The following is a 71,941-nucleotide window of genomic DNA, read 5'->3' as shown; positions in this document are numbered from 1 at the left end:
GATGATCAGATTTTCTTTTTGGTCCCTGTTCCTTTCCTAAAAAACACCTGATCTGTGTTTTCCCTTTTAACCTCCTCTGAACTCTCCTTTCCACAGACTGTCTGCTTAGACCCCCAGACCTCTTTTCCTACGTAGCTATAGCTAACTTAAAGCCTATCCCTGTGTATTTATGGCTCCAGTTATTTTTCCCAAGTGTGTTACTTTGTGTTTACTGACATGGAATTTCACTTGTCATTTTATTACGGAGTGCGAGTCCTTTTGCAGCAGTTTTGTAGTTACCTTTAGTTTGCCAGCTGATGTTAAACTATTGAAGTAGTGAAACTATTTACCCCCTTTCCCAGACCAATCATTAATATATTAAACTATTGGAGATTTCTTTTGAAATGTTCCTTCCACTGTGAGAAATGACCGCTTGTTACTGTTTCATTTCAAGTCTTTTATGCAATTATTACACCTTCTTGTTGTACTCATGTAAACGGACTTTGTTGACAGCTTCTAGAAGATCCAAGCGCAGTATACTGCTTGCATCACTCTTACCCGTGCCGGCTGGCTCCTTAGGAGGGCTCTGACAGAATTGCAAGGCATGACATTCTGCTGCAAAAGTTACTGTTCCCCAGCTTATCGTGTTTAGCCTTATCTTGAATAATTCTGATCTCTATTATAGTTTCTGTAGCTTTAGTCTACAAATTACTTAGTGCCCTATATTGCCTGCAAACCTTTTTTTCTAGGATTGATGCTGTAATTGCCATCTGCAATGTCTCTGGCACCAGGTGGATATAAATGGTAAAGTTACAGTACCAGTAAGTGGTATTTTCATAGTCTGGTATTTGAGTTCCTTTAGAGTTCTTTGAAGGAGCAGAAATGAGAACTGATGTGGTCACTTGGCTACTGTGCCTTTAAGAGTCAAGAAATCTGGAGAAACTCCGTGGCTTTGTGCAGATGATAAAGTGTTGGACTTGGTTCATCCTATAGTCTTACTCTATAACGGCCAGAGGGGCTTTTAAAGAAGATTAATTTTTCTTCAACATACTAGTGCGTTGTGAAAAACCTTTGCAAACATTGATTTTAAAGAAAATGATTGTGGATTTACATATGCAAAATAAAAAATCGGTTGCATGCTTAGCAACAAATATATCCTAGTAATCCTACTGAAGAAAGTGCTTGTGGCACACTCTTTCTTCATTTTTCTGTTTAATACCCCAGCTGGTTTACTATTTCACATTTTTCTTCAAAATACTGGAAGTGGGAAAGCCATGTTTCTACATAAAAGGGTTTAAAAGTATTTTCATTTAACTCAAAAGCATTCAGGAGCAAGCAAATGCTGTCAAGTGTCTTCAACCAGTAGATTTCAATTTGTATTTAATACTTGCATAACTTAAACGTTAGCCAGGAGAATTTTTAAGCTTTTTTTTCTTTTAATTTGGCTTAAAAAAGTAAAAAAGACTCCTCCTGGACTGAGATCTTGTATCTCAGGTTTCAGACTGAAGTAAACTTTTACAGCCGAGTTGTAAAATAGCAGTTTATGAGACAAACTCTGCCAAAACTTTTAACTATAACTGTGCCAATGTGCCATTATAATAATCCAACAATAATCATGGTCCATTATATTAAATCACTCGCACAGACAAAGGCTGCTAACCTTTCCAAGTGGGAAAAAATGTTCCTTTCAAATCGGGGATAAATTCCAACTGAGAAGACCAAATGCTCCAGCCTTTAAGTAGTGAATACATTTACTTCTCCCCAGGGCTCAAATAACCCAACATTTGGTAAATGTTTAACAAGGAGGAATTCTCCCTCCCATTTGCCCTTTTCTCATATACACTAGATTAACAAATTTCGTTTAACAAGATCATCTGTGTTACCCCCTGGTATCCCTCAATTAGATCCTTCCTCCTGTTATTGGCGTATCATCCCAGCCCGTTTGTTTGATAAGGTGGCCCAAGGTAATTAACTGCGTGGCAGGAACAGCCTCTTCCACCAGACCAGTCTCTCGCGAAAACACGCGAAAAGGTGGTTTTGCTGTTGCTCTTTCCCTTTCGCACGTATTTTTAAGGGGATCTCCTTCAGATAGCGTGTTACAGAGGCGATTAAGTGAGCGTGGCGTGTAACTCCTGACTCCGGTTATGCCTCCCTGCAGCACATCGGGAGCTAAATCAAAGCCTCTGCAGGAATTCGCAAATCCAGCTTAGAAATCTCATATGTAGTCCTGGGTAAATGAATGTTGTTGGGGACAGAGTGACAGCAGCATCCTGATGCTTCAGGGAGCGGTGGGCGGCAGTGCCTGCCAGCCCTGCGGAGCCACCAGTCCCCCCATCAGCCTTTTACTGGTTTCAGCTGGGTTTGCCACCACCAGGTGCCCCGTTGTTGTTTCACGATGTATCTGGTGAGCTGGATGGAGGGCAAAACTGTATGTAGGGTTCACACTGATGGGCAGGCTTAGGGTTTGGTGAATCTTTTAAACTTCTCCTGCTGTGGGTTTTGATATATATTTTTTTTTTTAAGGGGGTTAGTATTTTCCTTCGGTTTGTGAAATGAGTAGGGCTTATGCTACAAAAGGAATTTGGGAGTCTCCTGTTTTTCCTGGGAATGTGTGAAACTTCAGAGCTACCAACTTTGTCCCAAGACACTCACAGAGGTTAATGCCTGCAAGGGCTGGGGGGAGGGCAGAGTTGGGGTGAGAGGGAACCGAAGCCCACGTTGGTGAAGCGCACCAAGCAGCTGCATCTAATTCCAGAACTGGAGCTTTTACCTACATTTAACACTTGAAAGGCGGTGGTGACAGCTGGCAAAAGTCTCTAATGCTTTTAACGGCAGTCTGTGTCGCTGATGAATAAAGCACCTTCCCATGCCTTAATCGGGAGCAGGACCTTACACCCACTATTGCAACCTGGACAGAGGGTTCCCCTGCGAGGTTTGGTGCATGCGTGCGTCACTGCCCAGGTATTCAGCCCCGCTGTCCTGTGCAACCTGCAGGATTTTCCTCCCATTGGGGAACGTGAAGGTCTGGGGGAACGTTGGGCAGTGTCGGCGTGCTGGAGCAGCACTGAGGCAGGGAGGGTACAATGCTGCTCGCTGGGCACTTCAGCACCGTGACATTCCTCTGTGAGCTGCTGGATTTCATCACTTCGCTGGCACTGAGGGCTCTGCACCTGATAGGTCTCGGTGACTTAAATATGTATGTCAGAAGAGCCCTGAGATCAGCTCAGGATTGTGGTGATGACAAGGACGGTGGTGGTCTACTGTGGAGATGAGCCTGTTGTCTGGGTCAGTGGGTCCCTCCCCAGCTGAGCAACAAACCGTCATCGTTCTGGGTGGCTTCTCCCCGGTTTCTGACCGGCTGACCTTCTGGAAGCGTTTCTTTTGGGACTTGCTGCCATCGTGTCTGTCTCTGACACCTCCAATTAGATAATGGCAATATCAGACCTTGATCAGCCTGGCCGTTGAAGCTGATAGGGAACGTAACGTGCTGCTTGTGTGATACACGTCACGAAGGGCTCGGCTGTAGCAGGTGGGGATGGAGCCGTCATCCCTGTGGGAGAGGTCTCATATCCCAGGAAAGCCCAGCCGTGGGCGTCCGTCAGCTTCCTGTAGAGCGTGGTTTGGGATTCACCCTCAGCTGAAGCCAGCACCTCGCCTGTGTCCATGCCTGGTCGTTTTGGCTGCGAGTGCCGAAGTGATCACTGTGGGGAGACTCCCCCACGGAAAAGGAAGGAATTTGCCCGTGAGCTCTGCAAATACAGTCACTTTAAGGAGTTTATCCATGAAAAGGTCTTTCAAACAAAAGCGTGTTTTATTTGTAACTAGTTCCTTTAATTGCTGGCAAAGGAATAAATCCTCACTTACTTGTATTTTTATGAATCAAACTAAATGAAATGATACAACCTAGGTGCAAGAAGGCACAAAGAACTCATTTGGATAAACAGCACTCTTCATTCTCAAGTATTCACGCAGTCATTCTGCTGTACTGAGACAGGAGAAAGCAAAACCATTCGAGTGCTTCAGGAACGCTAAGAAAACTGATTCAGTGGGAGGACTGTGTAACAGAACTGTGCCACAAGATAATCGCTTCTGTGCTGCACAAATGCTACATCTGAACGCGTCCTTATCACGGAGGTGCAATTACCGATGTCTCAGTAGTTTGATCAAAAGGTAAATACCCGGACGATGGAGTGAAGAGCCAGTATTTCTCTCAGCTCCGTAACTTTCTTCTTGTATGCACGTGTGTAACGCTTCCCGTTTTGCTCTGCTGTCTCCCCAAGCAGAGGTAAGGGTGGAGCTCTAAGTGTCTGGGAAAAATAACTCTCTCAAAAGACACCTACATTCATTTAAGGAATTACAGAAATTAAAAAATGAGCTTTTGCGTGCTTGGCAGATCACTTTCACTTTTGGGGCTAATACAGAACAATGAAGTCAGATCCCCAAATTCTCCATTCTAAAGGTTCAGGCATTTCAAGACACTGAAGCCGCTGCTTTTTTTGAAACCTGCTTTGCCAGCAGCCCATCCACTCAGCAGCTTTCTGATCTGGCATTCAGTTGGGATGCTCTTTAATTTAGGTTCAAGCAGTGCTGTATTCTGCAAAACACCAGAAATTGTCTGCATGTCCTCAAACTCCAGTAAGGTCCACGAGCAATAGAAGTACTCGGGACCTTGCAAAATGTTTTTCATTTGGTAATATTGTCGGATGAACTTTAATCTCTGCAGGGTCAGGAAGCGACTTCTGGGTCTGTTTGTCAAGCAGGAGCACGGCAAGGCTGAAGTTGCTTTGTGACAGCCCCTGTTTATGCATTTACTGCACGCTGATGCCTGCTGCTGGGTGCACCGTGGAGAGCCGAGCTGCCAGCTTGCCTTCGTGCGTCAGGGGGGGGCGCGTTGGCCGGAGAGGAGTAGCCATCGCTCCCAGGGAGCACTGAACATGTTCATCCGAGGGGGCTTCCCAGAGCAAGTCTCCCCGTGGGCAGAGGAAGGGATGCAAGGTTCAGAGAGCAGGAATTCAGCAATGTCAGTGCAGGTTGGCCTCGGGGCTGGCAGAAGAGGAGACTTCTGGTGCCCCAGAGTTTGCTGCAGCTCGGGAACCTGCTGAAGGATGGCTGGGTTGAGAGCAGCCTTGTGGGAAAGGACCTGTTCAGTTAGGATGGAACAACTCGTTCACAAAGCCCTTCCTTATCCTCTGCTTGTCTCACTGATTTTTAGCTATTTTGAAAAGCCAATTACTCCAGTTTCTGTTCTGATAGCATCTAGTGGTGGAGCTAATGAGTGCCTTTGGAGCTGCCGATGTGTTAGTGGCTGTTTGAGGAGCGGGTACAGTTCTGGCTGACTTGGGGCTCCTTCAGAAGTGCTTGAAGTCACGCGGTGTTAGAACAAGGGGGGTGTTAAATCTTTCCATCGCTGTCTGCTCTGCTTGAAACTCACTGAGTAGAGACCGAACCAGAGCAAGCGCCGGTGTGGTTCAGCAGTGTAAGCTTGAGGAGATGCTAAAGGAATCTGTTAGGGAGCCTTGGACCATCCTGCATTGGGCTTAAAGTCCGTGTGGAGGTGGATTGATATATTTATAATAAATATTTATTTTATTAAAAGAAGAGTCAAAGGGACGTGAAGCCCTTACGGTTTCTCCGGAGCGCAGCATTGCATTGCCGCCTCTGAGAGCGAGCTGTGCTGCAGCGCTGGGGCCGGTTCCGGGAACAGCAGCGTGTCTGTGCCGCGGGGCCGGGCTCATCAGAACACCTCTGCCAGGAGGCTGGGCTCCCGCTGCCCGGGGAAGGTTCTAGGGGCTGTGGTCATCCCGAAAGACTGACAGAAAGTCTTCTGGTTCTGCTCAGAGGCTGCCCAATTGCTCCCCTATAAAACTGGGGTTTGTCTGAGAAAATGGTGTGAAAGATCTATAGGGAAGTGCAGACCTTGCGCTCCCTCTGTGTCCTATGTAAAATGGCAGTTTTCCAGTGTCACTTGCAAATGATCCTTTCCTTGACGTGCAACTAGATGCCAGGGAATTTGGTTCAAGCTTTTGCATCGCGCTGAAGGCCGTAAAACCATCAAAAATTCCTTTTTTGGTTGCAAGAGAGCTAGCTGGTGGGTAAGGCTGTCCCATCTTTGCCAGGTTTTGTTGGATCTGTTTTTAGGTATAGGTTCAAAAATATCTTCCTCTTAACTACTTCCCAAAGGTCAGCAGCAAGCGCCGCTTCGCCGCTTACCCCAAACACTCAGGGGGTTGGGGAAGAATCCGAAATGAGTTGTCCTTTGCGTTTCTCATCGCAAACACATCCAAAAGCAGCCGCTCTCCCTCTGCGCTCTGCCGTGAAAATGCCATGAAGCCGGTTTGTTTCCAGTCTCTCCTTTGCCGATACCTGGTGGCACTGCAAGCCCTGGTGCCAGCCCCGTGCTGCCCCGATGCCTCCTGGAGCTTGGGAGCCACCGGGCAAGTGGCCCTGGCGGCGAGGTGCTGGGGGGGGGCTGGGGGCTGGGGCTGCACCCCCCCTGCTGCTCTCACTGCTTCTACACGGCTCTATTTTTGGCTCCTTGCTTGCTCAGACGAAACTGTCTGATTAAGTAACACATAGGAAATAGATTTTGGTCCAAGTCTGAATCATCGAGCTATTCGTTTAAACAAAAAAAAAAAAAAAAAGTGTGTGTTGGGGGGGGGGGTTGGTTTTCTTTTTTTCTTTTTTCTTTTTTTTTTTTTTTTAATCCCTGATGCCATCTCCTTTCTGTGTTAGTTTGCCCCCAAAGGGACAATCAGGAAGTTCATTTGAATTAGGTGTGAATTTGCAGCGTATGAGCTGTGCAGACACCCTTGTGCAAAATGAAAACTGCCTGAAGTTGGCTTGGCTTTGAAAATGGATTTAGTCCACCCTAGGTCTCAGTAAGTATTTTCTTGCTGAGATGTAATTAGCTAATTAGATGATTTAACTAATCCTGTTTTAAAATTAATTTGGATCGCTTTCCTTGGCTGTCCCCAGAGAGACAGGAGTGCTTAGCTCATGTGGTAACTAATGCTATCGAATTCTGGGAGGACACGGCATGTGAAGCGGTACTGCTGTAGCATCCCGTCTTTGAGCCTAGGTATTGGGGTGGGGAACAAAAAACTCCTATTATCTAATCCAGACTTGCCACCTGTTCAGCCTGTACCGTTCCCTCCCAAAGCCATCACTAGAGCCAGGACTTATATTTTGGGTACGTCTGACCTTTTGCTTGAGCAATCGGGGCTCTAATTTCAAGTCAAGCCATGAGGTACAGGTGAGGTCTCGAGTTTCTTTTTCAATTGCCAGGCTTAAGTGCTGGATGCACAGCTACATCCTCTGACATCTTTGAAAATTCGCGTGCAGTCAAAGTCAAAAGCTTTTAATTAATAAATGAATTAGATACAGCATCAGTGAAGATGTTAGGTCTTAGCCTAGAGCAGGGGAGGAAGAAGTATCTAGACAGAATGGACGTTCCCTGCTTGTGTGGGATCTGATGAGCTGTAGCTTTTGAAGCCATCCCTGAACCATTGGCTGCAGTTTTTGGGGTGGTTTTTTGTGTATTCTCTTTTTTTTTTTTTTTTTTTTTTGAGATTCCACTGAGAATGGACTGAAAAGGGTAGATGGAATGCATGTACTTTAATGGAGAAAGGAAAAGAGATTAAACCAGATGAGACTCCTCAGAGTGCAAAACTAGTTGGTTAATTGTATCCAGAGTATCGTTATCAGCATTCCCCTATCCAATTGGAAGAATGTGATGTGTAATATTCCACAGCTATCTGTCCTGCTTCCAGCTCTGGTCAATGTTCTCATTAATGACTTGCACAGTGCAGTAGAGACTATGCTTATTAATTTTGCAGACAACATGAAGCTATAAGGGTCTGCAAATATACTGGAGGACAGGATTAGGAATTTAGGAAGGCATATACAAATTGAGGAACTCATCCCAAAAAAATTTTAAAAAGGGAGATAAAATTGCACTGGGGACTAACCTCAGAAGTAATCAGCTGCATGAGTTTGGGATGTGTACTGGGCAGGTGACAACACTTTAGAAAAGTCTTGGTGAATTATGGCCAGTTTGCAAGCTGAATGCAAATTAAAAAAAAAAAAAAACAAAAACCAAAGCCAAAAGACCAACAGCAACCAACACCTCACTGTACTGCAAAGAAAGGCAGTCCTTGTATTAGCATTAAGAACTTATTAAGCATGTACCTCTCAAGACACCGTATGTACTACTTGGCACTGATAAGGTATCAGCTAGGTTTGCTACTGTTCTTCAAAGAATGTGGCTTGGTTGGAGAGAGTCCAGAGGATAACATTGAGAATAATCAAAGGTCTGGGAAAGATGGCTTATGAGAGGGGATCTGGAAAAACTAAAGTTCTCTTGTCTTCTATGAGACACTCTCTGCTGTTAGACATGGGTATTTTTCAGTACATTAAAGGCTTTCGAAAAAATTCAATTAATTACCTGTTTTACAAGTTTGCGCTGGGGCCAAAATCCCAGCAGGAGAGTTCCAGATTAGATGCTAGGAAAACTTCTCCAGAAATAATAATAGCAACGGCTAGAGCAGACTGCCTGGTGAAACCGTGAAGTTTCTGTTGTTGGTGGTCATTAGAAAGGAAAACATTTAGGAAATGTTAGGAAAACATTTATCAGCAATGAAATGACCACAGGTAGCCCTGTCTGGTGGGATGGCTGGGGAAGGATGCGTTAGAGGACCTCTTTCTCAGCCTTGGAATGGCAGAGCAATCAGTACAGTACTCAGAATAACATCCAGAGGCAGCAGTTACCCAATTAGATATTTATGCAGGTAGTTTTATTATTTCTAGACACTCTATGAGTAGATGAGCTTGGATTGGGACCCTGAGAGCAGCTCAGGCATGTGCACATGGGTACCTGCTCTCCAAATGCAGCACTGTTTTCTATGAAGCTTTATTTCCAACCATATTATTAATTTCCAAAGAGGATGTCAGACTAGAACTTGACAGTATTTTTTCCTGTCAAATTTATGTTGAATTTGGTAGGCTGTTCTGGTCAAAAAGCCTTGTTTTGGTATTTGTTGAGCAAAGTATTCTGATTCTTTGGTGTATTGATGAAGAATCCATCCCGTTTCAGAAGGGAGCGCAGCCTGCGCTGGTGGTTTTGGCATTCTCCCAGCCCCGGATAAAACTGTGCTTTGAGTCGGGAAGCTGGAGGTGGGAATCTGTGTGCCACAAGCTCGGTATTCTGGCTGGTGCCCCATGAGCTCGAGGGGTCAGTGTTGGTCGGGCGTCTGCAGTAATCTTTCATTTTTCCCATTTATGAAATAATTACGTGACAACTTAAGAACATACTTTTTGTCCTCTGTTAAACACACCTGTAGCACTGCATCAGACCCTCTTGTTCCCTCACCGCTGCCCTTCTACAGCCGTTGCCTCCACGTAAAGCTAAAAGGCTGTGTAGGCAGGTGGGATGGAGGAGCCCGCAATTAGCATTTTCCACCCTGACGAGAGGCGCCGCTGCGGTCAGAATCCACTCCATCAGTGCACACTGGGGAAAGGCGACATAATGTTTTGAAAGAGAAAGCCGGGGGACAGTTCACATTTGTTGTAAGGTAAATACTAATTTACGTTCCTTAGTTTAACACATTAAAGCATCTAAAAAACTTGTAGATCACCCAAATTTTCACCATCCTTGGAAATACTCTGGTATTTTTACATCCTCTGAGTTTTGTCTTGGTTTTTATGTCTAAAGTGTGGACAAGTCTACTGCTTGGGGCAGCCTTTAGGAAGAGGAGAGCATTCTTTCTTCTGCTTTTTGGAAGCAGTGAGTGAGTTTGGAGCAGCCGTTTGAATGGTGCATTGTGCATGCACGTGCCTCTGTGTGTCTAAGTAATCATTGTGATTTCTTTTATACAATTCTTCAAAGTCCCGGATGAGATCTGGGCTCGGTGGATTTCAGCACAGTAAATGCATGTAATTCAAGATGCAAAGAAAGAAAAGAAGCATTTATTTTACAGATGGGGAACTGAATCATACAGAACTAAGAGACTGTCCAAAAATAATATAGAAAAACTGTGGCAGAACATGGATTCGAGCCTGAACTTTGTGATGTCTCGCTTGGATCCGTAATTACAAGGCTGTTAACTTTCCAAGTTGTTGTCTTATACATAATCATAGCACTCAGACCTTTAACTATTTTGCTATTAAATTAAACCTTTCTTCACTCTGCTGGAACACGGAGTTGAAACACTAGCGTGACTAACTAGAAAATGACGATTTCACGCCAAAGGTAGGGAGATGTGGCCAAATGGATAGGGAGCAGTCCTGCAGCGGGCTGACCCGTTAGGTGTCGCGTCAAGAAGCGCCACATTGATGCCTTCCTGCACCTTTGTGATCTATCTCACACTTGTCGCTGCAGCGCTTGGTGTGACTGCGGCCGCGGTTATCGCCGGGGCTCCTCGGCTCGAGGCGCAGAGGCCAGCTGTGCTATTAGAGAAGTGCCATCGTGGGAAGCTGGAGCTGCAGCCAGCGTGGCTGTGATACCGGCACCGCTTCTGACATTCTTGGACACCTTCTCTTGGCTTTCCTTGTTCCCACTCTCGCTTCCCCCAGCCCATGAAACTGCACAGGTCAGATGAAAATTTCTGCTCGGCAATTCCCCACCCCGCCTCCCCTCGGTACTTTCAATCATACGAACTTGTTCGAGGAGAAATATGTGCTATCTCAGACACATACGTGGGTGTGAAAGGGCGCGCTGAGTAAGGCCTTTCTTCGGGTTAAGAAAACAGCAAACCCGTTCTGTGACATTCTCTCATCCTCCGGTGACCCGCGCGAGGCGCAGGGAGTGTTTGATATATACCTGAAGCAGAAGCAAAGCTGAAAAACATCTGAAATCCTGCAGTTGTTGGGTGGGGTTGGGGTGAATGAGCAGGTGTGTACCAACGCAGAATTATCTTGGGTTGTGGTCCTGTTTCATAAGCATTCAGCAGGTTTTTGGATCGGAAACTTGAAGCAGAAGGGAAGAAGGGTGGGAAATGGCAGTTCAGAAGTCAGCGGCTTTCCCCGAAGCAGCCCAGTAGTTGCCCTCTAGCTGCCCGGCTGCCAGGCTTTGGCAGGGATTTAAAAGCTGAGTATCTGCAGAGTGTCAGTCACCTGCGTTCAGGCTAATGCTTCAGGGAGCTGGCCACACTCCAGGGGATAACTCGCCTAAATAAAGATATCATTGCTCTTTCATTGGAACGAGATGTTCTTCCCCTCCCTCCCTCAGTCTCTTGTTCCTTCTTTGTGCCATGGAAAAGTGAGATGGCTCTGCACAGCTCAGGAACATCCAGATCCAGACCAAAATTTCATGTCCCTGATGGGGGAAAAAAAAAAAAAAACCCCCACAAAAAAACCCCACAAAAAAACCACAGCTTAAATCTAAACGCCTTGAAATTAAGAGTAACCCAGATTAATGTGTGTCTGTGCCTTTTTTCAGAACAGGATGAACCAAACAGATAGGCTGAAAAATGTAGTGAGTAATGTGTGTACACTCAAGCCTTTGGTATGCAGCCTAATCTGGCACAGCACCCAACTTGCCTGACTAATCTGCTTTATGTCAGCATGACGAGGTTTGTTGGAAGTGATGATATCTTTTAGTAGACGAGGTAATTTAGTTGGCTATCTATTAGTAACGTTAGACAAGCTTTCAGGCACATAAGGCCTTCTGCAGGCCACCTGAAAGCTCACCAGAAGGCATCCACTTTGCTTTCGGGATTTCTTTTGCTTTGCTGGCGCGTGGAAGCAGTTGGGACCTTCAGGCTTGCCTGCTCTCTCCATCCTTTCTGCTTTGGTCTAATGAAGGATTTACTCTACCTTGTCTACCTGATGTCTAGAGGCCATCCTATCCACCCCAAGGGTATAATAATTTATTTCTTCTGGGACGGTATTCTGTGTGAGCAGCAAACATTTCAGAACAGCTGGGGTTTGGGGGTGCTGGGTTTCGGGGTACCCAGCTTTGCTTCGCTGGCTGTTTCTTCTGTGGTGCAGATGTTCTGCATCCTCTTAAAATCAGAGCCTCTGGTGATGTCTGAATTTGAGAACCCCACAGGAGTTGTCTCAAGTCAGTAACCACTGTCGAAAAAGCACAGATTTTGCAGTTAATTGTGAAAAGATAAAGCACAATAAATTAGTTAAGCAGCTCTCCTGTGCTATTTGCCTTCAACAAAAAGAAGAAATGAAGTTACTTAGTGACTTGTCTGTGTTGTGGGTTCGAAGTGATAATGTCAAATAGCTACCAAATGCTTTACAACAATAACAAAATCTAACAACCGAGTAAAGGAACCGGAATACCCGAACTGGAGCTGAAAAAAGAATAATGAAAACCACCCTTTCTCATGAATAGTTTTGGTCCTCATTATAGATTAGTAGTTTTGTGAGATGATGTAGAAATGTTCCTTATTATCACAGCTTTATTGCCTACCTCTGTACATCTGTTCCAAAATTCATTTCAAAATGGCCAGACATTTCAATAATCTGGTGTGGCTTGGAATTTTCATATTGTTTCTGGTGCATTAAAATCTGGATGGAAAGCTGGTACTTTTAAATTTACAATTGCACAGACCGTACAACATCTGGGTAGCTTTGCTCTATTGCTTTCCCTGTTCCTTTAAATTTAGACTGAAGTTATGATGTGCATGAAAGGCTAAAGACCTTGTGTGTGGCAGGTGTTATTTCAAGCTGACAAAAATTCAGTAATATGTTCATTTTACTTTGATATGGCCTTTTACAAAATGCATAAAGCTCTACTTCAAACCTTGGCAAAATAGTTTTGTTTTAAAAGCAGGCAAAAGGAGGATCTTCTGGACTAGGAGAAATTACCAATCAACTTATATATGTGTGTGTGTATTTATATAAAAATATAACTGTGAAATTGTTCCCTAAAAATTAATTATTTACTATTCCTTAAATTAGGGCTTCATTTCTTCTCTGTCGAGATGCACTGATGTACTTTTCTGGAGGCTCAGTGAGGTGGGTTTTGCCCCCAGAGAATGGTAGCACTAAGGCGAATTGAAGACTTTTATACAGGTTCATTAGGATTACTTGGGTGATTACTCGTTATTTCCAATCAAACGGCCATACTTGGACTTAAACTGATCTGTGTAGAAGAACCTTTAGCAGAATGAAACCTCCTGGTTCCACTGGTCCTCGCTGAGCTGTGCTGCTTTGCGTGAGCTAAGATAGTTGGTGTAAGGCTGTTCTGCCCCGGCGCGTCCGTGGCATCATCAACACAGCCGGTGTTGGAAGCCCTCTTTAGTCTGAAGGCTTAGTACGTGTAATTCTTCCAAATAAATAACAAATAATCAATCCATAAATATGAAGGAGAACGCCAATGTGTTCGTTCTCCCTGTGTCCCGTGGAGCCCTAATCTTTGGCGGAAGGCTATGTTTCTCCCTTCAACACGGCACACCTAAGGCTGCTTCATGAACTGGGGGGGTTCCCTGTGTCACTGGTCGTGTTTACCAAGAGTAAAAGGGATGTGAGGGAAAGCCATGCATGTGCCTCGGTAAGCGCCTGTAACGAAATCCCAACTAATGGTTACTCCTCAATCCCTTGGTGTCCCCTTCACCTCCATTGCGAGACGTGTCGGGGGGGCTTCTGGATGAAACCCTGATTAAAACTCTGATCCCAGTTGTGTTTGGCGTTACATTCCAAGGTGGGTCTAGGGCTGCTTTGCCAGAACAGGTCTGGTCAAACTGAATTTTCAACCTGACCTTCTCCTCACCCCTAATAACTTCCTGGTTCCTTGGTCAGAGAGATTTATGAGCAAGAACAAAGCGCGATGTGTCTGTCCCAGCAGCGAGGGAAACCGGGAAATGTACTGAGGGAGGAGGGGTGGGGGTGGGGGGAGAGAGGAGAGAATGAGCAGGGCGGGGGGCTGAAGAGCGAGTCCTGGTTTCAGACAGAAGCACCTCAGCTTCTGCTCTATTGTTAATTACCCAGCCACTGAAGAAATAAAATGTTGAAAAATCAATATTATTTAAAAAAAATAATAATCAATGTTTTAAACAATTTGCAGAGCTCTCATAATTTTAAATCTCTCTACAATGTACGTGTTCAGAGCCCTGATCACCTTCAAAGTGAAGTGCTCCAATAATTTTAAATTGTTCTGCACAGGAAAGGCTCCGAACCCCCATTTCACTTCCAAACGGAAGCAATCTTGAAAACGTGAAGCACACCAATGATTTTAAGTAGCGCTCCCTGTCCATCCCTGCCTGTACTTCCATGAAGTTCCTACAACTCAAAATTTCAGTGTTTCTTTACGTTGAAAGAATTCCTTCTTATAATCTGTAAAGGTGATTTTTGTCTACTATGTTAAAAGATTTTTTAATTATTTTTTTTTTAAAGTCAAAACCAAGATGAGTTTTCTCAGGTTCTTGGTTACCGACATGATGAATCTTTTCCCATTAAAAATGTTTCCACTTGTTCCTGTATTTAGTCTAGCCAAAAAGTATAAATTGATGAGTATAGCTGTTAGCATTTCCCAACTTACAGCTCTGTGCAGAAAGTGATTTTACATTGAATTGTAATTTCATCCACAAGGGCTTTAGACCTTATATAATTAAAATACCTCAATCCTCTTCAAATTAGAAAAGCAAATTGTTACATATCATAAGTAGGTGCTTTTCACTCTAATGACAGTCACTTAGATGATTTATGACATACATTATTTTATATCAAAGTACAATGAAATAGGCATTACCAAAGGTAATCTCAGTAATGTCTGAAAAGGGATCTCAAACCTCAGTGCAACAATGAATGCAGTATTTAAAATGCAAAACCCAAAGACATTATTATGGTTTTGATTTCTTATGCCACAGCTTCTCCTGATCTGTTTTATTAGTACAGCAGTACAAAGGGTGTTTTGGATGTATTCTGCTAAGATAACAAACGGGAAAAATGAAATATAAAGTCAGATTTTATGCAGAAATTGTTATCAAAGGGATGATAAAGTAAAACTGCATAATCGCAAGGAAAAACAATTGATGATGTACGAACTGGAATATATTGAGCTCATGGAATATGCTCATTTCCAGCTTTTAAGCCCTTGCATTATTAAAATGCATAATAAAATAAAATGCTCGAATAATGTATAAACAAATCAGACTAAAGTAGCTTCTCGAATATGATTATTTTCATAGTCCTGTATTCTAGATGAAGATTATCTCTTCTCTCCCCCCGACCCCTACCTCCGCCACCTATTCCAGAGCCTTTCGAGTCAATGGCGAGAATCCTGCTGCCTTTGCATCCTTTGTGGCAGGCAAATGCTACCCGGTAACACTGCATCGGAACGGGGACAAATGGCTATAAATGAGAACAAATGGCTGTACATGGGCCATGAATACATTTAGGCTGCAGATGAGAAAAAGGTGCCTAACCATCTGAAGGGTAAGACTAGGAGCAGCCTACCTGCAGGGATAACTGGGAATTAAAAAAAAAAAAAAAAAAAAAAAAAGGGAAAAAATTTAGAAAAGTCATTGTTTTTAAATTAGAGGTGGGGATGCTGAGGTGGCTGCCTGCAGCTGTAAGGTTACTGGAGGTGTCAGTGCTGCAGCATCAGTCGGTGGCTTGCTGGAACGTGAGCGCTTCCCATCCCTGTAACAAGTGGTGCTGTGCAGCGTCACTGAGCAACAGAGTCCTGAGTAAAAACCTCCATGGCGCCGTGTGATAGCTGCACGTGAGATGGTCAGCCTTGCAGATCTCTGCCGATGCTGCCTGCCGAGCGTGTGCGAGGCGGGGAGGTTTTGGTGTGCGATGGCGATGGTGTCTGAGCAGGCAGATAAATGCCAGAGCTCCTGGAGCTGGGATGAGCAGCTGTCAGGAGTCAGTGGTTGTGGTGTGTGGGCTTCAAGAGCACAGAGTGAGCAGGAGGGACCCTACAAGAACGACTAAAGGGCTGGGAAACCCAATTTATATGCCAAGCATAGGGACCCTGCTCTGGTGAGCCAGCAGGCTACGGGAGGCTTGGTCAGCTTCTGGGACAACATGTGTGGGGAGCGCAAGGGGCATGTTAAGTCTCCCAGATGCTGGTGCAGCAGGGCTCCAAGAGACTTCCCAGCCCGTCTTCATGCCCTGCCACAGGGAGGCCGTGTCCCCCCACCATCTCCTCGTGCCACCCTGAGTTCAGCAGAAGATCAGTTCCAGCTCAGAACCCGGTGGGATGAAGATCATGAACTTCCCAAGGGCGGAAAAGGAAAGGCAACATGTTCTTCATCATGAAAAATGTTCACAAGGAGACGCCAGGTTTTCCTGAGGGAGATCTTTCCCAGGAATCGGCTCTGGGAGCGCGGTGGCCCACGCCAGCTGAACGTGTTGGTCCCTCATGGCCGCGCAATGCCTGGCCCTGGGGGCTGGTGCCTGCTCCCCAGGCTCGGCCTGGCTGGGCTTAGTTTGCCTCTCATTTGCGTCAGCATCTAAATAAAGAGAAATACCATTTCGCCCCCTTTTCAAGATGAGCTGTTAATTTTATAACACAGCAGAGCAATCTAAAGACTTACATAATTAAGAGCACATTTTTAAAAATTTCAGAAGACTTCCCCCCCTCCCCCCCCCCCCGCAATGTTCCGCAGCCATAGTTGGGGACAATAATTGTAAAGGCTCTTAAATGGCAGCAGTCAGATTTCCAAAGCATCGTCAGCAGCGAGAGTTCCCGTCACTCAATCTGGTCACAGTTTTACATACCAAAGGGGAACCTTGGGTGTTTAAAAACGTAGTAAATTCACGTTTCACTTGGAATTAAATTCCCTTCCTGTGCCTGTACTCAGCGCTCCTTGGAATAAACACTTTCCAGAAGAAAACCCAGCTCTGGAGGCTGATGTCAGCTTTAGCCCCAACAAGCTGTGGTCAGTGAGTTCCTGGCTCCTTGCACCACCACAGCCTCTGTGAGAGCACGGAGGCTGTCATCGGCCAGGGGGGTGGGGTGGCGTGTCCCCTGCAGCTCCACAGCCGGAGTACCGATGGTTCTGCCCCTTCCCCTGCTTATCCTACCTGGGCGAAGGGCTTGAGCCCACCACGCTCACAAAACCTCTTTTCTGCAGTGCTGGGGGTGGGTGAGGGTGCCAGGGCAGAGGCAGCTGAGGTGCTGCTTGGTGGGTGCAGGGATATTTCCATGTACGTCAGAAGCATCTTCCAACTTTCAGCGGTTCGTCTTGGATGTGCCCAGACTGGTCGACGTGTAGCTGCTCAGTTGCTGGTGTGTCACCTTTGGGTCCAGCAAAGCACCCACCAATGACAACCTGTTGTCCACAAACACCTTGTGCTGGGCAGCAGCGCTCTTGGCTGTTTAGTAAGTGCTCAGGATCCTGAGGAGACATTTTTTTGAAACTTTGAAGCCACCTGGTTAAGGCTGTTCTCTTGTCACCGTCACTGCAGAGCTCAGCTTCACCCTTTTCCGTAAATCGGTGTATTTGATTTTGCACAAATCTTGGCGTTAGGGAGTGGTGAGCTTGGTGAGCAGGTATTTGTGCTTCTGGATGAAGTTTTACTCTGGGGACAGTTAGGAGGACAAGGAAGGGGGAGCTTCCCTGGATGACAGCAGATGGTCACAATGGGCATGGTTAGGGAATCGAGTCTGACCAGTCTCTACACCTGCACGCTTAGGTGGGTCTAAAGTGGGGCTCCTCCTTGTAGCTCGTTTCCCTCTTGGACGTGGCGGGTGGGATTAGGCAGTGAAGCCCCCATGTACACCTTTTGCTGCTCCATGGGTAGCAGCAGTGTCCCTGCAGGACCAGAGGTGCGGTTCAGGCTTCGTGGCAATCCTGCCCAAGTGCCGATGAAAATCCCTTCAGAGAAAGCGGCACGAGCCAGCGAAAGCAGAGCACCAGGTCAGCCCAGAGAGGCCGCTTTAGCCAGAGGCACATAGGAGTGCAGGGACGCTGCTGGGGACCGTGCTGGTTGCCTTCCACCGCAGCGTGCGCGTAGTCTGCCCCAGCAAGGATGAGCTCCCTCGGCCAGGCAGGTCTGCTGCTGCCGGCTGGGACAGCCCCTGGGATTTTGCAGTGGCCCAGGGTTATGTGAGCGAAAAAAATCGGCAACTGTAAACGTGGCCTTGCGCTCAATAAAATAAATGCTTCCCTAGCCTGCCATTGCCTGGAAAGCTCCAGTGACCAAAACACATGCAAAGCTCAGAGCTCCTGAGCGGCATTGCTCCGCTGGGATCTGCGGACGATGGCGGCGTGGCAAGGGGCCAGGAGGGAAACTGGGAAGGGAAGGCGATGCGAAGGAGGAAAGGCATTAGTATGTAGAGCTGATGGCTGCGCCTCCGAGGGTGAGCAGATGGACTTTTTTAATGGCAACGGTGAGCTGGTCTGACATGGATTAGTGGGGCTTTGGGAGGAGGGAGCTGCTATCGTTTAAAAGCAAACCAATTTTTTTAAAAAAATTTTTTTAGTGTGTTTTTTCTGTTGCTTTCTGCAGAGACGTTACCAGTCAGTTGCTGGCTTCCAGGTTTATTCTCTCACTTAAGACTGGGAGATTCCAGTTCCGTTGCTTTTAGTTCTGCAAGGATTCCTGCCAGAGAAACTGCAGGGAGGTGGTACTGGATTTGAGGTGTGATAAAATACAGCAAATAGGAGAAATGCATGTAGCGATAACCGTAATGAGGGTTTCTCTATTATACCAAAGAGGAAAATGTATAGCAATGAGATCTTGGTTTTGGGATGGCATTATAGGATTAAGGTTGAAGGAGGGATAAGTGCTGTGTGGTGAAGCTGAAATCAGCACCTACCTTGGGCAGCAGCTTCTGGGGAGGAGGAGGAGGTTGTTGGCATCTTGAGTGGTGGATCCAGAGCTCCAGCACGGCCCGTCCTCACACTGAGGCGCTCTGTAGGTGCACTGGCTGCCCGAGTCACTGGGTGCTTCCCGGGTGTGTTACCGCTTTCATAGCGTGGACTTACATGATTCCCTGGCAGCGTGTCTTTGGGGAGAGCTCTTTACCCTTGCGTGGGCCAGGGGCAGGGCCAGTGAGGACATACCTCTGTGCTCAGCGGAAGTCATCGACTTGTAACTTGGACGTTGTCTGTTCTGCTTTTCTTGTTTTGTTTTTCATGAGCTCATCTGCTCTGCCGTGTATTTATCTGTAATATCCTTATCCTCCAGAAAGGTAAATGAAATAAACCAAGAGAACTGATTTGAGCAATGAAGGTTTCTATTTGTAATGGGAGACATCCCGAAGAAATTAAGTCAAATGGGGAACTGCCGGGTGCTGCTCTGTGCTTGCATCTGGCTGGGTGCAGGAGAGGTCAGGGTCGTCACAGGGCTGGCTACAAAGCCTGTTCTTTCTGACTGAGCCAGCTACAATCTCCCAGCACTGGCTCCCATTTTCCACCCACCCATCAGCCAAATTCTCTGTACCCTGATCTCTCCCTAAGGCATCTGTACGTCCTTGTACTCCAGCCATGCCTCCTATAGCATGTAAAGCAGAAGGGGAGGCAACTGCATTGGTTCTACCACTTCATAGTTGCACTGTGGGTGCCCTGGCTTTTCTGGCTTTTCTGCTGGGGAGATGTCCCAAGAGGACCAGGAGCCCTTCCCTGCCACATTACTCCGAAGGTTGCTGGATGGGGAAGGGCTGCAATGATTCCTACCCAGGCTCAACAGAGCACCGGTCGCCCCCGCCTCGCCTGTGTGCCACGTTGCAAGTGATTTTGAGAAGGAATAATACGTGTTCTTGCTCCAACATGATATAAAGATGTCTTTATATTAGAAAGTCTATATTTTATTGAGGTTTGCTTCGTATTAGTGTCATAGAAGACCTTGATTTCAATATAACAATATGAAAGTGCACGTGTAATTTCTCTTCTGATCACATTAATGCTAAACCACTGTACATGGTAGTAATGTTAAACTAATGTGACAGAATAATAGAAGTATAAAGTGATGTAAAACCATTAATATTATAGAAAGTTATTCATTTTATGCAAAGGATTCTAAGGGGTAATTTGAATAAAATTCCTTGTCTCTTTCTCTGATCTAGTTGAGCTACTTTGATCAAAAGATGATAAGTCTGATCAACAAACTTAATATTACCTAATTTCCATACAATGACTTCTTGTTCTTACTCCTACTCATGGCATAGCTCAAACTGCGTTCGCTGCCGCTAGCAGCTCCGCTCTCTGCTGCGTCTGATCCCGAGGTGCAGGGGGGAGAGGTGTGAGATCAGAGGTGACACCGTTTATTGAGTATCGGTAACCTGGTCCATTTTGGTACGCGTGTTTCCTCTAGTCGGCTTTAAAGAGCATGTAAAACTTCAGCAAATCAGGCTGTAAATGTTTAATGGTATGAGTTGCTCCTTAAATACAATGATGGAGTAAGTTGCAACCACTAGCAAAAATGACTGTGTACTGAGTGTAAAAGTAACCTTCTTTCACAGCAGATTTCTGTTTCGCTCAGAGAGCTGTACAGCATTTATTTTAACTCCCTGCAAACTTTAGGTCTCTGATTAAACAAAGTGGGAGCTGGGTGGTACCAAGACTTGCATTTCCGCCGTTTAATCAGATCACTGAAGACAGCCAGCAAGAACATACAGTACGCAAACAGCCGGATTTCCAGTGCAATGAAATGAAAAGTTATAAGGCTGTGGTTTTAGGAATGGCCTTTCTTTTGTGGCTTTTGGTTCAGGGTATTATTTGTCAGATTTTTATAAGAACATTATTGCTTTAAGAAAAAAATTTAAACCCTGAGAAATTACTCTCAGTCTAACGAGTTCTTTTCTACTGACTACAGACATCATTAGGGGATGGCTATAGCCCGAGGCTGTGCATGAACTTTTTCTTCTAACTGTACACTTTATGTATAATTTAGCTTTCTTGCCTAAATTATTCAAGCAAATAGTGAGTGAAAATAATGGAGTTCACTGAAACCTTCCACAGTATTAAAATAAAACAGTTTTTTACGTTGATTTGAATTTTTAAGCTTTTTAATCATGGATTTCAAATGGAATACGCATGTCTTCAGCTCTTCTCTGCTTGTCCCCCTGTGCCTTTTTTCAGTAAAAGAAAAGAAGAAAGGAAATGAACTTCAGCAAATATCCCATTAATTAATAAATGTTACTTATAACTACTTGAGATAGAAGTAATGGTAGTTAAGCAAAACCTATAGACATAGGAAGCACATTCAGCAAGTGCTGGACCACGGGCTGTGTTCACTTTCACCCCAAACAGGGCGCAGCATCTTTAAACACTCGAGAGTTGCTTTGAGCTCAGAGGTACTGATGGGGGACCCTGTACAGTGAAGATAAGCTCTAAAAACTAACACAAAGGCTACGATTTGTTCAGATACTGTTTTTTCTGATTTAATGTTAGTTGTCAAAAAAAATCTTGCTTGGAAACCAAGGGGCCTGATCCCACGCTAGGAAACTGGTACAGCGTCAGGAGACCCTGCAGATTTCTTACAGGTGAAGAATCAGCCCTTAAACGTTTGTTTACTGTCGTGGCGAGCTCTCTGCAGCCACGTGCCTCCAACTCACTTTATAGGTTATTGCTGACACTATTACTAATGCAATAAGAACTGTATTTGGATCTGGATATATCAATGAAGTGTATGCCGTCATGAAAAAATATCCTGTGGAAATTAAGGCGTCTTAGTAATACCTGCAAGCAGACCTCTGCAGTTCCTTAGCTCAGGAATGTTGTGCTTCCACTGAGTGTCTGCGAGAAGTAGCATAATGATGAATTTCTCTGTGTGATGGGAAAGGAGCCGTGTCTAGGCACCTGTTATGGTTCAAGATGGGATTCAAATCTGCAGTCCCGTTGCGGACCAGCCAGTAGTAAGGAATCTCTCCACGGGATTCAGACCAGGCTCTCATTTTGAGAAGCATGACATGAGGCAGAGATAAGTATAGCTTTACCTGATTTCACCCCCCTGTATACACTAACTGATGCCTGTAGTGTGTCGGCAGGCTTTGGATTAATCCAGAGAAGTGATATATGTCTGACGTTTCTCAGTGCCTGGAGTAGCCATCAGCCAGCTCTGTTGTTCCGCAGCATGGCACCTCCTGGATCCACAGCGCTTATTTACTGAGACTGCAGAGATACTGGGTGGTCCGGCTCGGGAGCTTTCCCCCCGTCTGAGCGTGTGCCGAGGGTGTCCTTCCAGACCTGGAAACCAGGTTGGATTTGGAAAAAAAAAACCAAAAAAACAAAAAAAAACACCCAACAAACAAAAAAAAAAAAGCACCAAAGAAAAAGTTATTTTGGTGAGATTTTATATTTATGAGCTTGACAAAGAAATAACAGAGGAGTGGCCAACTTCCATGCTTAGTCAAAGCCCTTCACAAAAATCTCCAAGCAAAGCGACAGGCAAGAATAAAGAAAAGTTTGATGAACTTTTTTCTGGATTATTGAAATGGCATTTTGTGACATGGGTTAAAAAAAAAAAAAGTTCGTTAATTTCATCAGTTCTGATGTGCTGAGGTGGTCCTCCGGTCAAAACACTGCAAGTCCTCTGCATTCTTACTGCAACTTGCTGGCACGGCACAGGTAGCAGCAGGCAAAGGTGCCTGGGAACCCATAATAATGGGGTCTGTTCTTCTTTGGAAACATCTTTGAAAAGAAGTTCGCTCTGGATTCCTTATTGCTACTTCTTTAAAGGGGGGAGTTGTTTTCTGGTAAGAGCAGACTGTTTTTAACATTCTGGGTTTATTCAAAAGCTGCTGTCCCGGTAGTAAGGATATTTTGTGTCACTGTTAGGCTCAGGGTATGTCTCAACTACTTGCAGTCACTGCTGCACATATATGCATTGGGGGCAGTTGCATAAATTAAGCCAAATACTTAAGATTTAATTCCATACAATTCATAGTATGTCCAATCTGTGGTGCTGCTGAAGAACTTTCTGAAGTGAAGCATGGTGATTTTTGCAATGGTGGCTATTGAATGCAGGCTTAGGAAAGGAGCGGTAGAGCTATACAGCCTGGAGGATCCTCTCTGGTGTGCATTTTGGTCTTACAGCTGTGCAGTGTTTAGTGTTGCACAAGAAACTGGTTTCACTTGCTATCATGCATCAGCCTTTCCCCCTCTAGTTAACACGAGGTGATATGCCATCCTGATGCAGCGATTCAGTGGAAAGTACCTTTTTTCTCATCTACTTTTATTTAGTTGCTCTTATGTCTTCCGTACTGGGGGAAAAAAGAAATTTCAGCTAAAGCAAGGAAGAATTACAGAATTGGGAAGGATAACATTCAAGTGAAAGCACACGGAACTGAGCTGCTCAGTAATTACACAGTAAGGTCTAGACTCTGAAATCCTTTGACAGTATGACATCCTTTTCCCACTAAATTCATGTTCGCCAAAGCCCAGCTCAACATCACACGAGAAAATTCTCCTTCCAGGGATGTTGGACATATTGTACATCCGCAAGATCAGCACAGAACTACTCAATTCCCTGTTTGTGTCAGGAGATTAAAACGCTTGATGAAGCCAAAATGATTTCTCATTACATCTTGCAGAATAGCTGTTTCCTTTTCTTTTTCTCCTTATGTGCTACAATTTTTTTTAAATTTTTTTTTTCTTTTTAATTTGTTTGGCTAGCAATAGGTTTCAGGTGGTGGTGGTGTTTTGTGGTAATCTGTCATTTCACTGCCTTCATCAAGTTACCTGCCGGTTAAAAATCCGAGTGCCTTGAACATTCCTAACTCATGCTTGCTGTCATGAGGCAAAGGAGTCTGTGTCTTTCTTATCTGTATTTTCTGGAAACACAATTTCAACCTGTTTTTTAGTTAGCTGGTAAGTTTTGTGAATTTTGCCCATGGAAAAGACCTCTGGCCCTTTCTAAGCTGCGGAATTGCTCTGTGCTTGCCGTTTCATCAGTTGGCTTGCCTAAAACTTAATCTGCCACCTATCACAGCTTTCCCATGGATATTTTTCTCTCTGCGTGTGTTTTTAAGGGAATTTCCAGACTTTAGGCTGAACCTTTCATCAGGAGAGGAAAAAGCAGCTCTGCCTAAGCCTCCCGTGGACATGATGAAGTACGCTTACCAGCACATCCAGCAAATGGAATTTTTATGTCACACTCAGCCCTTGTCACTTTCTGCCCGGGGATGGATTAATGGCAGAGCTGCTGGGGCCGTGGCCCCGTCCCCCCAAACACTGTGGGACCCTGGCTTCCCCTGTCATCGCAGAAACCTGCATCATGGCTCACAGCCAAAGGGCGTCACAAAGATGCATTACTTGGGGGGAGCCCTGTGGGTACGGGGGGGCTCATTAAGCACACCCTCTTCAGGGATGGTGCGATCGCCGCCGTGCCTGGCCCCTGCTGCGTCTCCTAGCCCGCGTCTTGGGGAAGCCTTGTCCCTTCTCGTAGACATTTGGGAGCTTTTGCCACTTTACGGAGCAAGGTGCCTGATAGGAGAAGAATCTCCGTTTTGCTCCTGCTCTTGTGCATGAGAGCGGAGGCAGCCTATTGGAGGCGCCGCCAGGTCCGTCGATCCTTCTCGTGCTCACAGCCTGGGTCTGCGGCATGTTCCCAGCCCCTGCAATGCCCCATGTGGATTCTTGTCCTGCTCTCCCTGGCTTCCCCATCCCACTCAAGCCAGCTTTCCGCAGAGCTCTCCATCTTCTTGCCTACCTCGTGTTCAGCCAAAACTTTACCCCTTTCACCTTTTTTTTTTGAGCACTCCTCCCATTTGTCCGGGGCTGGTGAGGATGCCTTGAGCTGCTTCCTTCTGCTAATGGTCCAGCTGACTTGCTCTGTGTTACCAAACAGACTGAACTGAATTGCTGTTAAACATTGCAGGCTAATTAGCGGCATTTCTGTTGCTCTGAAAATACTTACAAATTTCATTCCAAACTGGCTGGGAAACAAACGGAATTGGGGCTCGATATTTTTTATAAAATTTCCAGAAAACGGAGGGTTGGCTGCTGCTTACAGCACTTGCCTCAGACTTGTTGAAGGGAACTGAATACACATGAATGCCCTCGCCCATAAACATGTCTCTTCCTTTCTTCATGAATGTTTAATTATAGGTGACAAAGAGACAACCCCGGCAAAAGAAATTTATGGCAACTCTTCCTAAAGGTTGGTGGGTTAAGATATTTTTGCAAGGATGCAGGACACATCGGGATCAAAATCCTGCTCTAGCAGCATCAGCGTGGTTTGAATGTGTGGTTCACTCCTGGGTGAGTGGCTTAAATCCCCAGGCTGTTTAATTTTGAGAGAGAAGCTGACATTGGTCCCTTCTGTGGAGTTGTCCCTCTTCTTTATTAAAAAAAAAAAAAAAAAAAAAAAAAAAGGAAAAATCCCCAGCTGTATGTGGATGCTCTGGGTTGCCATTCAGAGATGCCTTGCAGGAGATATACAAGGAAGGTGTCTGAGATCCCAGTGTGCTCTGCAAACCAGTCCTCTTCATCTGTGGGTGTGGAGACCACAGGAAACCCGCTGTGCTCCATGAAACTGTTTTAAATGTGTTTTTAAAAGCCATGCATGTGCATTCATGCACATCCAAATCTGCAAAGAAACGGCAAATGGAAGTAAAAACTGAGAGGGGGGGAGAAATTCGTCTTTGCTTTTACTCGGTTTTATATGAAAGGTTACTTGGACCCTGGATGACGGAAAGGTTAAGCATCGTCACTCTTATTCTGCCGTCCAACAAGTAAACAGCAGCAGTGGTGTGAAAAATCCAGTGCTCTAGGTCTTTTGCTTTTTCTTACAAGTGTCTATAACCAAATGTTTTGTTTCAGGTCTAATGGAACATTTCATTTTCAAGCTAAATAAATTTGTGTGCGATTGGTTTGGTTTTGCAAGAAATAAACACTTAAATCTAGGTCAGGTTGCTAGAGGATTTTTCCCTTCCTTTCTCCTCCAGATTTTCATTTTTCAGGAGTATACTGGTGAGTCTCTCATTCTCTTAAAACTTTGCCAAAACCTTCTTTGCCCTTAAACTTCTACTTACTGCTCCTTGTAAAGCACTTTGTGATATTGCTTTTGAAAGCTGCAATATCAAGATATGTTTTATTGTGATGCATTTACTTTGGGATAGTGTGTTCCATGTTCTGCCAGTCCTTATGCTCTTCTGCAGGTGCCTTTAAGTACTCAGGAAATGTAAAAACTCAAACCAGTCTGTTCAATTTAGCATTGTAAAAAAAAAAATGTTTTAGCCTTGTTACATTTCAGTTTTATAATTTATTTTATTGTGCAGAATTCTGACTGGAATAAAGTGATGGGTGGATAAAGGAGATGGGGGAAAAAGAGAGGGAGGGTGGCCTTGTTTGGACACACTGCTCTGAGATGAATGCAGAAACGAAGGATTCATGGCCCAAAATATTTTCAGGTGCTTTTAAAAAAGAGGTTGTCCTACTTTTTCAATTTTTACAGTATCAGTTCCATTTAAGAGACGCCGTGGTCCTGAGGGCGTAGGAGGTTATGCCTTCTTACTGACCCTGCAAGATGTCAGCAGGCACCACACGGATGTCCAGAACCTGCTTTCTTTCCAAGGTTGGTCAACCAAAATTTGCAGGGCGGCTTTAGGACAGTGAAAGCAGCTCCTTTGGGAAGCCCACACAGCTGTGACCCCCTTGCTGTGGCTGCCCAGGGCTACTGGTTAGCATCGGCACTGCAGATGTCTGGGACGTGTCTCAGGCTTTGTCCAGGCAGGTCAACACGTAGCTGACAAGCAGTACCAATGCCTGCCTGATCGGGGGGAAGAGAGGGGTGGAAAAAACAACCCCCAAGCCAAACAACACCCTAAGCCATCCTAGCAGAGCACAGTGCACACCTTCAGGTCTTGAAACCTGTTTAGAGGCAATTAGCACTTAGGTTCAGCTGTTGGCGATGCTCTTTGAGGTCAGACCTCCCAGAGGAGCGTCTTGGGGCAGGGTGGTGGGAGAAGTGGAGGAACCCCGCAGATGCCTCCCACACACTGGTGGCACCCACTTGTCTTCAACCTGCTATTCTTTGAGATCGTTTTCCCCCCTTTAAGTGTTATTTCAGAAAGGTGAGGTTCCTCAGCAGCCATCATTTTTTTTCCAGGTGAGATACACAAAGGTGGTTACACCAGTAAGATATGTGTGTTTTTCTTCCAAGAGAAAGAAGAAACTTGGCCAACCTTGCAACTCCATTTTGCATTAACCACAGAGGTGTAAAACACTGCCAAATTTGGGAGCAGTTTGGTTTGTCTCTGGCTTGGCTTTGTAGGATTGCAAGTGGCTAGGCAAGGTGCAGAGTGAGTCAGCCCAGCCTCTCCTGGGAAGGTGGAACTAGCTGAGACGTCACTTGGATTGAAATTCGCTTTGAAGGGGAAAAACGTTCCCCCTCTCTTCCTCTTGCTGCCCTCTTTCTCCTGCACTTCTCTTGCTGCTAGAGAGCGCTTTACAGGCACCTTTACAATGTGTCTTCTGAACCATTTCTTCATCCAGCTGTTATTTCTCCATCCATCCAGGGAACTTGCTTCTTCTTTGCCTGATGGAGATGGTTTGGCAGGGATCCCGCTGGCGCCTTCCCTCTCCACCTGCCAGGAGCCTCGTGGTGTGTGCTGCTGGCTATTTTTGTGACTCCCGTTCATTTCGCTGCCAAGGCTCGTACCTTGGCCATCATGACCCCAGTGCGCTGGGTCCGGTCTGAAACAATGGTGCAAGGTGATTCCTGCCCCAAATACCTTCCAGCCAGCGCGCCCCTTTGCCAACCCGTATCAGCAGAGGCAAAAACGGGGCAAAAGAAAGCTCTTCTGTGGGGACCTTGAGTTTTTTCCCCGTGTTGATGTATTCCGGGCTGGCAGCTGCCCCACTTCACCACGCAGCTCAAGAGGCGGCGTTTCCATCCCACGCATCCCAGAGGGCTGGGGAAGGTGGGCGGCAGAGCTGAGCACCCACCCTGGCTCCAGCCCGCAGCCAGGAGAACCTCTGGAGACACAGGCACAGCTACCGCCGGGTCTTTCTTTTATGCTTTCCCTCCTGCTTTGTCATTATGCTTCGGCTTTGAAACTGAGCTTTGTTTCAGCCTGGTAGCCCGTGGCAGTGGGCTGGAGAGAGGAGACTTTCCTGAGCTACCAGAGGCATTGTGTGCACAGGAAGAAAATGTGTGAAGAATTGAAATTATATGGTTGTACTGGGAGTTTGTTGTGGTGGTAACACTGGCTCACATCTTCTGGTAGCTAATGGAGCATGGTGGGATGATCTGAAGATGAAATGAGTCTGATATGCTGGGACATGACATTTAGAAAGAATGGTGAAATTATATTTCTTATTTTCCTTTGTGCCAAGAGAATGCATCTTGGCTCTCAGTACAAAGTGTGTGATTGTAGGGTACTTCCAGTCTGTGTCTTGCCTTCCAAACAGAAGCCACGCTGCCTGCTCCTCCCTCTTTCCCTTTTGTTTTCCAGCTACAGAGTGTGCACAAAACACACGATAGAGCCTGAGGGCCGGATCCTGAGCCCCCCAGCCAGCACCCATGGGTGGCACCGCCAGGTGCCTGCCCCTCTGCGAGCTGCTGCAGGGGGCTGCCTCGGGCTTGGCAGAAACGGAGGGCGGCAGGGGCAGGAGGGCAGGCAAGGCATGGTTCAGAGGTGCCACTTCCAGCGAGAGGAAAAACTGAGTAAACTAAGCTGCCGTGATACTGGTGTTCCAGAGAAGCCGTTTTATGGGGCAGGTGGTGCAGGACAGGTGAAAGTTGAAGTCTGTGTAAGTGCAGAAATAGCTGGTTTCAACAAATCTGTAACCCTAGCGAGGGCGAAGGGGATCGTCTATCCTGCTGAAGAGATTGCAGGCAGGTTGGTGTGTGGGTTTCTGCTAGCCAAACTGCTTGGTTGAAGTTGTTTAAATGTCATCAGCCAAATAAGCCACACAATATATTTTTTTTTCCTGCTCCCTAGTTGGCTGTCAGTTAAGTGCTTCTAATGTGAACACGTGGGAGCTGAATATGAATAATGTCGTAGGTGACACCTTAAAAGTCTCTTTTCGGGAAGATGCATGCCGGTGAAACCATGTCCCAGGCGGACATGCGCCAGCGGGGAGCACGAAAGCAGAGTCGCTGTGGCTGGGACAAAGTGATAAAAAGAAAAATAACACGAGAGTGAATATTCCTCGAAACGTCTTTTTCAGTAGCCATCCGTTCCTAATAATCACTGTGATTTTTATGAGAGTCATTCTGAGCCCTGAGTCCTTCAGTTGAACACGGAAGTAATTACGTGTGTAGATATCCTTAATTCGCCTTCGTGTAAATTAAAGCTGGATGCCGGCTTAACTTATGTGCTTTCCCTAAACGCTTTTGTGGAATTTTTTTGAATTATTTTTTTTTTTTAAGATCAGAAATGAAAGCATCCACCGAACACGATAAGAAAGAGAATGTCGCTGGTTTTGGCTGATTGCACTTTTTTTGTGTATAATGAAGAGCTCACTACTTGTGAGCAGGGGGAGGATTTAATGAATCACAAAAGTACATAATTTATTGTAGAATGTATTCCACACATATTTCAGAGCAAATTCCATGGAAAATGTATGTGAGTAGTATTTCTATGAATCAGACTCTTGGAATATATCCTTAGAAACAGCTTGTCCTACATTTTTATAAAGGAGCTGCAACATTTATAGTACACCATTGAATTAACATTTTGTGGTTAAAAATGCAGCCCGAGAAATTAAAATGATATTTGAAACATAAATCCTGCGTGCTAACAACTATCGTTATAAAAGCCAGCCAGAATCAACAGACAGAGCTTGTTTTCTGCAAGGCTTTTTCTGGAGACAAGTTCTCAAAAAACATCTGTGCAAATGTGTGTGTGTGGGGGGGGGGGGGGGCGGTGGAGAAAAAGCCCCAGCAGGAGTAGAAGCCACCAGTGGTTAGGTGTGTTATAAATACATTATTACTTCATTGTAATGGCATACAGGCTTTGGCGAGACTGGGGGTGAGCTCACCGGCTGTCAGAGCGGGTCGCTGCCGGGGAAAGAGCACGGGATGGGATGGGGAAGGAGCGCAGAATGGGGAAGGAGCGCAGGATGGGATGGGGAAGGAGTGCGGGATGGGATGGGGAAGGAGTGCGGGATGGGATGGGGAAGGAGTGCGGGATGGGATGGGGAAGGAGCGCGGGATGGGATGGGGAAGGAGTGCGGGATGGGATGGGGAAGGAGCGCAGAATGGGGAAGGAGCGCAGGATGGGATGGGGAAGGAGTGCGGGATGGGATGGGGAAGGAGCGCGGGATGGGATGGGGAAGGAGCGCAGAATGGGGAAGGAGCGCAGGATGGGATGGGGAAGGAGTGCGGGATGGGATGGGGAAGGAGCGCAGAATGGGGAAGGAGCGCAGGATGGGATGGGGAAGGAGTGCGGGATGGGATGGGGAAGGAGCGCAGAATGGGGAAGGAGCGCAGGATGGGATGGGGAAGGAGTGCAGGATGGGATGGGGAAGGAGCGCGGGATGGGATGGGGAAGGAGCGTGGGATGGGATGAGAAAGGAGCGCGGGATGGGATGCCGGCACCACATCAGGAGGGCACGAACGAGCCCAGCCAAGGCGGGGGGTTCCGGAGGGTCTGGACGAGTGAGAGCCATGGGGCTGGATGCGTATCGGACCTGGCGACAAGGCGGGTTGGGAGCTTGTGTTATCCCGGTTCCAAACTGAACGAGCAGGAATCTTGCCGTTACTTACCGAGGGTTCTCACCGACGTCTCCTCCGCCCCAGTCACAGCTTGACAGGGTGCTTGTATAGGTCTGTCTTTGCGAAACGAAACCCCGTTCTCACCGTTGAATGTTGGCTAATGATTTTAGGTACTCAGCTTCAGGCAGATGTTTTCCTAAAATGCCAGGGCATCAATTCTCTTTAAAATCAACATACGTATCGTCTTGGGCACCCTAAATCATTAGCTGCTGCAGAAAACGCTGGCCAATTTACTTTTTTTTTTTTTTAGTCTTATTAAAACACATTTTTGAGTTATGAGAAAAAGCTCAGCCTCCTCCTTGAAGAATTTTGAGCAGAAGAGAGACTATTTTGCAGCTAAGGAAAACAGAACAAACTGCAACAAGAGATAGCTTTATGGGGATATAGACTACATTTATCTTGTATTGTGTTGCTGCTCAGCAGGCAGCCGTAGACAAATCTGTGTGATCTGAAGCTCTGTGCAAGTGCAGACTTGCAGACCACCTTTGGTTCTCCATCAACACTGGTAAGACTAACAGGAGGAAGGGTTCAATACGTCAAGGCTGTGGCTGCAAGCATGAAGTTAGTTGTACCAGTTGAGGATCTTTTCATGGTTTGGTGATGCTCTTTAGGCTCTTCCTCTGGGGCAGTGGGAGCTGGGAGGGGAGGAAAGAAATACTGCAAGAAGGGATGGGGGGCTTGAGTCAGGAAGGTGCAAGTTAGTTGGAGCTATCAAGCTGCTGTGTAGGGGACTGCTGAAGTTCCTGTCCCTCTCCATCATTCCTGTGGCTATTCCTGATGGCTGCAGCTCCAGGCTGGCTTTTTCAAAGCCAGGCAAGTAATCAGAAGGGCAAGTGCCCCAAAACTAAAGGAAATAGATGACCAGATGTAGTTAGTAGGTACTGTGATTGTCTTGCCCTCTTTTGTGGTCATCACAGCTGGGTCCCTGTGCCTCCCACATCTTCTGTGCTGCTCAGGAATGCTCCATGCTAGCTGCACATGATTTCCACCAAAACCAATCCAAAAACCCCAATATGTTTCAAAAGCCTGTAGAATATTATGCAATTAAAAATAATTGTCTTCCTTCAGGCCTTTCCTAGCTTAGTCCCCTAAATATGTGGGGCTGCGGGGTCTAAACCAAAACTGCAGACAGCATCCCTTGGGACACGAGGTCAGCCAAATTCAGGCCCTTTGTACCTCTGCAGCCACTTGAGGCCAATGGAACGTCCCTCACTTGGCTTCCTGACTTGCTTTACCCAGGTCGCTCATACCTTCGATGGTGAGCCTGTGTTATCCGGGGGTATTTTAAGAATAGACTATTATCAGTAGAATCAGAAAATAAGCAACCAGAAATAATCAGAAAATGTCAGAGGTAGTGTTGGGTTGTTGTTTGTTTGGGTGGGTTGTGGGTTTTTTTTGGGGGGGGCGTTTAATCAGAAATAAAATATCCTCTCTCCTTAGAGGAGGCACAAAGCCGGTGTCATGACTGGTGCTGCTCTGAGTTTAGATCTGTGCTCTCCCAGAGACCAGAAACCTCCACTCCTGTCGCTGTCTTCATGTAGGCGATGGGGCAGGGGGGAAAATGTCCCCTGTGCACCTTTCCTTACCAGTGGGAGGAAGGAATCAGAGCTGCTTCTGCTCTTGTCTCTCTGCTTTCTCAGTGTTACATGTACCCCGTGGCATATCCACGGAGAGTTTTGGTGGCCCTGGCAGGACAGCAGGCTCGTGCTTGGTGCAGCCTGGTCCACGGGCTATGATGCTCAGCAAGCCTTGTAACAGCACGGATCCAGCTCAGGATTGCAGCTCCAGCCCTGCCAATGCTTTACATCACGTTAAGCACACTGCTCAAGCATTTGTTTGCCAGTTCAGAGGCTGTAACAATATGTCTTTATTCCAGAGATATTTTTTTCACAGCTCAGTAAAGCTATTACGGTTGAATATGGAGAAAAAAGGAATCACAGGGCATTTTCAAGATTTTATTGCCTTTTTTTTATGTGTGTGTGTGTGTCCCCAGTTAACTAGGTATTTCTATCAGTGCAGTCAATCTAATTTTGCTATCAGATAACCACATCATGGCCAAATAAAAAAAAAAGCATTTTATATTAGCCGTTTTTGGAGAGGATTATGCTGTCATAAACAGGCTCAGCAGGAGTTTCAACCGGGGCTTGATGTGCAATAATATGCTTGAAATGCCTGCTTCTGGTTTCCTTACACGGGACGATGGTCCCAGCCTTTGTGGCTCTGACAGATCAGCTGATAGCGACTGTGTGTTCCCTGCTTTATGTTCTGCTTTTGAACTTGCTCATCACTAACTTTACATGCAAAACAGCAAGTCTGACAGAATCGCTCGGACATGGCAGGTAACATCTGTGAGCAATTGTACGTGGACTGGAAAAAAAAAACCAAAACCCAAACCCTTGTTGCTAAAACATCTGTTGGTTTACATGGAACTCAATTTTATTATTGAGCGTAATACAAATATAAGAGAGATGTTATGCAAAAAAACTCTGTTTAAGGAAAACAACAACTGAATACCTCTCCCTGCTTTGTTAATATCTAAATCATTAGCACTAGGAAAGGGAGGATTATTTTGTTTTTACGTGGACAACCTCTCCCTGCTGGTGCAGTGTCCTTTCCCTCCTGCAAAAGGGAGGAGAACTAGTCACCCCGCTGGGTGTGGGTGACCCTGCAGGCTTGTGCCACTCACCGCTGAAGGCTTGGGGACCATCCGCAGACATCTGGTAGGAGAACCCAGTCTGGCTGCCTGGGCTACTCTAGACATTTCGGATCCGTTTTTCAAAGCACCCTGTAAAAGATTTGCATACTCAAAAGAGGAATAGAGTTTCCAAAGGGGCAGATGCTTACCTCTCTCGCCTCCTGCTGAAGTCGGTGGTAATAAAGCTGGCAGTAGTGTTGGCTGGGAAAGGGTTAAACTGAAGTCCCAAAGCCCTTTTAAAACCCGCTGCTTGAGTTCACCCCATTGCTGCTGCAGTTTGGGGTGGAATAGTCCTCGGGATGTCTGCAGGAGCTCTGCTTTTAATGTCAGTTAAAGCCTCAGAGCTGGGATGTTTTCCAAGGCGTTTCACACTTTCTTTTGAGGTTGGGGCCAAAGTTTAGATGTTTCAGTACCCGGCATCCAGGCCCCCGAGCCCTTCCCTAGAGCTGGCCTGCAGACCGCTAATTCAATAGGAGACATGGCCTAAGTAATCCATGTTAATGATGTGCCTATTTAAACCATGTTGCCTGATAGGAGATGTCTGGTATCTATTAACCCGTATAGCAATTACACTCTGAAGATGGGAAAAAAGCTACTTTTCAAGAACACAGGCTATAAAAGATGCACAGAAAAAAATGTGTTCCTCTCTGTTTCCAAAGGGGAAAAACTGGAATGCAACTTGGCAAATCTTAGGCACCAGACATTGAAGAGTGGCTACTGTAAACAAGGTAACGGGAGCTATGTCATCCCTCCCCATCACTTCCGTATGCAGCCCGCTAGTTATGTTTCCGAGGAAGAGAGGTCTCTTGCTCTTGGCGCACATAAAAGCTTTGAAAAAGCCAACGGGCCAGATCCTGGGGAAGGTGGAGAGTGGTCCTGGATCCCACCTGGATCAAGGGCAACAGAGCCCAGCAGGAGGTGCACCCGCTTAGCAATGACAAGGAGCTAAAGGATGGAGAAGGCGAAAAGGATGGGCATCGCTGCTGAGCCCGTCGCCGCAGTTGTGGCTACTCGGCGAGCTCATGTTCCTTTCCTAATTAGACCGATGGACTCGCAGAGGTGGCCTTGAGCACAGCACACAAAGCCCCTGCGGCCAGCAGCGAGCCCTGACCAGCAGAAGGCTGTGCAGCGTTGCAGTCAGGGATCCGAATATTCCCTTGCCTTGGAATGCAGCTTCCCTGGCTGCCTCGGAGGCAGCCTCCCTTTGCTCCTCTGGCACCGCTGAGGTGAAGCACTTGGTGGCTCCTCTCAAAGAAACCGAGGGGGCTGCCCTGCACGAAAACATGGGGTCAGGGTCTTTTTTTTTTTTTTTTTTTTTTTTTTTATTTTCCTTAAAGGAGGGGAAATTTGGAAGTGACACAATATTGAGTTTGGCTATATTGAAACTCAGGTTCTTCCCAGATTGTTACCTGTTAGTAGGTTGCCAGGGACTTCAGAGTGGCAATGTTGACATGCACCTTCTGAGGAGCTGGGCTTTATGTTTTATTAATTTTATTAATTTTATTAATTGCCGTTTTTGCATGACTTTAGCTGTAACCTTCTGTGGCCAGCGTTCATCCACTGGGCACGACAGAACTTCAGATATGCTGAAGTGAGGCTGGATCCTGCTGTAATAAAAATATTGATTTGGATCACTGGGAAGGAGAAGGAGGCTGGGGGAGGCAGGGGAGATTTTTTCAAGTAAGAGTTGTCTCGACAGCAATGAAAAGAGCTCAATTGAACTCCCCCTTCCTTTTTTTTTTATTTTTTTCCCTCCATCAGTAGGGGCATATTTCATGAAGTCCCCATTGAGGTTAGATACGCTGAGCCTATTTGCATACTTGGAAGAGGTCCCCTTATAGAGGAGTACAGTGAATACCTCTGGCATTTCATATATAAGTTCTAAATATAAATGCAGTCTAGAAGGAGTTTGTCTGCGAAACTATCCTAACTGCTTGCTTTCTCACTAACTAGACTTCTTAATGATGCGATTTTCTATGCTAGGGAAGTTCTGATTATAATATAGGCGTAAATGTGCATGTTGTGCACCCTTGTTAATTGAAAGGCTGAATATTTAATGCGCTGAGGGTGTGCATCTATTTACCAAGCGCACAAGGAAGGCTGCGAACCCCGAGCACAAATAGCCCATAGATATGCGGGCCAAGACCTGCATTTACACTGCTTTGGGTAAAGACAAGAACTTCTGGACCGCTAGGACAATTTGGCATATCGGCCTGGCGCACAGCGATGTGTGATTTAAAAACAATTCCACAGTGTGGATCCATTTGAATACCAAGTTATTTTATAAAGCCTGCACTGTGTGTTTTGAATGCACATTTGCTGTTATGAATAACAGGAATTGTTTGGCTTGGCCTGCCTTTGTGCCGGTGCCAGCTGGCACGGAGCGGAGCTGTGACACATGACACTACAGCTGTGTCCACATGTTTCTGCCTTGCAGTATCCACTTATATAATTTACTTTTTTGATCCGTAGTCGAACTGTTCAAGTGAGTATAATTTGCTTTTTTGATCGGAGTCAAACTATTTAAGTGAACTCATCAAATTACACATGCCAGCCGCTTCTATGAGAATACTTATTTTGCCATTGTGGAAAAAAAACCAAACCAAACCAAAACAACAACAGAACAACTATATTCATTATTAGTCACTTGTGGCAACGCAGCAACTTTATTAAACCCATCGCAGTAAGAGACACATCCCTGATTGAACCCGAGTATTTATTGCGCTTGATACACATAATTGTAAGACAATAGCTCAGTATTTAATCAGACAAGCCATTAAAAGTAACTCATGGTGGCCTGACGGTACCTGATAGACCAGACCGCGATGCTGCTGCTGTTTTCCTGTAGGTCTTTGGGATGTTCTCATTTGCTGTTGTGGTTGAGTTTGCGATTGGGCCACAGTAACCTGCTAACTCCAAATTAGTATTTTTTTCAGCCTGTTACAGGAACTCTTCTTATGCAATGTTGTATTTAAGATCAGTAAACTTGGAAAAATACAGCTGAAATTGAGCTTAGCCTAAACTGAATGTAGTACTCTGAACCTCTTGTTAAAGAAAACACACCAGCTCAATTCCAGATATCCAAGACGAGGGCAGGAAATACAAAGAAAATATACAACAACTTTTTTCGGCTTGCTGGTAAAGCAGAAATAACATGGCACTAATAGAGACAACATTTTCATGTAAGCCTATTTTATTTTATTTACCTCTTCAATCAGAGTGAAATAGGAGAGGGCATGGATTTAGCTTTTTCCTCTGAATTTAGGAAATACTACCCAAGCGTTTTATTCCCAGCACACATTGAACTCCGCTGCGATATGCACTGTCTTGCGTTAATTCAGAGCAGCTTTTCGAATGTCAGGTCTTGTACAGACCAAAGTAGCTGTGCATTATCTGCCGTATGGTCCTGGTAGAGCAACGTGCCGCGTTACAGAGCCAGGGTCACAAGTTCATGGCAGAAATGATTCATGTAGCCCGAAGGAAGGAGCCTCAATTCAATACATGAGACCCGAGAGGAGAGCGGGGGGGCGATGCTGGTGGGTGCCCCTGTCCCAGGTTCACCCCCACCAGCTCTCGCAGAAGGGGCGGAGAAGGTGCAGAGAGGGACAGTGCCACCTCTGATGTCCCGCGGGCACGTGGGGACCTGAGCCATGAGACAGATAGAGCTATTTTATATATACATATATACACACACGCACATATATAGATATATATGCAAGGGAAAAGCTGCCCTGAGTTTGAACACAGTTCACAGAGCACTGCGGTGAGAGCTGAGACGTGCATGACAACTGAATATTAAATTCTGTTAGCACTTGGAGTTATTGGGCAGCAAAGAGCTTTAAAGAAACCAAAGCAATTGAGGTTTAACAACAACAACAACAAAAAGAGAAAGTAGAACTTTAAAAATCCAAGTGTTTTCTCAAGGCACTCAGTAAGTATTATGTTCTTGGTCAAAACATCGCCTTTATGATCGTATTGACAACGTGTGCAGAAACGTATGTGGCATGGCAGATTGCAATTTAATGTCAAATGACAATAAAACAGTCAGAGATTATTCAACTGAAGCAAAATATCACTTTAATTAAGCATTCCACAGGATAGCTGTAGCAAGTATGTTATTAACACATGAAATTCTGCGTTTCAGGTAAGGCTTGTGCTACAAGAAAGTGAATTCTGACCCGGGGCTGACAGTCCATATTTCACTCATCCCATTGTGCCAAGGCCCAGCAGCACGTATAATCAGATCCAGTTGCCCTTGAAGCCGAAAGGGAGCCTTTCCATTTTAATGACCCATGAGTTACCGCACATATTGAATTTGAGGCAGGACTTGGCAGAACGTGCTCTTAGGCTTAATGACGAAGCTGCGTCTTGGCTTTGGTTGGGGTTTTTTTGTTGTGGTTTGTTTTTTTTTCACCTGAGAAGTGAACCTCAAAAAATTTGGTAGTTTCGTTGCTGGGGCTTCTCCCATCTCTCTGAATTTCCAGTGCCTGCAGCATGAGCCAGGAAGCCTCGGGGAGAGGTTTTCCCATGTACCTTTTGGTGCTCCCTGTGCCCAGGCAGATGGGAGCAGGACCCAAGACCTTGCCTGCTTGTGAATTAGGCACTGTTGGGGGGCGCGTTGGATGAATGCCCAAGTGGGGGCAGATAGTAAAAGGCAGGAAAAGTGGATCTGTGTAAATACGCCAAGGTGTCAACTGAATTTTCACAAGCCATTAAGAGGTTCTTCTGAGTTTTAAGATGCCTCTTGCTTCGTTTTCTTGCTTCCTTCCTGTTTTACTAAACATGTCGGTATCATCGAGCTGCAGTACAGTAAATGACATACTTGCCATCGTTAACGTTACGGAGACTTTTGATAGCCAGTTTCATTGAACAAGCAGCGTTTGGTTTCTTTTAGGCTGCATATTTGTATGAAACTTTGCATTTAAAAAAACTTGTTTTCCTGGGGTGTGGGTGAACTGACTGGTACCTAAGAGCCTGGGGAATAACGCACATTCTGTATCTTGCTCTACAAGTTTTAAGTTAGGGAGGAACAAGTAGGCTGTACGTATGGGCCGTGAGAAACAACCCCAAAGTAATGAAGCTTGCATGTTTAGGTATTGGACCACTCCCTTATATTCATTTCTATGCAACGAAAAATTGCAAGGTGGCTTGATATGTCCACGAAGACCGTGAACCTCCACCTCAGCAGGGTGGCTTTTCCTTTCCTGACTTGGGTTCAGCATTTCAAAAAAATGAACATGAGAGTTACAGTGCATGAAATATACACAAACACGCACGCGCGTGTGCCATTTTCAAAGGGCTTGATCCCAACCTGGTTAAATAAATGTCACTGCTTGTGTTTTGAATCAAACCCTCGCTATGTTAGGTCATTCCTGCCCTGAGCTGTGGTGTTTGTACCAAAGCTGTCTCTCTAACTAGCTGTGAGTGTCGGATTTGCCTATGGAAACAGAGGTGGCGCATCTAATAAATACTGCTGTGCCATACGGAACCGTTGCATCTTCCCTGATGAAGTGCATCAAAGAAAGCAAGAATTATTGTTTTCAATACCCCACTGCATGATCATACAGAAATTTTCAAGCGGCGGAAGCACTGAGTGGTTTCTGCTGCAGCACCTGTAGTTTCAAAAGAAAAAGTGTCATTTGGCTGGGTGCGTATGGGATATTGATGAAAGGTTTGGTAATTGAGGAAGCCTTCGTGAAGTGGAAGGGTTACTCATTCCCCTGTCTCTCTGGGTCTTGGTTCCCCCAGACCACAGAGGGTTTGTCATAGCGGGAATCATTTTCATGTCAGCTCTGAGAGCTGTAAGGGAATTGCTGTGCCTGTGGTACCTGGTAAGAAAAACAGGGATGAACTGTGGGGGAGGAACAGTTGAGCAGAGGGATATCGCCCCCTTTTTGTCCTGGGGCATAGGATATTTTATTAATGTCAGGGTTTTTTTCCTAGTTTTTCTTCTTGTACTAGAACTTTGTAGAAAAAAGTCTTAGGCATTTCTAAATCTTGTGAAACTACTTTTGTCAATTGTTTCTTCATTTACTGGTTGTCTTCACTCTTAGTGGAAACATCTCCTTTATCCATTGACAGCATCTAATAGGGAGTTTTTCTGGATTTTTTCCGGTAAGAAATGATGGATACTGAGTTATTATTTTTTCCTCCCCTGCCCCCCTAACAGGAACTTAAATCTACAGTTTGCGCATCCCTAGCTAGTGTGCTGCTGACAGTTTTAACAACTTTTCCCTTTCAAATCAAAGTCATCTTGGGGTAGTGCAGATTTAAACTCTTCTTTCGCTGTTCTTACTACAAAGTGACAGGCAAACGAGTTAGAGGGATTTGGTGAACCTTGCCAGTTTTAGGGAACCATAACTTGTAATTGTCTGACTTCATACATGCCAGGTATGACCTGTTATTTCAGAAGGTGATTTTTCTTGTTGACAAGAGTTTGAATTTTGAATCAAAATAGGTCTTGGAAGGAGAGAAAAGATTGAGAGCTTGCTGAGTGGTTGGTCGTCCGTTAACTACCAGTGTCACTGTGATGCTTGGCTATTTTGTCCTCTGTTCTTCCCAAGTGTTATGTAAAGAGCTTATATAAGAGCGTGTGTGTTAAAGAAGAGTTTCTGGTGTGATGGCAATAAGATCCACATTGATGGACTTACCGTCGAACAATTTTGTGAGGAGTGACCAGAATCTCTGTCAAATACAAGTTGCCTCTGGCATAGCTGGAGTTTGGAAAATGCTCCACAATAGCTTCAGGAGAGACAAACTGGTCTGACCACACCAACTGGTGGGAACACTTCTTTAAAATCTAGACATAGGAGTGAAAAGCGAAGAATTACAGCCCTTTAGCATCCCCTCCCATGACCAAGGGGGTAGACTGGAATTGAAAGCAGCCTTGTGGGACGGGGTCTTGATCTGTCATACAAGGTGAGCGAGTTTGTTCAAATACTGGACGGTGAGAAAATGTTTTACCTTTGCTGTTGGGGAATCATGGTAGTAAAATAGCAGCCTAAATGCTTTGGTGCAAGACATGACACCTATTTGCAAAATGATTAGTCTTCACAAAACTAACGTAAAGAGAAACAGGACTTCTTCCTGGCTTGCTTTTTTTTTTTTTTCCTAATAAAAAATCTAACATTAAAAAGAAAAAAAAAATGTTGGTCTCTTCCCTCCCCAAAAGCCATTTGCCATCTAAACAGAAGGTTTTGACCGAAGCATTTCAATCAGCTCTATGGAAAGTTTTCAGAACTATTTGGTTGCTCTTTGAGCAATCTCCCCAGGCAGATTTGATTGAAGACACTGCGGTTGATAGTTTAGGTGAGTGCTAAATAACTGTGGCTTTCCATTTTTCTAAACAAATGCATTTTCCAATTAAATTTCTAGTTGCAGTGGTTACCATTTTAGAAGCAACATCTGCCAACTGTTACCATACTGTGGTATCTGAGGTACCACACTTATTTCCTATTCTGAGGGCAGAGCAGACTACGCTATCTCCTACAGAACTTTGAGGCAAATGTTGATTAATGTTGACTTTTTAATGGTAACCACTGCGATATTTTTTTATTCCTGTAATTCATGGTATTATACATAATAATAATATGAATATCACTGAATTATTTATACACTTATGTTGGTAAATAATGATGAGGTAATAACAATGAATTATTTCTATATTTACACCAGTAAATAATGATGAGGAAGAGAAATCATTTAGAGTAGGCTCAGTCTCTTGCTAGCCTACACCAATTAAAAGATGTTTGCAAATGTATTTGCATGCCAAAGGAACAGAGCTGCCTTGGCAAGTTTTTAGACTCCAGAAAACATGCAGAGGTTATAACACTCAAGCAAAGCCCCGGCGCGATGGTGTAGCAGCAATTGCTGCCACCGTCCTCGGGTGCGTAAATGGAAGGACATGCCAGGAGGTGCGCTGATGGATACTTTGCATTGCTGAGACTTGTGCTGGGAAGTGCTGTTCAGGTTTCCAGTTCTGAGAAGGGTGTTCAGACGTGAACGTCCGTTGAGTAGCTGTAGGAAACCCCTGGAGGTGACAGAGATGAAGAACCACCTCTGTGCTGCTTGGCAGAAAGGAAGATTGAGAGGTGGCCTGGAGTGAAGAAACTCCTGGGAGGGAAGTGCCAGGCAATACAAAATTGTTTAATTTGGTGGATAAATAATGCAAAACAAAACGGGCATCAGGAAACTGAAATGACACAAATGTAAACTGGAAATGTAAGCACTCCTGGGATAAATAACTGCTCAAACAAACTGCCAATACAAGAGGTAGCTTTTTGCTTCTTCAAATCAAGACAGAAGGCTGTTTTCTAGAAAGTAAGCTTTGAATAGTGGGTAAATAAAAAGATACTAAACTCACCTGCTTGGAGTTTTCCGCATAGGAAAGGGTGAGCTACATATGCCTAAATTAGCAGTGGGTAAACTCTTGTTTTTCTGCATTTATCTGTAGCCACGCACGTGATTTTGGCTGAACACAATTAGCAGAGTTTACTACAAGGGTAACTTCATCTGTGGCATTTCACAGCCCACGATAAACAGTTCAGCCTGGGTGAAGTCGTGCTGCCTGCACACTGACATTGCACGAGCTGTTGCGTGCAAGCAGCGTGTGTTGCGGAAGGTGTGGAGCATCGGATGGAAACGAGGAGGGTCTGGGATCCATTTCCAGCCCTGCCACCAACTGGCTGTCTTCAGGCTATTCTTCAGCTGTCAGGTCCCTGCTTTCCCACTTATAAAATTGGCGACATGTTATTTAGCTCGTTCAGGAAGCATGTCACGATCTTCAGCTAAAAATGCTAAGAGCTATTACTATTTATTGTTGTGTTGTATTTTTGACCGAGTTTGCTCAGAGTTATTTCTTGGCACTTTTGCAAATGCTCCTGGTTTCTGTTCTGAAGGATTTCACAAGTTTGTGGATGGGAGCTGGTTTTCTTACTCTCTGGTTCAAAGGAGGGGAGGGCGGGCCCCAAAAAGAAGGTGAAAAATGCGACTTTTCTAATGGTCGTGTCCTGCTGGGAAACTCTTGGATGGGGGAGGACAGACAAAGTTGTGCAACAGGCATCTACTGGAAAGGAGAAACATTGAGGAATTGCTTCTTTTGCTTTAATAACTCTGTTCTTAGGGAACTTCCCTCCTTTAAAGCAGTTGCATCGCTTAAAATAAGAATGAGATTGCTTCCTGTAACTGTGGGAGATGCGTTAGGTAGGAATGTTTGCCGGGATAGGACAGGAGCGGGTCAGAAGAAAGCGGTGATTGTTTGCCTGCCCGCCAGACTGAAGGTGCTCCGCTGAAGCATACCTTCCCTCCATGGGTGGCCTTTTCCTGAAGGCATTTAAATGGCTCCGAAGCACAAGCCCCACCAACTTCCAGCCTTGTGCGAAACACGGCTGCGGAGCTGGGTTCACACCCTGCTCCTCCCATTGCCTCAGGTGGGTTCAGCCAGCTGGGGACTGGGGAGGAATAACGTCAGGAGGACCATCTTCCCTGCCCTCGGGAGGACCATCTTCCCTGCCCCTCATCCCGACCAGCCAACTGAGCAGACCGCCTCGTGTGATGAAGGGCAGTGCAAAGACCCGACCAGTGTGTGAACAGCTGCCGTGCCTAAAAAAGTGACTGAAGCTGCCGTCTAAACATTGCCGGCTGCATTTTGAACTCCGTTATTGGAGCAGGGCTATTTTTGGAGAAAGAAAAACGAAATTAAAAAAGCCCAAAGGGAGTCAGTCCTTTTGGAGCAACGCTGGAGAAGCCAAGCTCCGGCTTTGAAATTTTTTCCCCCACCACAGCTATCATTAGCCAAGTCGTAATCTGTGCAAAAACCGAGACAAGTTAAATGGTAGCAGAGCCCTTGAGCGCGGCAGGATCGAGGGCTTTGGAGAAGGAACAGCAAATCCCCGTGGGACTTTGTACCTGCAGAGCTCACTGCCTTTTATCTTTCATTTGCAAATACTGTGCATTATTGGACAGTGCCTTGTGCAGTTACTTACAGGAACATTTAATCAAATAATCTACTCCTCTCCCAGGCGGCTTAGACCACTGCAGTTTTATAGTTACCTACTTCAGCTGGAACAGTTCCTTTCAGCTGTAAAAGCAAATATGCAACATGGAAAAAAGTCTCGTTTTATCAAAACAGACAGAACTATTCCAGCTGCTGATATTAAGGTAAAAATAGCAAGGTTAAATGTTAAACAACCTCTGAGTGGACGTTTATAACTACAAAGAAAGCCAGACCCATTGCTCTGAAAGCACTTTCTTTAAAAAAAAATAAGCAAGAAGGAAACAATGATAATAAAAAAAAAAATTCTTGCTTTACTTCTTAAAAGAAAACGTATTTTCCCCTATTGCTGATGATTAAATACAGTGGAAACTAGTTCCCTTGATAACAAATACATCAGTAATGTGCGGTGCTTCCTGCCCCAGCATCTTGTAACTCACAGAAGTTTCCATGGCCAAATTTGAATGCTCAAAGTGCTAATAACGTCTGCTAGTCCGCCTTCCTACTGCTCAGAAAATTTCACTCCTGCGGCTTCTTGGCTTGTTTTGAGAAATCACTGTAGAGGTTAGTGAACTTTTCAATGTGTTGGTATTTAAACTGTGGTCAGACAGTGAAGGAAAAAAAAAAAAAAGAAGTAAAGAAAGGAAAAGAAAAAAAAATAAAAGAAAATGTTAGTTCATAAAAAGATATTCCCCCTTAATAATTGTTTATATGACCATTTGCATGGGAATTGAACAGATTGTGAAACTTCCACGTTACAATGGATTTCCTCTGTCTTAACATATCTTGGAAAATATAGTGCATTAAATGAAAAGATGCTTAAAACAATGCTGGTGTTTTGTTCCAGAGAAACATTTGGGCACTTTCACTGGGAAAGGAGGTTAAAAGGTTGTCAATGCTTTCTCCAGGGGCTCTGTCTGACAGTGAACATGTGTTTCCTCCCTTTAATCGGCTCGCCAGTAGCCAGAAAGCTGCTTGTTTTCTGCAGAGGTTGTCAAAAATGATTTCAGTCTGGAGACGATGAATGATAAAAGAGGTTTTCAAACAGAGTTTTGCACTGTAGCATTTGCAGTCCCAGAGAGGATGGATTGTATTACAATCGCGGTGCAAAGGGCCATGTTCCTGTAGCAAGAAAACAGTGCCTCGTTCAACCTGTTTGATGCTCCCACTCACCTTTCAAAGTTGGAAAAGAGAAGCTGGACCTCAACTGAAGAAAAAAAGAAGAAGAAAAAAAACTTCATCCCCAGAGTGTGGTCCTTCTCTCTGGTAAATTAAGTGGTTTATGTATTTAGTAAAATGTCAATTTTCCTCTTGCTGTTCCTGGGAGTCGCGTTTCCTTCAGGAGTTTATGGAGTGCTCGTTCTTCTCCTGGCTATTTTATACAGGCTGCAGAGCTGTTCCCTTTGAAGTTAGCAATAAAACTTTCTCCGCGAAGACTGGGCCTATAGTCAAAAGACCTGACGCCATAAAATACCGACCTACCCTGGCTTCCGCTGAAATCACCCTTTCAGGTAGCACTCAGCATCTTCCTGAGGTTAGTACTGGGGGGTGCAGAAACCCAGGTCTTTGTTTTGGGGCAGGACTTTGGAAAACCGGGTAAGTAGTGCCGGCAAAACAGATTTCACCTGCAGAGGTTAATGCCAAAGCCAGAATCCAACAGGGGATTTATGAAGCCGCCTGGACCCTGGTGCCATTCCCACTGGCAGTGTTGCTAACTCTGCAGGCTCAGGAATTCCACACAGGAGAGCTTTTTAATAAAATAGAAGTGCAATAGCATCGGCGGTGCGTCCTGCCCACGATACGTGTTCTGATCCCGGACCCCCACAGCCCGTACCAAACACCCGGGTGGTGATTCGTTGCCTCGTCTCCCACACATGTTGATTAACATAATGCTGGATGTCTTGCTGTTGTATAAGCTGCTTTTTGCAGCTCCAAGTTGGTTCAATATTTCATCCTACACTGCTGCCAGTTTGGTGCCTCCCAGCTCTCCTGCTGCCAAGTCCCATCTAATCTCTGCCACCTCTTCACATGGATTCTGCCACCAAATCGTGCTTTTGCCTGAACCTTCCCATCAACTCCTTCCACCTCTTGTTTTTGTACTCAGGATTTTATCTGTATTCTTCCTTGGCTTCTTCACCACCCTCCGTCAGGGGAAGGTGCGGAGAGGAGCACCTGCAAGCGCCCTTCTTTCCCCAGTTCCCCATCCCTGCATTTTTGGGAGGGCAGAGCTCAGGAGTCATCCTCGCTGACCCACTCTGGCTTTGCCCGGTGAGGTTGGCAGGCTGTGGGGGGACGTCCCCTCCCCAGGCTGGCATTAGCTGATGCTGGATTCGTCCATCCCAGCTGGAGCCGCCTTCAGCTTTGCCAAAACTCGGGTGGGAAAAGAGCTGGCAGAGCAGCAGGCGTGGGAGCCACCCGGGATAACTGAGCGCAGCCCGTGCCCCCGTGTAAGTACCGTGCAGTGCGGGTCGGATGCACGGGAGGAGAGCAGAGTTTAGGCATGCTGAGTATTTTGGTTGCTTGATGACACTTGCCATGTTTTTCAATTCTTTTCCTTTTCTTTAGCTTTTTAACTGGAAGAAGAGAGTGCAGCAGTTTCTGTCGCGAGTTTCAATGATTCTCCTCTTGGTTGCCTTGTGCTGCTGCTAACAGGAACCTCCTGTTTAGTTGCTACATTAAAAGGACATATATAAACAAGAGGGTCCCAGAAATGATGAAATACTAAGCACAGGAGGTTTTTATTATCATCTTTTGACTCTTGTACATGGGGAAGGCTTCATTCCTTCTTTTTTTCTCTTTTTTTTTTTTTTTTCCTGGGCACAACTAAATTCCAAAACTTTTCTTGAGTGGTAACTTGTATTGCAGCCTTTATTATTTCTGACAATATTTTAAATAGTTGGAGTTGAATTTTCTGCCAAGAAAGGCAGGCTGTCAGGCGGCAACTGTACTGTGTAGAACCAAAAATTGAATATACACTCAAAGCATGCTTGGGAAACTTGAACACAGAGCTGGACAACATCTTTTCTTCATCTGAATGTGATTACCATTTAAGCAGCGTACTGTCGTCACCGGGAGGTTTTGCTGCACGTACGGTCAGCTTGGCAATCTTCTCCGTTGGTGCCAAAAAGGCGTATAGCAGGTGCATGAAGAATTTGCTAAGGTGCTTTGAAGAACCTGTGCAAAACAAGAAATAGAGCATGTGTCTGGGAAGTGCCCATCGGTCCTGATAGCATCCGTGTCACGTTGCTCTTGACTAATTCTTGGGCAGCACTTTGAATATTTAGAACAGCGCCTCGGCACAAAGTGTCATCGTGACCTTGGCTTTCTCAAAACTCTCCCCATCCAAACTGAAGCACCAGGGAGAGACGGGGTGAGGGCAGCACATCCCACCAGGAGGAGAAGGTTCAACTCCTCCTCTTCCTCACGCTGAAATATTTGGCTAATGTCATAGAGATTTGGCTAAGTGGATTCAATCAACTGTTTTCACTCTATTATAGTTCATAATCCCTATTCAAGATGAAGTGCACTGCAGCCTAATGAATGTGGTAATGGAATCCTTGTGTATGTTTTTCCACAGCGGGGTGCAGATTAGCATAAGTGTCATATTCTGTTGGCATGCCTGCTATTATATCTGAGGCGTTGCACACACTGGGAATTTTTCAACTGGATAATAATAAGATGAATATGGTATGCACATGCACATAGAACACACGGGTTTTAGAAAGTGATCTATAATAAATCTCACCTGGAGGGGCATTATGATAGATTAACTTTGCATTTTGGCTTAAGAACGCAACATTGAAGCCAAGCGTATGGTAACACAAGTACAAAAGAATCAGATTAAATTTCATGCACAGTTTTAAAGAATGTTGTCATTGAGGGCGGTGGAGTGCTGAAGAGTACTCTGTAGGTCTTAGGGTACCATACAACCGTAGAATTCATATATTCCAGTTCAAAAGCACGGCTGGGATGTCCCCCTTGCTCAAAGCTGACTGTGGGAGCTCCAAGAGATGGCACACAGGTAGAGGAAAGCTTCGTGGTTGCAGATCACCATGTACACACCTCCTTGGGCAGTTGCTGGCAGTCTCTGAAAGACAAAGAAGAAAACCTCAACTTACCTTTATGTCCGTGGCACTTTGGTTTTCCCTGCTGAGCGGGTTGCTTCTCACCGGCTGATCCAGCTAGGACTGGGCAGGAGTTGATGCTCAGACCAAACTCCCTCCCAAAACACACAGTCCCATGCCCACGTGAAGCCATGTACGGCTTTCAAGTCTACATTTATGGCCTCTGAAATGAATTTTGCTCCGAGTTGTAGGGTGCATTTTTAATTACTTAAGGCGTTTTAGTTTTCCTGTGGTTAAAGAAACTCTTGATGAATCTCCTTGCACATCACTTAGGAGAGACAGCACAGCTGATGATTAGTCCCGGAATTTATTACTTGATTATGGAAAGTGCAGGCCTGAGAAATTCATACCACTTAAGCAGTGGTTTAGTGCGACTAATCAAAGAGGTTTTCCTGGCACACGGGAGGTATCAATATATATAGACTAGTGTAGAAAAGCATATCTTTATGCTTTTAAGCATGGTGGCACGGTAACAGCTTAAGCATATTAATCAGCCCAAGGTAAGTGCTGCTTCTGTATCTTATTTTAATCTGATTCTCTCTGCAGCATTAGAGAAATTATATCGGTGGCTGCAATAACATTTAGAAAAGAAATTGTTTGCCAAGCGAACGAGACAATCAGACCAGTCATTCAGAGCTGAGAATTAAACACGGATTTCGTTTACCGCTCCTATCAGTACATTTCTGCACAATCTCTACAAGTCAAACTATTTGAACTTAACTGAGAAGGTAGCAAGCCATCAGAGGGTATTAATCTTTGGTCGCTTGGTTGATATTTAGTCTGGAGGACCTTTGCTTTTAAAAAAGATCTATTATCGTGGGTCAGTAATCTGATATATTTTTCCTGAGAACAAAAACTTGGACTTCAGAGGGCTAGGCTAATATCCACGATACAATTGAGTTGCGGGTGTTGTTCTCTGTTGTTTTCTGGGGCCTGAATGACCTTTTCAAAGCTCAAAGAAACCGGTGTCTCACCCGTGCGCATGTTAGCAGGAATTGGTTTTCTAGCAACTCCGCAAAGCTCGTTTAAAAACAGACAAACAAGTAAATAAAATCCCACTGCTGACTGCAAGGGTGTAAATTGGGGTTTCCAGTGAAGTTCAAGCACCCTTCAGGGTCACATCGCCCCTTTCCTTGAACGTGGCATAAAGAGGCTGGGTGGCGAATGTATTTAAGACTCTGAGGAAAAGGGCTGTTAAGTCAGCCTGGGTAACTTAACTGAAACAGTATACGTGTAAATCCATTGCAAATCCCTGGCCTTTTACAACTCCTGTCCCAATGGAAATCAGATCACAGAACTGTTTACAAGAGACTACGAGTCATTTGGATAAAGAGCCATGACAGCAGGCCCTGTATTATTTGAAATGTTAGTAACCCAAGCCTAAATAAATATTCTAAAAGCAAAATAATAAGGATTAGGTAATTATTATGAGGTGGTTATGCTTATGATAGTGTGTATTTAGTACAGAAGAATGATTTCACTGTAAATGTCGATGCTTCACCTTTTTGCAGTCAGTTGTAATCTTCAGAATTTTAAGATAACGCTCCTGTTAAAAAAAAAAAAAAGGAAAAAACCCCACCATGCATATATATCTTTTACCCTGAGCTTTAGATGTCCTGAATAGCGATCTTTAAAACCACTAGAAGCAGCGCCATAAAAATATTTTATAACATTATTTAATGTATGAGCTAATCCCCAGCTAATGGTCAATTTTTGCCATTTTTTTCTGCGTGGGGAGGGTGGGGACCCACTCCTGTTCAGCCAAGTGCCCTGTCGGCGCAGGAACAAAAGGGAATCGCTTCAAGTTGTAGTGCTCCGAGTAACCTTCTTGGCATCACAAACAAATACTGCATTTTCATCAGTGCTTCAATTAATCTTTCCCAAATAACGTTTTATGAGCATATGCTGGGAAATAGTTGTATTAAACTCATGTAAGGTTGGGTGGTGGGTTTTTTCCTTCCTCCCCAAAGTCACTTTGAAATATTTACTGCAAACAGATGTGGGTATACTGGTAACTTGAAGAATTAAAAGTTCTTTCTCAGGGAAATCGTTATTTTACAATTAATAATTGTAGAAAGGGAGGAGGCCTGCCTGTATTCCTAGCGTTATAGGAAGCCCCTGGATTGCTCTGAGGGAAATTCGCCTTTGATGCTTCTCGTTATAGTCAGGGCTGCCTGGTCCTTGCCTGTCTGCCCCCACGGTCCCCATCCCACGTGCCACCTACCAGCCGCAGCGGTGTCACTGGCAGCACTTCCCTGGGTCCCTTCCACTGGGGAAGCCTCCAGGAAAGAAAGAAATGAAACCCACAGCCCCTGTTTCTCTTTAAGGTGAAACTGTTGCTCAGCACGGTCACTCATGGAAACGGGCTGTTCACACATGATGGTTTTGTGGCTCTGGTGGCATGAGCACCCCACGGACGGGTCGGCTGTCTGCTGGCTGGCTGGGCTCATGGCGTGAAGGCTTGTTTTGCACCAGCCCAGCTACCAGGATGCTAGCCATGACTGATTTTGCTGCCTGGAGGTTCAAGTTCTTTTCTCAGCCTTTCTGTAGGTTTCTGGTGTCTGTCCTGGGCACGTGAGGTGTTTTTTCCTGGAAAAAGTAGAAATAACACTCTTGCCTGAGGGTGCCCAGAGCCTGAAGTCGTTGATATTGGTGATGTCCTTCGAGATCCTTGCAGAGAGGGTGCTGTGTAGCTGAGTTTGTGATTCAGAAAATAGAAAATAAAGGTACCGATGAGCTTGTACTTCTCAAGCAGGACCGTGGAGATGAAGGGCATTTACTGCCATCTATGGTGTGAAGTGATAGTGTGGACACCTGCACCCCAAACCGATACTGCTGGTGTGCACCACCAAGCTGTAATAATTTATTTATTTATTAGTGCACTTGTTGTTTATTTTCTGTGCAGCCAGGAAGCCCAAAACACAATGGGTGTACAGGGAAATGTTTGTTTTCCTTGTGTAGAAAAGGACTAAAATGCTGTGTTGGGGTTTTGGAAGTGGCTGTTGTTTAGTGTGTTGCACTTGAAGGACAGAAGCAAACTGAGGGTGGTGGGGAAATCCATGTCCTCTGGTGCAGTCTCATGAGGCTGATACCTGCTGGGATTTGTTGGGGGGCAGAACAGAGCTCTCTGTCCCACAGCGTCTCCATAAGCTGAGCACATGTACACGGGGGGAAAACACATCTATATAAATATATAGCTCTAATGGCTGAGCCAGCGGCATGCCAGCTGACATCGGCGATGCGAAGATGTGTACGTGCCAGAGAGAAACTGCCTCTTTTCTGCAGAAAACCGCTCCAGACACTGTTATCCTCCCACTGTTGCCAGCCCCACTGTGCAGAGCTGTGATTCTGGTGCCAAAACTCCAAGGCTCACCCCCCTGTGGAGAGCAGCCGCGGCTTCTCTGCTTGCTCAGGCTGGTCTCCCACAGCTTGATCACAAGTAGCCCAAGCCCCCAAAGGCACTTGCTGCTCATAGGAAGAGCAGGGTCTTACAGGTAGGAGCAGGATGAGAAGTATCGACTCCCCTTTTTACATCCAAGGACGACAATTTGCAGCCTGCAGCTCTGCATGGTGAATGAACCTCAGCTGTATTGATGGCGGAGGGTAAAAGAGGGTCAGACATGCTACCAAAATCTTGTCAAAGTATTGTGTCGGGGAAGTCACCCAGTTGCCGGTCCATGTGCTCTCCTTCCACTAACCTCCTGGCCTGGACTGCTGAAATCATCACAGTTTCAATTACCAGGCAACGGATGGCCCCTCGCTGAAAGCAGGGAATCGGGTGGCAATCCTAATTACATCCCAATCCTGGGGACCTCATGCTCCTCTCATTTCCAGTCCCTTCACACAATCAAAACTCCCTGGAGTAAGTGGAATTGGGTCTGATTTGCATTGAGAGGAGACTTGGGATCAGGTCTCCGGCATCTTTGCGAGAGGAGTGTTTGCTCTCCTCGTTGACCGTTTACAGCGAGCTGTAAAATCTCAAACAGATTTTTTTTATTTCTTGTGTGTTGGGCACATCGCTGCAGTAAAGCTGCCCCGGGAACCATCTGTACCTGTGTGCTCATCCAGCTTCTTCTCCCTGGCTTCGTGGGGGGCTAAACACTGCTCTTTGAGAGGAATGAAGGAAGGAACCAATGCCTGCAGGTATGAGGTGTGGCACAGAAATAGCCTAAGAAATCTATGCAGTCACCTTCCCAAATGGCTAAGCTTTGCTGTGGCTCGCCTTAGCACCGAGGGCAGCAGAGTCGGAGTGGATGTGTAGAGCGAAACAGTCAATGCTGAGGACCTGACGCCTTCCCTATGCATGCGCTGTGGAAGGGTTTCCCCTGGATTAGCTTTCATCTGGTTCCCACGGCCCGAGTGCCTGGTGCAGTGCCTGGAGTGCATTAAATGGGATCTAAAATGCATCTTCCAGCTTTTGTTTCATCTGAACAGCTCTCCGCTTTGCACACCATGGAAACAGGTCATGGTTGGAACCACGGTGCTGTAGTCAGGCATACTCCTAATTCAGGCTAAAAGGATGGGACAGGTGCATCCTCTCACCCATCTGGCCCTGGGTGAACAGCATCAGGCAGCTCCTTATCACCTGCCAGAACCTGCACATCCTCACCCAGCCCCAGCCCCATCAGCTCAGGGACGCTGTCTGTCCCTGAGCTGCAAAGCCAAAGAATCTGTCATTCCTCTTTTCCCACAACAATTTGCACATAAATCACCAGCAGTTACAATTCAGCGTTTTCTCCTAACTTGGGCTAAATAATAGTGACGCTCGCCCTACTGTCGTTAGGCTTTGCTAATTTTAGCTCGGATGTAGTTCTGATTCAGGAGAGCCATAAAACCTTCTTCCAGCTTTGCATTTTATTCCCCTTTGAAGCCCAAACAAATTAGCGAAGTTGAGAACTTTATTTTCAGAGTTCATTAAGCCCTTAACAGTAAATCCTTTTCTCACATTCCAGATGTTGTGGTTTTCTTGACCTCAGTTTATATTTCCCTGTGATGTGAACAAGCCGACGTCTTATTCTGGCCTTACCCATTTCCTTGGAGAGCCGAGCGAAGGGGGATGCGAGGAGCCTCCTGAAAGGTTTTTAGGGAGAGAGAACAAAAAAAATCTCTGTGCTATCCTACCAGCCCGATGTCTCGCCTGTAGTCATTAGGCATTGCCTCCCCTACTTTAGCGCCCTGACCTCTGCAGAGCTATTTTTACATATCAAATGCATTTTACTGATATATTTTTCATCCCCTTCCTTTTCATGTGTACTTTACATTGTGGAAGTAGCTCTCACCTGCATTTGGGTATGTCTAAAGCGTGGCCCTTGAATAAATTGTGTTGTTCTGGCAACATGTTGAAATCTGCACAAATCCTTCTTTTCCGCTTGGGTTCTGCAGAGCATTTTGAACGTGCTGAAACTGAGCAGTTTGGGCAGTCCCCTGGATTTGAGCATCAGGCGCATTATGCATCACATGCAATAATTAAACACCCAAACATATCTATTCTCTTCTAGCCACCAGTGAATCATTTTATATGGAGTTTGTGCCTTTTTATCCTCTTCAAATGTTGGATTTTTGAAGACAAGCACCTGCAAGCCTTTTAGGAGGTGTTACTCCTGCTGTTACTGACATTTTAATAAATGCAGAAATAAATGCTCCCCACCAAATTGTCTAATGTCAACACTTACCTCATCGAAAGAAGTGAGTCAGTTTGAACAGAATTTATAACATGTGCTGTACCTATAGCCGCCTAACGTAAAGCGCATCCAGTTTGGTATCCATTTTTCCTGTTTTCTTTGAAACCATAGTAACTATCAGGCTGCTTTCATAAATATTACAATGAATATTTGTCTTTGTGCACTGGCACGGGGAAACATATGAAAAATGGATAAAAGAAAACAATTCATAAAATGGGGGGGAGGAAAAACCCCAACCCTTCCACATCACCTATCAGTCTGCCTTCCGCGCAGGTGTAGGTGCTCACTCTTGCCAGCAGGTATTTTATGGTGGGGCAAGACACATACAGTAACGGAGAGTAACGCCCTGAACCACAAGAGCACCAGCATTTGGTGACCTATTGTTTCAAAGAGCACCTCAAGGCATCCCCAAACGTGTCCAGCCAGATGCCGCTTCGCTCTCTGCAGATCAGCATTCCTGGGAAGAGCGGGACTTACCAGCTGCCAGGGGTTTGGGCATCGATCGGCTGAAATAACCGAGGGAAACACGGAGGGAGAGAGGAGAAGGAGATGTTTGAGCACAGCTGAGTCGAACCTCTGACAGCATAAAACTTCCTAGGGGCTGCACAAGGCACAGCCAGTGCCTGATTCTTGTTGGGAGGCGTCGGCATCATGTATTTGTCCTTGGGGCTGGCTGGCAGCCCTGGCAGGCAATATTCCTCCTGTGGGGACTGCAGGAAAGCTGGAGGTATTGACACATCTAAAATGCTGTGTTTGGAGAGGTAATGGGAGAGCTGGCCAACAATATCGTTCATTTCAGCTTTTCTTTTTTTACAGAAGTCTATTTTTATGATTCTTATAGACAAAAAGAATAAAAATCTGTATTTTAAGGCATCTATTTATTTGACTAGTCTAATATGTTGGCTAGCCTGTGTGCTATCCATTTCCTGGAAGCAGTCTCGTGTAGAGAAAACATCCAGACAGGATAGTTATGAAGACAGGTCATGAACTCTGTTTCAGTTTGGTGAAATCAGGTAATTCTTTGGAGGGAGAGAAGTGAAGAAGGGAAGAAACTGCGTTATCTGGCAATAAGCAAAATTTCAGAGGTTTGAGATTGTCTGGATGATAGCAAAGAGTTGAGCCCCATAGCTGGTATATCCAGTTTAAGGAGATAACAAAAATTGGCCAGAAACATCTTGAAGGCAGGTTACCTTTCTATTATTTCTTGTCGATGGACAAACCGCAAAGGATTTTTTTCTTTACCTTTTTTTTTTTTTTTGGAGGAGGAGAAGCACATAGAGAAGGGGTCATGTCACCTCCTCTGTTCTCAATGAGGATGAAAATTATAGAGAAAACTTAACCAAGCTTAGGGGATTTTTGCCAGGCTTAATTCAGGGCTACATCACCTTCTCGATTTCACCAGCGGAAAGCCAGAATAATTTTGTATTTTCTTTACTTAACAGATGTGAGTCTGGTCTCCTCTACACCAAGTCAAGCAGAAACCTATTGCTGCTGACACAGTCCCAGGGTAAAGTGTATGTAAGGTATGAGTCAAGGTCTAAAATCAGGAGCCACCGTCCCCAGCGTCAGCATGATAAAAAACGTTGGGTTTGTTGTATTTGCCTTCCCATTTCTAACTCTCGGGGTTGTGTTTTGAGGCTTGCATCCCAAACCAAAAGGGATTGAAACACACTGGGGATGAGGGGTGGGATGAAGTCAAGCCTGAAATTCTGATGAAAATATTGTATATCTCAGGGTTTGTGATGAAAGCTGGGGGAGTGAGCAGCACGGCCAGGGTGGGGGTCTCCAAGCTCCCCTCCCGCTCCAGAGGACCCTCACGGGTCTGCAGGTGAAAGCCACTTTGAGCGCAACCTCGCCGTTAGGTGCCTGGGGGTACAGCCTGGCCGTGGCATTCCTTTGCGACACGGGCCGGGCTAAGTGGCTCGGGACTGGGAGAGGAATTGCCCTCTGGTGCCTGGAGAGCAGTTCTGTGGGGCTCTGAATAGTCCTATTCATTGCAAAGATGCTGTCAGGGTATCGGCTAGCAAAAACACGGAGAGCGAGTGAAGAAAGCAAGCTGGTGGTGCCGGGGCTGGAAAACCCACATCACTGCGGAGCGTTTCCACTGACCCTTCTGCAGGCACAGGCACCTGGTCTGGTGAGAAATATGGGTTTTCCCGAAAAGCCCCGAGGTGCACCTGCGTGTCGGGTGAGGTAATGGCAGGCAGGAGTGGGTTTCAGCCGAGACAAGGAGTGGCAGAGAAGTATGTGTGTGTTTTCAGGACCCACCCAGAAATACGGAGGGGGCAAGGTTAAGTGTGGGATGGCAAGTGTGGGGTAGGGGGTGGCCATGGGAGCCAGAACTGGTGTGAGAGCCTGAGGCCACCTCCGTCCTCCCAGGAATTCCTCGGTGCTCCAGCCTGCAGCTGAGACGAGCACAGCTCTGACTGCACTGGGGGGTTTCCCTCCCATTGGAAATGGTGGCGGATGATCGGGCTGGTCAGATTGTAGAGAGCAAAGCGTGGTAGAGCAGGAGATAAAACTGCCCATTCATCTTTGGTGAAGGTTTTTTTCCCAATAGATGTGTTCCATGTCTGCAATTTTTGTTATTAAGTTTGGGGAAGCTTTTTTCCTTCTTGGGAAGAAAAAGAAAAAATAGTCAAGTGTTTGCCTTAGAATATGTCAGTTGTTCTTTCTCTCTCTCTTTTTTTTTTTTTTTTTTAATTAACACATTTCACTGAAAAAAAGCAAACAAGCTGTGTTTGCAGGGCCTTGACAGCTAATGCCTCCGAGCCTCTGGTGCTGCTAATGACCAGTGGCCAGCTGCTGGTCCAGCCTGTTAGGAGCCGAGTTTTGGTGGCTGATAAATTTGATGGATAAAATATAGTTTAAGGAAAGAAAATGTACGAGTTTATTCCTCCATCCTGAAAAATAGATGTACTGGGTGAGGACGTGGCTTCCTCCCTGCCATGCAGTAACGTAGGGCTGGCCACGGGGCTGGCTCTGAGCCTCCTGTGAAACCTTTGTCTCAGCTGGGGCTGGGCTGGCTCAGAAGCTGCTGGTGGAGCCCAATCTGCTGCGGTGCGCTCATGTGGTGACCGGGGGTGCCCATATGGTGCCTCTGGGTCACCCTGGTCTGCAGTTGAGCTGAGGACCCAAAAGAACAACTGGATTTTTTTGACTGTGAGCCATCCAAGGAGCAGCCATTCCCTTTGGCTCTTCTTGGCAGCGGTGTAAGTGGCCCCTGGCCGTGGAGCGTGGGTAATTCCCAGGGTTAGGATGCTTGGCTTCCCTTTCAGTAGTGCTTTCTGTGCTTCCCATGCTTTCCTTGGTCCACAACCATCTTTCAGAGAGCTTTTCACAAGCTGCTGGATGAAGGGCTGCGATGCTGTCACATTGCGTGATGTCATCTTTGAGAACACACGGTTAGGAGGGGATGTAAGCAAGGGGAACCGGTGGCATTTAGGGGCAGGCTTAACCTTCCAGTCTCCCAGTGTAGGAAAAGAGATGGGAAGGAAGGAAGATTTAAAACTGTTGAGTCTGGGCTGACCGATGCATTGACAGGGATGCATGTGCGGGAGCTGCAGGTGAGCATCAGAAAAGCAGGATGTCTTCTGGAAGAATAAATGGGATATATGAGTTTCCCATGCCTCCAGAGCTCCAGCGTGTGGAAGCCTTAGGTGGCTTCTCGGGTGGGCAAAGTGAGGGGCAGGAAAGAATGGGAGGAAAGGAGGAGTGGTGCATGAGGTGGGCAGCTACGTGGCAGAGGAGTTTTCCTCCTCTTGTCACTTCAATATGATTCCCACTTGTCCCAGAAAAGCACATAAAGCACAGTTGAAAGGAAAGAAGGTAGAGACCAAAGCAGTATCTGTTAAAGGACTATTTTTTAAAGGACTAATCTTGGCATCGGGAGGAGAGAGTAAAATTAAAAAGGACTTCTTTTGTGGATTACATTATTTCTGGCTAGCTGAAATGTTTTGCAAAAGAGGATGATGGACTCCCCTTTCTCGTCCCCATTTAGCTAGACAACACAAGCCTGCGAATAAATTCAATTCTTCCTTTGATTTCCCTGCATCCTTCTTTTTTTTTTGTGCCCTTCCCCCATTGTGTTTGGAGTCAGCTGCAGCGCTCGCCTGTAGCTTCACTGACCCCGTTTGAGCCTAAAGAGTTTCCCACCCACTCACCCCAGGCAATAAAGCCTTCCTTTAGGTGTGGGGCTTACAGCTCTCAACTCACACCACTGGATAAATAGCATCTGGAGCCCTGGCATATTTTAAAGAGTTATCCAAATGTTCATCGCTAAAGAAAACTCATCAAAGTTGCTTTTGGCTCTTTCTGTTCAAAGGGGGAAGGCATTATCAGGATATAAGGCGTAGTTTTGCTCATAGGCTGGGGAGGTACAATACCCTTACTGTGACAGCAGGGTCCACTTCGTGGTGCTTGCAGCATCCTGAGAATGAGTTTTGTAGCCGCAACGGGAGGAAGCAGCCAACGATCATGGAGTGCCAGATAATCCTCTGTGACGTATGATCCAAAAACATAAGGCTGACGAATATTCCTGGTACTGTGTGCCAGTGCTGAGAGCAGATTATGCATTTTTAAATGTTTGATGTTCTTTCAACAGTTAGAAGGCATCTTGGGCAACAGATAGCTTTGAAGATATTATAATTTTTTATTTTTTTTTTTTTTTTGCCAGGAGGGCTTATCAGTGCTTCATTTTGAGAAGCAGCATCACAGGAGGAGAGGGCTCTCTAAGGACCAAGTTCTGATCTCACTTACACCTGCTTATATCCAGAGTAACTCAGCTGAAGCAAATAGAATTTACTCCTGCATTAAGCAAGTGTAACCAAGAGCAGAATTTAACAAGCTCCTCTGCTTGGTGCTTTCCATGCATCTCTTTCAAACACTATTGTCACAGCTGAGGCTGTTTCCGTGGTGCAGGGAAGCCAGAGCATTTGGGTTTCAGGGCACAGATGGGCACAAGCCCCGTGCAGGATGAGGAAGGGCACTTGGCTAGTAAAGGCATGAGCCTGCGGACTCCGATAAGCGAATATCACTTACTCAAGCAAAAAGTCCCATCAGACTCCGTGGGATGTAAAGATTGCATGTGTAACAATTTGCAGAACCAGAGTTTGTATGGAGAAATTAAAAAAAAAAAAACCCACAACCCAATTATTATTATTATTATCGTTGCTGTTATAATATGTATATCGGTGAAACCCACATGCACCACAGTAGGAAACACTGATTCTAGTAACACGCAGCTAGCCAGCCCTGGGTTTGCATTTACCACCTCTCCAGCCTGCCTTGCAGAGCGCTCCTGATGCGAGCATCTTTCCCTCTCAGGCAATTGCGTTTCCCACTAAAGGCTGCGCTCTGTTTTTTCTGCCCTGCTGGCAGCGCAAATGTGCCAATCTCATTCTCGAGGCATGGTTCCTGTTGTGGGATCAAATGTTAGGATTTTAAAAGCTAAAGTTTGATGTGGATGAACAACTGCCTATAAAACGCATTAAGCTCTTACCCTGTAATGTATTTAATTTCACACTGACTGATGGTATTGCCCCTGAATGGATTACGGCAGGGGGCTGCCATTGTCCTACTAAACCACACTGGTTAAATAATACTTGGGAGTCTAAAGCTGCTCTGGGAGCATTTCATATTGGCTAACATGTGAAATGAATACCTAGCTTTTCTGCGAGCACTTTGGATTGCGTTAAAAAAAATAAAATAAAAATGTAACGACATGTTGAGTTGGTTTACAGTGCAGGAAAACATTGCACGGTTGCAGGATGGTGCCCCGACCGCTGTGGAACGTGGACTGGCAGCTATAAAAGGCCCTGGTTTGGGGATGTGCGGATGCTCCCCTTGGCTCAGCAGGCTGTGAAGGCTCTTGGAGCCGAGTGGGTGCACAGCACTTCTCGGGAGAGGTCCCCCAAAGCTCATTCCCCACGGCTGTTTGGTGCTTTCCGTGTATTTATTTAAGCAGTGTGTCCGGGCCAGAGGCTGGAGTGCTGCTTAGGGCTCAAATATTTTTACCTCTCTGTATCGTAGTTGAGGGGTACCAGCTTCCTTACGGGGCTTTTTAAAAAATTATTTCATTAATTGGTTTTGGCTTCAAGAGGTTTTCTCTGCTAAATAATTACTGCTTAGTCTTCCTTTTTTCTGTCCCCAAAGCTGACATAAATCATGAGTTACTCCAATGGAGTTACACCTTCTGCAAGCAAAGTCAGGCTCACGGGCTCTCCCGATGGTTCATACGTCCTGCCCTGAACCGTGTCGCTCGGGGAAAGCCTGTGGGTAACTCTGAGCAAATGCCCACCTGCTCACCCTGCTCCCCATCAGGTACCACAGCCCCAAGTCAGGGAGGATTTCTCAAGTCTGTGCAGCTGTGAGCAAATTCCACTCCTTGGTTAAGTCATTTTGAAAGTACATGCTTTATCTGTATAAATATATAAAAAGATATAAATATATATATGTATAAACATATATATATATATGTATATAAGGAGAGAGGTCTGTAGTGGCAGCAAGTACCGCTCACAAATACGTGGCTCGGAATGCCATCCTCTGCAGTGCGCTGGAGCATGAGCCCTTAGCAGTTTTGCTTATTGCATTGATTAAGAAAAATTAAAAGATCTTTTCTTTCTTTAAAAAGAGAAAGAACTGTGATAAGAAAAGGCTAAGGAGGTATTAAAGCCCCGCTAGTCTTTTTTTGTTTTGTTCCCCCCTCGTCCCCCCGCCCCCGCTCCCCAGACTTCAGCAGAGCCAGGAAAGAATGCTGGAAGTCATCAGAGGCATGGCTGGGATAGAGAGTGTTAATTCTTCCATATCTAAGCCTCTTTGTCGAAATTCCCTTTGTCTCTTGCCCCAAGTCATTAAACACTAATCCCATCACTCTTCCTAATCCGCTGCAGTGGAGCCAGAGTTCAGTTTCCGAAACTGTCTTTGTTGCTTTCCTAATAGACAGCTCGCTCTGGATTTCGGTTGGTTCGGTCACATTTAGGGCTTTCCAGCACAGTTCTTTAATGAAGTGCCATTAATGAAACTTTTCCTCCTTCATGCAGTGTGCACGGGCATCAATTGGTTTAGTGTTAAGTAGGGTAAGGTGCCCAGTCATCTTAGCAGCCTTTGCAAAATATGACTGTCAAAGGCAAAACCTAGGAAACAAGACCATTGAAGAATATAGCCAGCGAAGTACTCGTTTAATTACTAAGGATTTACAAAAGAAAATCTGTTCTTTGTGGCTTACAAAAGACAACAAGCTCAGAAGAGATAGTAAAGGGTTTGGGACCTTTTCCATTTCCCCCTTCCCCCCTTCCCAACAAATCCTGGAAGAGGAAATGTGGTTGAGCAAAGTCATCAAAGCCTATTGTAAACTCTTCCCAACCTGCCGCAGGAATGTTAACTTTCTAAGTGGGAGGTGTTCCACTTGCTGCTAAAATAAACTTTGAGCCCTCTCCTGCCAGGAGACGTGGCCACGTTACCCAAACCAATTCTTCCACGGCAGAAAGCCGGGCACCGGCCCGTTCCTCTGTGTTCTTTAACAGACGTGTCGGTGATGGCAGGAGGTGGTTCATGGGTTGGCTCTGGTCACACAGGTCTCCCCTGGCGTGGCACGGCTTCTGCAGACAGCGCGTTCCAGCCGGACTGCACAGGGCAGAACTTCAGGTTCTTCCTTCTGACAGTGATGCTGGAAACCACCCACATTCAGCTCGTTCGCTACACGTGTAAGAACGGGAGCACAAAGCTCTTCAGGTAGAAACTCCTGAGGAAAGTTGCTTATGTGCCACCTCTGGTTTCAAACTGTTGCCACATTGATAGATTCCGTATGTAGGTTTAAGGGTAACCATTTATGCTTTGGGAAAGGTTTCTTCTACGGCCAGGTACCAGGGTCTCTCAGTTAGTCAGAGCATCTTTCCACTGAGTCTGAAGGTTTAAGTTGAATCTTCAACTTCCATGTTCTCAGTGGGACATAAAGTTGAAAAAACATAAAGACTGTGAGTGTAGGAAAGCTATCGAAGCTGGCAGATCTGCTGGCTGTATATATTGTATTTGATAGGTGTTAACATTTTTTCCTGTGATATGAACTATCTAATTACCAGCGAACTTGTGATATGAAATAAACCACATCTTATTGTACAGCACACTTTCCATACGCTATATTTTACTATGTTCATATGCCGTATAAATGAGATCCAGGTTTGATTATTAAACAATTTAATTGCTTTGGCAAAGTTGATACTATAGTGCCCTGGAACAGAGTGCTCCAAAGGTGAATATTCCTTTAAAGGCTCTTTTAACAACTGCTGGGTCTGTGTTTGGTTTGTCTAGATCCTAGTTTTCTCCTTTTTTTCTTTTTTTGATCGTGGCTTGCTTGTGGGTTGTTTGCTGTTTTGTTTATGTTCTTGTATTCATGGATCTTATTCTTTTTTGTTGCCAAAATGTTCTGGCAGGTGGCACCCGAACTTGATCTTCTTCAAACATTTTGGTGCAATTATGTTGCCTCTCATTGTAAGCCAGCTCCATAACTTGCTTTACTAAAAAATATCTCAAATCCCCTGGGAAAATAAATCAGATCCATTTACAAACTGAATAAATCACAACAAAGTGATTCATCTGCAAATGAAACCGCAGCGTTCTCTGTAGATAAAGAAAAACAACTGCATTTTGCCACTTCATCAGGGCTTCTCCCCCCCTCAAATTCCAATGTGCATCTACTGTTGGCAATAAAAGTTATGCTTGCATGTTGTTAAAATTTGTTCATATGCTTCAGCACTTTTACTTTCCTTGTAATTGACTTGCCAAGTCTCTTACTTGGGGGAATTGGAACAGCTTTTACATGTGATGAGGAAAAATTTCCTGTACAAGTCACTTTAGGGGGAAAAAAAAAAAAATCCAGAACTTATCCTGGTGTTGTTTATAAGCTATGCTGGAGCAGCACATACCAGCATCACCAGCTGAGTACCAGCTGTCTGCTAGACTCCGACCCTTTAAACTCAGTGCTCCCTCAAGTTGATCTGCCCATGGTGAATTAGCTCCCCATGGCTACATCCTGGCAGAGCTTTTCATTTAATCCTTCCCTTCCTTTCCATTTCCCAACTACTGGCTTTTTTTCCGCTCGTCTTCTGTCTCTGCTTTCACCAACTGCAGCTCAGATGTACGAGGAGCGTCGGATGGGTCCACACGACTCCTGGGGGACGTCTTCTGCAGGGCATGGCCCATAATGGTTTGGTAATCGTTTAAAAAGCACATTGGGGGCTGACAGCAAACCAGGAGTACTGGTTCACGGTGATGGAGCTTTCTCTAAACCTGGTGTGATGCTAAGGGTAATAAAGTCTGTAACTAGTTGCGGATGTCTGGCTCCAGGCTGGGTGCCAGTCCCCAGCAGACGCTGGTAGGGAGCGCACTTGGCTTGTGTGGCTGCTGTTTTGGGATGAGCTTTCATGCCCGTTTGCAGGAGCGGCAGGATCCCTTTGGATTTCAGCCCAACCAAGCCTTGAAAAATGCAGTCAGGCAATCAGCTCTGGGGGGTAACGAACGGATCTCGTTATTGATTAATATTGATTTGTTGATACAGCCATGAATGAAACATCTGTTTGTTTCCTTGGCTGGCGTTGATTTTCCCCCCCTGCCATCTGTAGGAGCCCATGCGGGGCTCCATGCACGCGGAATTTTCTCATGAAGCCCTTGCCATAGCTTCAACAAAAGGACATGAAGAATTTCCTTTCCTTTGCTAGCGGTGGCATTCAGACAGAAAGAGAACCCCTGGAAAATGTAAAAGCTTTTGTAAAAACATGAGAAAAGCATTTAAAGCCTTTTCAAAGAAAGAAAACATCAATGTAAAGCCTTCCATAGTTGTCTGCCGGTGGGGTCTGCTTGGTTTGAAGGGGTTTTGTTAACCTTGGTGGGGAGGGAGGCCGAATTAAGGTTTTTCTGGGGTTTCTTGTTGGTTTTATTGTTCTGCTGGTTTGTTTTGAGTTCCATGATATCTTCTTTTTCATCAACACATGCATGAACCATGATTGCTTGAACATTTATTTACCCCTCCAGAAGCACCACTTTTCAAGCATGAAAATACCCGTGTGTGTTGCTTTGGCCAATATGTTTCTTTGACACGTGACAAGAGTTTTCCCTTTGATGCTAAGTGGTGGTCTGCAGTGAAAGATTTCAGTGATGATTTTGCACGATAACGTCAGCTTGCCACAGCAGGCACCAAGTGGTACCCTCTGGGTGGACAGCAAAGCTCTGGAGATCAGCCTGGGTTTCCCACTGCCCCCCACCACCTCCCCTTCAGCTCCACCAGCAGCGCTATCGATGGTCAAAGTCAAAGCATCTCATGAAGGAGCCACAAAGCTGATGGCCTCCAACAAGAACTTCAGGTGACTGCTAGAGCTGTGTGGAGGGAGGGAAAGGGAGATGGGGAGCAGAGTGGAGGAGGAGGAGGGCTGGAAGAGACTTCTCTCACCAGAAACAGGGACACTGTGGGGAGAAGTGGAAAGGTACAGAACTGCATGGGAAGGATATGCAGCTTCCCACGGTTTGTGTGCTTGTGCTTCGATACCCTGCCTTGCTAGCACTTCCAAAGCCTTGGGAGCCTTGGAAAAGAAATGCCCTCAGAAAAGGGATTCGGTAAAAGGAAAGCACCGCTTCAGTTTGCATCCCTTTCCTAAGCAGCAGCACCAGAGCTGTGGGCATCCGTAGGATGACTGCTCAGGGGGCCAGGCAGGAGAGGCACGAGAAAGGTAGTTTGATTGTGAAGAAGAGAGAGAACTGTTCAAGTCCAAGTATGCTGGAGCACTCAAACTACCTTCAGGGCCTCCTGCTTCCTTCTCTGGGTCTGTCTTCTCACAGAGTAAACACTTGGGAGTGAATTTACATGGGAAACAAAACCAAGCTTTTGTTAGTGCTTGTTCAGGAGAGGGGGGAAGTAAATTCTTAATACATTTATCAAAAGGATGACAGCTTTTCCACAACCCTCGTTCCCCTCTGTTCTTGTCCTTTTTCCTCTGTAGTAAAGTCCTCCCTGCCTCCAGCCAAAACCCAAAAATACGCTCCGGTGCCCACCCTGGGCACTAGGTCTGAGGAGGTGCCGGTCATTGGAAGGCTGCGGGGGGGTCTGCCCAGGTCTGGCTTGGCTCTGTGCAGGAAGGTGGTACCAGTGAGGTGGGGAGGGGAGGACACAGCCTCCTGAGCACCCTTCTGTGGGTGTCAGAGTCCCGCAGCTCGAGGAGCTGGGCCTCCTGGTGGAAGTCCTGCCTGTCCTGCCAAGCAGATCAGTTTCCCTGTAGAAAGTCCCACTGGTGAACAAACTTCTCCCTGCTAAAATGTTTATGGAGGAATGCAGGTGAAGTTCCTTGGCCTCCATTTCAGAAGAAGTCATATTCCATGACCTAATGGCCTTGGATGTCTGTGAGTGATTCCAGATTGAAAATTGTCTCTGCGCAAAGAAGTGCCGAGGTCTAAAATCATCCGCCGAGAAAGGCTCAGACAGGGGGTTCTCTTTCAGCGGGGTTCGCCCATCACGTTTCTGCTGCTCAGGGGGCTTGCAGTGTGGTGTGTCAGTTCTGACGATGGAAATATTACCCTCTTGCCTGGGTTTTATTTTACGTTTGTTTTCCCTGCTCCCCTCTAGCAGCCTCCCGCACCACCCCTGAGCGATGCTGGTGCCCCGGCGGAGGGACGAGGGATGGGGCAGCGGCAGCCCCGCTGCCATGGAGGGGCACGGCTGGCCACAGCCATGCCAGCGCCGCTTTTCAAGAGCAAGACCCAGACAGCACAGCTCCCGAGAGCCTCGGCCATCAATCTCCTGGGGGGCCCTGCCCGCTTTATGGGCTCTGCCGGGTTCTCCCAGGCAGTTCAGAGCCTGCCCTGTTGCCTCCTGCGGAGGCAGAAGGAGCGGGGCTTGCTCTGCAGGGGCGGGGATTTAACTTTTCTGTAATCCTGGGATGAAATAACAGGAAAAGTTGATAGGATGCAATTCTTTTAAACTAGCAAGAGAGTGGTGACTTAGTGACAGGAGTCTTCCACTATGTGCAAGGTTAGTAGAAAGCAGACAGCAAAGAAATTTTAATCCATTCTGTTAAGGGAAGGAATAGAAATAATCATGTTAATGTGCAGTAAAGGAGATTTAGATGAGATACTAGAGAACTTCCTCATACCAAAGACGGTAAAGCACTGGAGCAGGCTGCTCAGTAACTGTGGAATCACCACTGCAGGAGACACACCTGTAAAGGCTGGGTCCAAGGAAATATAATCCTGTCTCTAAGAGATGTTGTGGATGACTCCTCAGGGACAACACTCATCTCAGTTTCATACAGTTGACTATGGAGAGCTTTCCCACTTTAAAGAGGCTGATATCTGGTTCCTAGGGTCAAAAAAGAACAGAAGAAAAGCCATACTGGATCAAAACTGAAGATCTAACCCAGCATCTCATCTGCTGCGAGGACCCACAGCATCTGGACGGAGTGTCAGAGCAAGGGGGTCGTACAAGAATGCTTCCCCCAAATTACCTCCCACCCTGCGCATTTTGAGATTCAGGGACTGGACGTCTCTAGCCAGGGCTGTCATCTTTGTCAGCTCAGTGTAGGCAGCTTGCCTGGTTGGTTTATTTCTGGTAGATTTTTGACTGAGAAAAAAAGAAGTGGTCAGGAGAAGGTGACAGAGACAAGACGATAACAGGAGAAAAATCCAGAAATTGGGCAAAGGGAGAAAGAGTGGAGCAGAAAGGAGGGAAGTGGCATGAGAAAGCAAGGAGGGAAGAAGAAGAGGAAAGGGTGTGGATGCCTTGCCACAAAGGACAGCAGGGAGGCAGATGGTAACAGCAGTGGTGACAACAATGACTGAGTCCAAACCAAGTCCTCTGGTAACTGTGGCTGTGCAGTCCGCTGGCTGTGATGCTGTTGCTCTCCACAGCTCAGATGCCACGTTTGGGAGCTGAATCAAATGATGGCCACACGGCGTCAACATATTTGCCAGCCACAGAGTGAAACATCTGGATAGCAAAGACCCTCCTTCCATTGCCAGCCCTCTGCTTGCCCCAGGGACCCGATCCTGCCCCTGGGGGCTGGTGGGACTGCGGCACTGGAGGTGCTGGGGCGGTGATGGATCTCAGTGCTGAGGCCAGAAGGGCTCCGGTGCTGGTGGAAATGGAAAACCCAGAACAGGGAGAAGTGGTAGAGGTCCACTGCGGCCAGGCTTGTGTTGAAAAAATCATGTAGTGGTGTCCTGTGAACATCTCCATTCGTGGCTGGTTTAGCTGGAGAGGAACTGGTGCCTGGGGAGAAGGGGCATCCAAAACCAAATTTCTGCCAGGGATTTCTTTGGTTTGTAGTATTTTTGGTCTGAAAAGGTTGATTTATTAAGTTTGGTTGCAGGGGGGTGTTGGGAGACACTTTTAATGGGTGTGGGTTGTTACTTCATTTGTTTCTCACAAATGACGCCTGGTAGTCCTGGTTTTACCCTGTCCTGACAGGAACCCATTTGAAACCAAAAAGAAATTATCTTGGGTGGAATACTGTTTGTCGTGGTCAGTGATTTGCTGTGAGGGGTGCAGCAGAGAGATGTGGTCCCAAACCATCCCTTTTTCCTTTACTCTCTTGTTCTCCCCCACTTCTGGCAGGCTCCAGTACCCCTAAAACGTACCACTGACATTGCGATCGCTCTCGTTGGGAGGTTTATGGATGTTTAATTATCTGAATTAAGTTACTGCCTGCGGCTATAATCCTGGGGGCTTCTGTTCCATGGTCAAGCGTAGCCAGTGTTACACTGAAGAAGCTTGCAGTTTTACAGTTTTAGTTGAGCTTTGTCGTCTTCACTGCATGTTCAGGTTTGTCGCCTGAGCTTGAGAGTGGGAGAGGCTTTCAGCTTTCCTTCAGCCATCGTCAGGCAGCACTCCCCAGTTTCAAGCTGGTAGACATCACCAGTGGCAGTCTTCACCAAGGGGAAATCTGTAACTAAGCCATCACTTCGGTTCAAATACCTTTCTTAAAAAAAAAAAAGGGAATCCCTGTGCATCGGGAGAGGCTGGTGAAGCTAAGAGAGTCACAGAGTGGTGGTATATAACATCTAGGATTACATTAATAGACCACTTCCACTGTCCCATGTTTTTCTGATTTTGCGAATGTCACATGTAGAACAGCATCATGTGGTTACTAATTATGACTACCAAAGTGCAATTTGTAATAAGGCTGGCAGATGTTTGCAGCACTAAATATAAAACAAAAGTCAGATCAAAACCAGCTCTTTTTGCCCAGGACGTTTCCACCCCAGATCACGTAGAACGTGTGTTTTGTTTTTAAAACAAGTTATTCTCTATAAATTCTCTCTCTCTCTCTCGCCTTTTAAGATCTATATTTGTGATGCGATCTGCAGGATCAGGTTGCAGAAAATTATAATATTCCATTTGCTCGTACTCAGGTTCTCATTTAGCTTTCCATCAGGCAAAGAGGAGTTTTGCCACTGGTTGCAATAGGACAGGATCAGCCCCTCTGTTCCGCTTTCGTAGGGATTTTAAAGGCCATGTGAAAATAAAAAAAGATTGTGTTGACCAAAATGTCTGTGATGAACTAAAAGACGGTCATTTGCACTCATGTGAGAAGAGCTCTGTTAAAAGCCATCAATCCTGCTTGTGACAGCGTATCGACACTTGCTGGTCTTTAGGATTCATTTCTTAAAATGCTAATGCAGACAAGTTCCTGTCTGTTGTGGGAAAATATGGTGGAACTTTGTTAGATGAGACACTCGAGTGCAAATAAATGTTTCCTGTAAGAAAGCATTTGGCTCGAATCTTTCCTCTTTTTTTTTTTTTTTAATCTCCTAAATTGTTTCCCCATGTCCTTAGTGACACCCTTAGGAAAAAAAAAAATTATCGTCGTCAAAAATAAAAGTCAACTGTGCACATGCCAGGGATAATTGGAGATTTATAATACGCCCTATCTAACTTGTGAGCATTGAAATAATACACATGAGTGATGGGCTGAAACTTCATGGCATGAAGGATGCCTTTCTGGATAATTTACATCTTGGGGGGTAGTATCTTAAAATCAGAGGTCCTGTCTTCACTCTGTGCACATTAAAAACCACATGGTGCTTTTCATAAGGGCCTGGGTTCGCCCCAGCAGTCTCGGCTAAAATTTTCCCCTGCTTTTTAGTCTTGCAGTGTGTGCTGTGCTCAGGCCATCTGGTCACCATTCTGCACCCTGGCCGTGGCTGCTTTTAATGGCAAAATGATTTCTGTCTGTATACAGTTGGTAGAGTGTTTTGCATACTGCATATGCTCAAGGTATTACATATGAAAGGCATTATGTAAGATTACAGGGAAAGAAAAATACTCTCTTAAAAATTGTCAGTAATTGCCCAGAATGCTCTTGTGACACCATTTGATGATGCAGGATCCTTAACCACTGCTCTGAAGCAGTCTAGTTCTTAATTTGCATTTTACATTTTATTCACTGTGAAATTCTTTGATTATTGGCATCTCAGATGGCCCTTCTAGAGGCCAGATCCGTGTGTCTGGTCATCTAAAGATAGCTCTAAATAAACAAAGTGTATGAAAAAAGAGGAGTTTGGGGACACGACCAGTTTCCACACCCTGCGTGAGCATCACGCAGCGTGCGGCCCGTGTTTGCTCACTGCCAGCCACATGCCCCTGGCCTGGCCCAGGTGACCACAGTTCACAGGTACAGTGAAGTGCATGTGGCTGACGAGATGGGTTTTAACAAACAGCTTTAATAACAGCTTTAGGCTGTGCTGTTAGCGTATCCGTTCCAGCCCTGGTCCTGTCTGGTTGTAATCAAAGACCTAAAGTTTGGTTTGGCTGCTTAACGTTGGTATTAAGGGAAGCTGGAGGTGACCCAGGGTTTCAGGGACATCCATACCAACATCAACATTAAGGGAGGCTGGAGGTGACCCAGGGTTTGGGGACATCCATACCAATGTTAGCATTAAGGGAAGCTGGAGGTGACCCAGGGTTTGGGGACATCCATACCATGCTAGTGGCTATATGACCATGGACCCGCGGGGATCTGTGCCCTGCGGGAGCAGGCACAGGAGGTCCAACCAGGGCATCGCCGACAGCTCTGGCTGGACTCCCCCTGCCTGCCTGGCCGCGGTGTTCTGTACCTGCCGACAGCTCACCAGGCAGCAGGCATGCTGCTCCCAATAGGACGTACCTGCAGTCAGTCACCCCCTAAAAGCTTTCCTGTGTCAAGGCTCTGCTAGGAACCAAGCTTTTCTGGGCCCAGAGCTTCAGCTGGTGCTGCAAGGTCACCAGGACCGCTCCTGTGCCAGTGGCTCCTTCACGTGGTGTAAACGTGCCGTGAGAGCTGGGTGCAACCACCACACTCCCCACAGCCCTGGTCCCTGCCGCAGCCATGCGGCGTGAGTCCAGAGAGACAGCAGACGCAGAAATGTAGCTGGTTTGGTGACAATTCAACTCGAAAAAGCCGGGCTGCCGGGGGGGTGACACAGGGCATCAGGGTGCGGGGAGGATGCTGGGCTCTCCCAGGCTCCACCAAAGGGGACCGAAGGGATGCGCCTGCCCACGTGCTGTGTCGGCCCGTTTAGTGAAATCCTGATGTAACCGTGTTCCCTCACAGGTCTGTAAGACCGGGTTGTTTTAGCGGGGTCTGCCTCCCCTCGCACACATGCCTTTGGGCTGGAACAAGGCATGTTCCACCAGCGTCGCAGGGTTTCGTAGTCACGCATCGTTTCAATCTAAAAATAAATCCTAAACGTGGTATTCTATTATTGAAGACAAGTTCAACTGTGCTTTCCACGCGGCGCCTAGAAAAGAAATGATGGTGCGTTATGTTTTCAGCTCGGGCACGAAGCCAGCACTAACTGCTCGCTAATATAATTATGACTGAAAATACCGTGGGCTGGTCTGCGGGAGGCTCTGGGTTCTTCGGTGGAGCTGGGCACGCTCCACCACCCAAAATCCTCCTCCGGTGAGCGTGAAGAGCTTAGGGGATCTGCACATTTAAGCATGCTTACTCAGGATCGGGTTCTTAACATGGTTAACTTTTAAATCTTTTTGACTACCAAAAGGAGGAAAAAGTGCTTTGAAAATTAATAAAACCACAAGGTGACTGTGGGTTGTAAAGGAGACCTTTCAACAGCTTCTACTGAAGCGCCAAGGAGCCATGCTGGACCATCTCCTCTGAAGTCTTTGCAGACATTGGTGAATAGTCCCGCCTTAAAGAAAAATAAATAAATAAAATACAATCAGTGGCACAATTTCACCCTGAATCATTTGCTCTGTTGGTGAAAGTCACAGAGAAAAGTCCTAAAATTATACAATTATAATAATAAATCAATTCAGCATGTCATTTCTGCTTTTCTACATTAATAAATTAACCATGTAACATTGTTCAAAATTATGTCAGTTACGCATATAATAATCTTTTAAATTAATGAAGTGATGAAGCAGTTTGATGACACCCATGATTTACAGGGCTGCTTTTAGCTAATGTTAAAAGCCTTTCATTTAATAAATTGCCCCCTTGAGAAATTACTAAAAATTAATATTTTCTATGCTAAATGTTCCAAGGTTTACACTTTTTCAGTATATTAACAAATGGCAAGGGAGAAGCATTTTTCAAAGTATATCTTCTTTTACATATATTTAATTGAAATTAATTAGTATATTACTTTAGAAGGAAATGATCACAGAGAAAGGTGTGGGATCATTTATGAGAGTTTCGTATGGCAATAAAACAGAATTTAAACAATGAAATTAATCATGTCCTTAAAAAATTTTATGATAGATTAGGAATCATTCCAAGCTTTTTGATTAAATAGAAGGACATTCCACGCAGACTGGAACGAGGGGAAAAAAAAAAAAAAGAAAGAAAAAAAAATCCAGCTCTTCCACTGCAATTAATATTTCCCAGGTTTCATTATGTCAGGGTATGTGCATACTGAATATTTACGGAGCCTAAAGCAAGAGTCCAAGCGAGGTTCACAAGATATATTTTGCTTCGCTCTTCCTTGCGCTCGGCACCCTGATGTAATGTATGCACGAGGTTATGAATGCTTAATATTTCCCATTTTATGCACATCTTAGAAGAAGCGAGCTTTAAAGACACTTTCTCATAGGGTTGGTTGGGATTCAAGGAACATAACGTGAAGCGGTATAGTATGTCCTATAAAAGAGGTTAAAATGGAGGTTATAATTATGAAAGCTCAATAGATTTGAAAGCCAACACAGTGCCCCCTTGCATGTGATACTATCTCTAGAAAGGGAAAGAGATATATAGGACTATAAAGGGAAGCCTGTAATTGATGCTCTCTGTACTTATTAGGATTTGTTTTAGTAACATCAGGGACTCGTTTTTGTACTACCTCTGAATAAATAATGTGCACAGTAGGTTGGGTCAATTCCTTTTCACTTTGAAATATTTTCAGCGGTTGCACTAAACCCAAGAATAATTCATTGGCTTTTTGTAAGGCAGCTGGATGGATTATGAAAAATAGGTGCGTTAGCTGAGTTATTGGGGGAGGTCTGTAACGGGGGCTGGCGTGGAAGAGAAGGGACCGGTGGCCTTTGGGGTGATGGGAGGGCCTTTTCCATCTCAATCAGAAGCATTTCTCAAAAAATAAGCAGGATTGCAGAAAAAGACCTTGTTCCAGTGTTTGTGTTTTAATGCTCCGCGGCTGCAGCCTGCCACATAGCAGAGGCTCCTGCGGGAGACCCACATATAATTACCCACGGACAGAGCTTTGCCTCCTGTAAGTAAACCACCATAATGAGCACAGCTCCTCAAATACATATTTATTTTAAAAAATAAGTGAAACAGAACCATCCCAAAAAAGCCTGAAAATTGATTCCAGTGCAGGCTTTGTTTGGCTCCTGCTCCTGGCACTGATTGCAGAGTTTAATATCTCCAGCAAGTCGCTGCCTGAATCCCGGGTGCCAAGTTCC

Source organism: Falco biarmicus, chromosome 6, assembly GCF_023638135.1.
Source record: "Falco biarmicus isolate bFalBia1 chromosome 6, bFalBia1.pri, whole genome shotgun sequence".
NCBI classification, from domain to species: domain Eukaryota; kingdom Metazoa; phylum Chordata; class Aves; order Falconiformes; family Falconidae; genus Falco; species Falco biarmicus.
Note: the sequence above shows the minus strand (reverse complement) of the source record.